Genomic DNA, 60,948 nt, shown 5'->3' with positions numbered 1-60,948 from the left:
TGGATGAGAATGGATCAAAACCTTGTGTTCTTCTTCAAAAACAAACAGAAATGAAGACATCTCCAGTAAAGAAAAACAGAATTTGTCATTAGCAGACGTGCCATATAAGAAATACTGAAGGGAGTCCTGCAAGCTGAAATGAAATACATTAGATCTGGGGTCCCCAGTCCCCGGTACAGGTCCGTGGCCTGTTAGGAGCCAGGCCGCACAGCAGGTGAGCGGCAGGCAAGCAAGTGAGGTTTCATCTACTGCTCAGCATCGCTCACGTGACCGCCCGAACCATTGCTCACGTTAACTGCCTGAACCCTCAACCATTCCCCGCCCCCACCCCCAACCCCGCCCCAGTCCGTGGAAAAACTGTCTTCCCTGAAACCGGTCCCTGGTGCCAAAAATGTTGGGGACCACTGCGCTAGATGGTAACTTGACTCCACACAAAGAAATAACACCAGTAAGGGAAACACATAGGCATTATAAAAGACAGTATAAACATTTTTGTTTGTAAATCTTTTTTTGTCTTTAAAAGGCAATTGCATAAAATGATAATTACAAGACTGTGTTGACAGGCTTATCATGTATAAAGATCAATTTTTTTTTTTTTTTTTTTGGCTCCAGACGCGCAGGCTCAGCGGCCATGGCTAACGGGCCCAGCCGCTCCGCGGCATGTGGGATCTTCCCAGACCGGGGAATGAACCCGTATCCCCTGCATCGGCAGGTGGACTCTCAACCACTGTGCCGCCAGGGAAGCCCTAAAGATCAAATTTTTATGACGATAATAGCATGAAGGAGTCAGGAGGGAATGGAGCTATAATGAAGCAAAGTTTTTGTACACTATGAAAATTAAGTTAATATTAATCTGAACTACATATATATATATATTTTTTTTTTTTTTTTTTTTTTTTTTTTTCCTGCATTGGATCTTAGTTGCGGCGTGCAGGATCTTCGTTGGGGCATGCCGGATCTTCCGTTGCAGCATGCAGGCTCAGTAGTTTTGGCGCACGGGCTTAGTTGCCCTGCAGCATGTGGGATCTTAGTTCCCCGACCAGGGATCAAACCCTCATGCCCTGCATTGGAAGGCGGATTCTTAACCACTGGACCACCAGGGAAGTCCCTGAACTATATTGTTTTAAATTAGGATGCTAATTGTGATCCCCAGGGCAACGACTAAGAAAATAACTCTCCCAGGACTTACCCACTTGCCGAAACTAGAGAAAGCCCGCGCCCAGCAACAAAAACCCAATGCAGCCAATAAATAAATAAATTTATATTAAAAAAAAGAAAATAACTCTCCCAAAATATTGTAAATGAAACAAATATGAATTAAAAAGATACACTAGAAAATATCTATTTTACACAAAAAAGGCAAGAATCACAGACTAGAAGAACAACAAAAAATGACATATTTAAAAAAGAAAGCAAAATGTCAGACATAAATCCTACCTTATCAGTACTTATATTGAATGTAAATGGAGTAAACACCCTAATCAAAAGGCAGAGATTGGCAGAATAGATTAAAAAACATGCTCTGACTACATGTTGTTCACAAAAAATATACCCGAGATTCAAAGACAAAAAATTGTTGAAAGTGAAAGAATGGAAAAAGATATGATGAAAAGAGTTACCAAAGGGAGCTAGAGTGGTTATATATGTAGGAGATAAAATAGGCTTTAAAGACAAAAATCATTACTAGAGACAAGAAGGACATTTTTAAAAATTAATTTATTTATTTATTAATTTTTTTTTTTTTGTGGTACGCGGGCCTCTCACTGTTGTGGCCTCTCCCGTTGTGGAGCACAGGCTCCGAACCCGCAGGCTCAGTGACCATGGCTCACGGGCCCAGCCGCTCCGTGGCATGTGGGATCTTCCCGGACCGGGGCACGAACCCATGTCCCCTGCATCGGCAGTCAGACTCTCAACCACTGCGCCACCAGGGAAGCCAAGAAGGACATTTTATAAGAATAAAAGGGTCAGTCTATCAAGAAGACAACATGATTATAAATATATACACTTCTAACAACAAAAACCTGAAGCAAAAACTAACAGAATTGAAGGGAAAGTAGATAATTCAAAATACTAGTTGGAGGAAATTCCCTGCTAGTCCAGTGGTTAGGACTCCACACTTTCACTGCTGAGGGTGCGGGTTCAATCCCTGGTTGGGGAACTAAGATCCCGCAAGCCATGCGCTCAGCCAAAAAAAAAAAACAAACATACACAAACAAAAAACCCCCAAATAATAGCTGGATATTGCCACTGTCAATAACGGCTAGAGGGCTTCCCTCATGGCACAGTGATTTAGAATCTGCCTGCTAATGCAGGGGACACGGGTTCGAGCCCTGATCAAGGAAGATCCCACATGCCATGGAGCAACTAAGCCCATGCACCACAACTACTGAACCTGCGCTCTGGAGCCCGTGAGCTACAACTACTGAGCCTGCGTGCCACATCTACTGAAGCCTGTGCACCTAGAGCCCATGCTCCACAACAAGAGAAGCCACCGCAATGAGAAGCCTGCGCACTGCAAGGAAGAGTAGCCCCCTCTCGCTGCAACTAGAGAAAAGCCCGCACGCAGCAACAAAGACCCAACGCAGCCAAAAAAATTAATTAATTAATTTTAAAAAATGGCTAGAATAACTGGGCAGAAGATCAACAAGGAAGTAGAAAATGTGAACAATACGACACACCCAACTAGACCTAACAGATATCTAAAAATTACTCCACCCAACAACAGCAGGATAAACATTTTTCTCAAGTATACATGGAACATTCTTCAGGATAGACCAAATGCTAGGCCATAAAACATGCCTCAATACATTTAAAAGGTTTGACATCATACAAAGTTTGTCCTCCAAACACAATGGAATTAAATTAGAAGTTAGCAACAGGAGATTTTGTGAAGTTCACAAATATGTGAAAATATAAAAGCACACTACTAAATAACCAATGAATCAAAGAAGAAATCACAGGGGAAATTAGAAATACCTTAAGAGGAATGAAAGCAAAAGCACAACATATCAAAGCTTATGGGATGAAGCTAAAGTGGTGCTTAGAGGGAACTTTATAGCTGTAAACATAATATTGGAAAAGAAGAAAGATTTCAAGTCAATATCCTAACCTTTCACCTTAAGAAACTAGAAAAAGAAGAGCAAACTAAACCCAAAGCAAGCCAAAGGAAGGAAATAATAAAGAGTGGAAATAAATGAAATAGGAAATAGAAAAAAAAGAGAAAATTAATGAAACTAAAAGTTGGTTCTTGGAAAAGATCAATAAAATTGACAAATATTTAGCTTTTTTTCTTTGTCAGTCTAGCTAAATGTTTATCAATTTTGTCAATCTCTTCCAAAAACTAACTTTTAGTCTTATTAATTTTTTATTAATGTCCTCTATTTTTCTATTTTCATTGATCATTAAAGAAATACAAACCACAACCACAGTGAGATACCATTTCATACCCAGCAAGATAGATTAAATCAAGAAAATAGAAAACAACAAGTGTTGGTGAGGATATGGAGAAATAGGAACCCTGGTACATTGCTGGTGGGAGTATAAAATAATACAGCCGCTATGAGAAACAGTTTGGTGGTTCCTCAAAAAGTTAAACATAAAATTACCAATGACCCAGCAATTCTACTCCCAGGTTTATACCCAGTAGAAATGAAAATATATTATGTCCCAACAGTAACTTGTACGTGAATGTTATAGCAGCATTATTCATAATAGCTAAAAGGTGGAAATAGCCCAAAGGTCCATAATGGATAAACAAATCATTGTATATATGTATAATGAAATATTATTTGGCCATAAAAAAGAAGGAAAGGCAACTATAGTTAATAACACCGTATTGCATATTCGAAAGTTACTAAGAGTAAATCTTTTCTTTTGGCCACACTCTGAGGCATGTGGGATCTTAGTTCCCCAAGCAGGGATCAAACCCACGCTTCCTGCATTGGAAGGGCGGAGTCTTAACCACTGGACCACCAGGGAAGTCCTGAGAGTAAATGTTTTTTTGTTTTTTGTTTTTTGCGGTACGCGGGCCTCTCACTGTTGTGACCTCTCCCGTCGCGGAGCACAGGCTCCGGACGCGCAGGCTCAGCGGCCGTGGCTCACGGGCCCAGCCGCTCCGCGGCATGTGGGATCTTCCCGGACCAGGGCACGAACCCGTATCCCCTGCATCGGCAGGCGGACTCTCAACCACTTGCGCCACCAGGGAATCCCCTTGAGAGTAAATATTAAAAGTTCGCATCACGGGACTTCCCGGGTGGCGCAGTGGATAAGAATCAGCCTGCCAATGCAGGGCACACGGGTTCGATCCGTGGTCTGGAAAGATCCCACAAGCCGCAGAGCAACTAAGCCCGTGCGCCACAACTACTGAGCCTGCAAGCCACAACTACTGAAGCCCACGCTCCTAGAGCCTGTGCTCCACAACAAGAGAAGCCACCGCAATGAGAAGCCTTTGCACCACAACAGAGTAGCCTCTGCTCACCCCAACTAGAGAAAGACCATGCACAGCAACGAAGACCCAACGCAGCCAAATATAAATAAAAAAAAAAAAAAAAAAAAAAGTTCGCATCACAAGAAAAATTTTCTGTAACTATGGATGGTGACAGATGTTAACTAGACATTGTGGTGAGCATGTCACAATACATACAAATATTCAATCATTATGTTGTATACCTGAAACTAATATAATGTTGTATGTCAATTGTACCTCAAGAAAAAAACTTTATTGCTCCTACCTTTTTATTTCTGTAAGCAATGAACAATTTTAAAATGGAATTAAGGGCTTCCCTGGTGGCACAGTGGTTGAGAGTCCGCCTGCCGATGCAGGGGACCCGGGTTCGTGCCCCGGTCCGGGAAGATCCCACATGCCGCGGAGCGGCTGGGCCCGTGAGCCATGGCCGCTGAGCCTGCGCGTCCGGAGCCTGTGCTCCGCAACGGGAGAGGCCACAGCAGTGCTAGGCCCGCGTACCGCAAAAAAAAAAGAAAACTAAAACATTGTTGAAAGAAATTTTACAAGATCTAAATAAATGTAAAGATATTCCATGTTTCAGAAGACCTTGTGTTGTTAAGATGGTAGATTCAGCACACTCCCCATTAAAATCCCATCTTTTTGTCTTTTTGGCAGAAATTGACAAGCCGATCCTAAAATTCCTATGGAAATGCAAGGGACCCAGAACAGCCAAAACAGTCTTGAAAAAGAAAACAAAGTTGAAAGTTCCCAATTTCAAAACTTACTACCAATCAAGACATGTGGTACTGGCATAAGGATAGACATATATTTCACAGGAAACATTTCTTTGGAAAACTCCAAATCTTTTTGGGTTGAACTAAGAGGGATAAGGTTTTTTCCCTGACGTGGGCATGATGGAGGCCTGAGCCAAAGCAGAGGGTCTGTGGATTTTGAGTGAAATTTCTGGCACTGTGGCCAGGCGTATGGGATGGAGCTTCCTGCCAGGTGTCACTATGAGTGCTGTCAATCATTCAGCATCAGAGAGTGTCAAGGGAGCCTGTGTCAGCTAATGGGCATGGTGGCCTCGTGCCCAGGGCCCCAGCACTGGGGATGGTGCTCAGCTACCCTGTGAGCTCCAGGATCGCTTAAGCCACTCAAGGTCAAAGAGGAAGAACACACCCAGAGGACTCAGAGGTGTGCAGTGAGGGGGAGAAGATGTGGGTTTCCCAGGTTTCTATTTGTAAAGCAGTCCCTTTTCTCCTATGAATTAGGATCCGGCTCTGAGGTCAGTCAAATCCTTTGCTCAGTCACTTTCCCCATCAGTAGACTGGAGGCAATAATACCAACAGCCCACGTGATGAAGATTCAATGAACACTTAACAAGTGTAGTGATGAGAATTATCAAGCACTAAGAAAGCATGGCTATTGGGAGAGAGAAGTCGTGGGTTTAAGTCTTAGCTCCATCACTTTGTAGCTACAAAGTCTCTGAGATTCAGTTTCCTTCCCTCAGCCCTCAGATTGTTTGCTTTGAGTGAGTCCAGGCAGCCGTCATCTGTACCTGCCCCTAAAAAACAGCTCTGCTCTCACTCCTGCCCTGCCCTCGCCCCACCTCATCACGCCACAGCCACAGGCAACTTCTGAAACAGCATCAAATCACGTCACTTTCTGACTTAAAACCCTCCTATTGGTTCAATGGCTCTGAGAAGAAATCCACCTTCCTCACCACATTCATCCAAGACCCGCTGTGACGGGGCTTTGCTCACACTCCCGTGTCATGTCGTGCCCCCTTTCCCCTTCTCAATTTCCTTGGATTTCATTCATTTTCTAGAACCCACAGATGACTTCCCACCTCAGGGCCTTCTGTGTGGGACACTCAGCCACCAGCTCCCATAGAGCCACCCTGTCCATTCTGAAGATCTCCCCTCAAATGTGACCTCAGGGCCTGGTCGCACCCTCTGAAGTGGTCCCCATTACTCAAGGCCACAGCCATTGCACGCCTGCTTCCCTGGGGCACGACTCACCGTCTGCCTCAATTTTGCTCAGGTATTTGTGTTTTGGCTGAGTCCCCTCCTAGGCGCTCAGCCATAGTCCCAGTGAGTCAACAAGCAGCGCTGGCAAGGAGGAGGCAGTCGGGAGGCATTTGAAGGACGAATGAAGTGCCTGGCATAATTCTTGCCGTGCATTGATGGTCCCATTTATTACTTGATCTTGAACTGTCAGTGACTGAGGTGATTCTAGAAGATGAGGGGGCTTTGGCTACTGGCCCAGCTTTCTGGGAATAGAGTGGGAGAGAGAAGGCAAGATCTGCTGACGTTTCAAAAGGGACAAAAGGGATGAGGTCTGGCTGAGAGTCTGAAGGGCTGCTTGGTAAGTGGGTGACCCATGGAGTGGGGCCTTGCCTGCAGACAGCGAGCACATCCTCACCCTCAGCCTCCAGTGAGGCCTGGAAGAGGGTGGCGTAGGCCACTGACGTTACCTCATGGCATGGAAGGGATGGTTTGCGGGAGGCGGGGGTAGAGGAGACCCAATAATACCCCAGGTCTCAGCCCAGCTGGAGAATGCCTGGAAGGGCAGCCTCAAGGACCCTTAGAACGTGCTGGGACAGTGGCACAGCCTTCAGAATTCCAGGCAAACCCGAAAAACCCAAGCAGGACATCTGGCCCACTCGATGGCGGGGCAGGCTAGACTCTGATGTGGTAGCCTTGGAAGGGGCCGGGCAGCTCACTGGCTACAGGGCCAGGGTCCAGGGCTCCCACCCAACCAGAATCGAGGGTAAATCTCCTCACAGGGGTCTTCTAATTTCACAGGCGACCACAGAGTAAGTGGAGCCAGTAGGCCTTTGAGGAGGACAAAGCAGAGATGCAGCATGACTGGGGCTAAATCTTCAGGCGAGCATTTTTCAAACCGTAGGTTCTGACCCATTCGAGGGTCATGAAATCATGATTCATGATTGAACCCAATTCAGTGGGTTGTCAGCAAATGTTTAGACTATAACAGAAAATAGCAGAGTACATTGTATGTAGTAGGTGCTGCTTCACTAAATACGTGGGTGTTTGTGTGTGGACATGTCTAAATCATTGAGATGTAAAATGGATTTCTTCTCTTTTTTTGGCTGTGCCACATGGTATGCAGGATATTAGTTCCCCGACCAAGGATCGAACCCAAGCCCCCTGCAGTAGAAGTGCGGAGTCTTAACTACTGGACCACCAGGGACTGCTACACCAACACGGGCCCTACAGGGAAGTCCCTAAAATGGATTTCTTACTGTGAGTTACAGTTTTAACAAAGTTTGAAAGCTGATGTTCTTGATAGGATGGGTGGATACCGTTAAAGTGTCATCCCACCCAAAGGGCAGGAGGCCAAGACCCGATCCAGGGGACTGCTGGAGGTAAGCAGACCCGACTTGGCTTTGGGGGAAAGCATTGGGTTTGGAGTCGGGCAGAGCTGGACTCCAATCCTGACTCTGCATCCAGCTACTTGTGTGACTCTGGGCAAGACGTCTAATGCCTCTGGCTTTGTCACTTGCAGGTGTAAGTGACACCAGTAGCTTCCTCGCTGATGGTGGAGAGCTGGCGCCCCGTGAGTTAGCGGTCCTCTTCTCCAGCATCTGGATGAGGTCGGTTCTCACGGTTGCTCTTGCAGGCAGCAGCAGCCCCAGGGCCCCTGTTTCGGCCCCTCCCTCTTCGCGCTCTGCCAGCTCAGCTGAGGGGCAGTGGCTGCCAGGGATTCCCCATCCTCCATCCCACCCACACCAGCACCTTCTAGGATGAAGACGAGAAATAATGAGACAGCAGCCTCCAGGAAGGAGATTCAGGAGAGGAAAAAGAAACAAGTTTTATTTAAGCCCCAAACACTCGGCTAGAAAAACCGAAAAGGAAAGAGAGCAGGAAAGTGGGAGAAGAAAAGGGACATTAAAAAAGAGAGACAGAGAAAACACAGCAACCCTTTTCCATTTAGAAATTGTCAAGTTACACTGACAGAGGTCACAGAATATCCACAGAAGCCATCACTGCTACACCAACACGGGCCCTACAGGGTGGACAGGGCGGGGCGGGGTGCGGAGCCGGGCTCGCCCTGGGGGGTCCCACCTGGGACCCCTCTCAGAGCCTCGGGCCTGAGGCTCCTGGGGAAACAGCATATTGTGGAAGGGGCGGGAGAGAAACCCCCCATGCGAGTAACACAGCACAGTGGGCAGGGGCTGGGGAGACCAGCTACAGGGGTCCCCCCAGACGTCTTGGTTTTCTCTTGGTCAAGCACACACTGATGGACAGAGCAGCGAGGCGCATGCAGCTGGGGGGGCCTTGACGTGCTGGGGGCTTTGAGAGGGCCCAGGGGCTGGAGGCTTGGGAGGGGAGCCGGAGCAAGTGGTGAAAGGCCAAGGACCATGCACACAGGCGCTCCCACACGCGGGGTCTACACGCATGTGCACGTGCATGCGCACCTCCCACGCCCCTCCACGCACACCCTTCTGTCCACACACACACAGGTCACGCATTACACGTGTTCTCACACGCCAAGGTCCTCCACATCAATGTGCAGGTGGGCACATGCCAATGCCCAGGCCACTTACATGCACCGCTGTGTGCATGCCTCCCTGCACACGCGTGGGAGGTCACGCCTGTGCACGCTCATGCTTCCTTCCCTCTGCACACTGGTGAATGGACTTGTGCCAGTGGATACACACACACGCGCACACACACGCGCACACACACACACACACAGAGGCTGTGCACAACTCCTCCTGTAAATGTGCAGGCACCAAAATGAAAGATGCAAATTCCACTGGGCTCCACGTGAGTGGGTGGGGTGGGGCGCAGGACTCCCTCCATTTGCTCCCTTGTGGATGGACACGCCCTTCTTCCCCCCCTCCAAGAGACATTCAACTCAGGACAATGACGGTGGGGCAAACGTTTAGGGCACAGGGTTGAGGGTGGGAGGTGCGGCAAGGGAAAAGTAGCAAGCAGAGAGTAATGGAGCAGAGGGAGGAGGGGGCACCACTCCCCCCCTCCCTCCCAAGTCAGGGTGTCTCTGTACAGCCGAATCAAACCAAACCGTTTCACTGGACCACAGAAGCCAGGCCAATGTACCCACCCTCTAGCCCCCTCCCCTGCCAAAACAGCGGCCAGGGAGAGAGCGCCGTGGTTTTCTTTTTTTTTTTTCTTTTTTAAATATTTATATATATTTATATTACGTATATTATATATATATATAATATGTAAATATATTTTTAAAACAATATAAAATGTTAAGACACTTCACTTAAATGTAAAGAGTTCCCTGCAATTAAAAGTAATTGCATCATTTATGAGGTCCTTTTTTTTTTTTTTCTATTTTCCAGGGTATTTTTTTTTCAGGACGGATTTTTTTTTTTTTTAACCTCTTCTTTTGTTATTTTTCAAAAAGGCTTGCTTGCCTTTGTACAAAAATGATCCAAAGCTAGAAAACAAGGATGAGCCAACAAAAACAACAGAAAAAGAAAGAAATGAAGGAACACAACCCAATTCCCCCTCCCGCCCCAACCCTCAACAGCTCCCCCTGGCTCTCCCCAAACGCCAGGCTCCAAGGTCTAGGAGGTTCTGCCCCTGCGATGGCTCCTTCTTTCTGTGCTTACTCGGGGAGACTAATCCCAACGCCCCCCACCCCCTGTGCTTACCCCACTTTGTGCTCCAAATAGGAATCCTGCTCCCTGGGGACCCCACTCCATCTTCCTCCTCCTCCCCCATCCACATACTCTCCCTGCTGGCCCCTCACTGTGCCCTGGGGGGAGCGGGGCTAAGAACCAAAACTGGTCTCTCCAGCTCCTTCTCAGGACCCCACTAAAAGAAAGCCTCACTGCCCACAGCCTCTGCAAAGCTGGCGCCCACAGGTTGGGGGGTGCTGGCTGGCTGGTCAGGCTTCAGGGACCCTCGAGGATCTCACCAAGGGTCCCCAGACCTACCCTGAAAACCCTCAAATCTCAAAGAGGATGGTTGAAGGTCAAGTTGCCCCACCTGTGGGGTCAGAGCTGTCCTCGCTGCCCCCCATGAAACCCCTCTCTATTCCCCCCACTTCCCTCACAACCAGACCCTCCCCACCCTCCAGGCCTCAAAATCTAATTTGCTATAGGCCCTTCATTCTTGCCCACCCCACCCCCGTTAAATAAGTTAATGTCACTTAAAGTGCTAAATTAGGAAACTAAAAGTACCAAATACCCCTCCTCGGGGCTGCCCTCTCCCAGGGCAGTGTCCCCAGTGTCAGGCTGTCTGCTCAACCCACCGTCCACAACCAGCAGTCCAAAGGTGCCCCTTCCTCGGATCAGCGCCAGCCAGGCAGCTCCTCACCACAGGACGGTGGTCCCGGGAAGCCAGCTCCTCTCCAAGGACACACAGATTCCACGGGCTCACACCACCCTGAGGCCCCTCCACCTCTGGCCTCCCTCTCCAGCCCGTCTGTCTCGACTCCAGGCCCACCCAGGCATGAGTGGACGGGAGCAGAGAAGCAGCGGCGTTGAGTCACATCCCGAGGTTGGACAGGTGAGGCGCCTCCAGGGCCAAAGTCTCCCGATGTCCCATTCTCCAGCCTGATTTTGGGATTGGTCCAATGTCCAGGTTTTCCTCCAGGAAGGCTTCCGAGGAAGGGGAGAGGGGGTGTCTGGCTGCTCCAAGTCTCCACGCGTAGAGTTTCTTTGGAGTGCTCTTGGGAGGAGTGTGTGGGAGACGAGGAGGTGGGGCAGGGGGGTAGGAACTTCAGGATGGACTTGGGAGGGAAAGTGGGGAAAGAGAAAAGGAGGCATGATGACAGGAAGTGTGCCATTCTGGAACAGGAAATCAAGGGAAGGTGTCACGTTTTGGTTTTTAGTTTTACTGGTTTGCTTTTTCTTTCTTTTTTTTTTTTTTTTTAAAAAAAGATAATTAAAAGTGAATCATTAAAAAAACCAAAAACACCAACAGGGGATGGGCAGAGAGAGCTGAGGACAGGCCACCTTCAGGGGATCTGGAGAATGGTGTCAGGGTGGGGTGGAGATGAAGGGAAGCCGAGGAGAGAAATGGCAGGGATAAGGGAGGGGGCAGGTGGGGGTGGGGGGTAAGGGAGTTTCTAGAAGGAGATGGAAGAATTCCTCGCCCCAAAGGAAGTCAATACGGGGATGGAGGTTCTGGAAGCCGAGGGCTTTTCTGAGACTGGGCTTGAGGTCTCATTCGACCCGCTCATCTCTTTAGACGGTTTAGTGGCCTGGAACAAAAACAGAGGTCAGGGGTCAGAGAGAGGAAGGGGAAGCTTTGTGCTGGCCCCCAGTTACAGTTTTTTTTTTTGTTTTTTTTTGTTTTTTTTTTTTGCGGTACGCGGGCCTTTCACTGCTGTGGCCTCTCCCGTTGTGGAGCACAGGCTCCAGGCACGCAGGCCCAGCGGCCATGGCTCATGGGCCCAGCCACTCCACAGCACGTGGGATCTTCCCGGACTGGGACACGAACCTGTGTCCCCTGCATCGGCAGGCGGACTCTCAACCACTGCGCCACTAGGGAAGCCCCAGTTACAGTTTTAAAAAGTGAAAAATCTCCACAAATCCAAGAGAAAATTAACTGCAAACAGTAGAAATCAGAGGAGGATCTGGAGAGAGTGAGTAGTTCCCTGAGACAGGGGAGGAGGTGGGGGGGCACAGCAGGGGCAGAAAGGGGGCACGGGGTTGGAACAGAGGGCCTGGGGTGGGAGGGTAGGCCCACGGTTACTGATAGGAAAGAGAGAAGGTGGGAGAGAGAGACCGGAGAAGCACAAGGGAGGGCAGCCCAGGGCCAGGACAGGCACCAGGAGCAGAGCAGGTGGGGAGCAGGGAGAGGGCAGGAGAAGGGAGGAGGAGGGGAAACGTTAGCTGCCCAAGGGGAGGCGGAAAGGGCGCAGCCCACGCTGAGAGGAGGGCCCAACCAGCCAGCAGCCCAGTCAGGGCCCCTTCCAGCCTCAGCAGGTCTTACAGGGGCAACTGAGGAATGAGCTTGTCTCCCTGGGGGGGCGCTTCTTTAAAGACCCTCCCCCCGCCGCCTCCTGCCCCGCAAGTGTTCCTCCACCTCTGAGCTGTGCCTTGTGGGTAACGGGAGGTCACCCCCTCGTGACGTGTCCGGCACTCACAGGTCACCTCTGACAGAAACGGCCGTGCCCCCTCCTCGCCTCCAGCAGACCCCTTGCATTTACACTGGTCCTGGAGGTGATGGCCTGTCACAAATGCAGACTCCAGGGCCCCGCCCCAGGGCCCACCTCTAGCATGAGCTCAGGAATCTGCATTTTAGCCAGGCGCCCCACGTGATCCTGCTGCACAGAACTCCGAGATCACTCGATTAGGGCAACACGGACCAGGTTTTCTCTCTGCAGTTGTATCCACTGTCCCTCCTGGCCTTACTTAGCTACCGACCCATCCTGATGGAAAAAGACAAGGCATGAGGACTAGAGGCAGAGTGCTGTGGTGCACCGACAGAGACCTCCTGCAGGCCAGGTCTGGGCACGCTCACGCCCTTTCTCCCCGACCTACATTATCACCCAGCTGCTGGGCAGCCTCTATCAGATGCTTCGCAGGGGAAACCCAGACGGTGCCTCCCGCAGCCTGGAAGGGAACCAAGGAGGCCGTCTGTACCTGACTGGCCGACAGTGAACCCGCCCTTGAGGTTGCTGGTCACATTTCTTCTTCCACACGTGCACAGCAATCCCTCCCCCTGTTCTTCTTAATTATGTCCAGAGAAACAGAGCTTTGTCACCTTTGTGACAGGCAGAAACCTCATAGATGGTCAGCGTTAGCCGGGGGAGACTGGAACTGTTCGCCACACCCAACGGGCTGAACCCCACACCCCTCCTCTTCCTGTGGGCCAGAGTCTAGCCCCCTCTCTGCGCCCCGAGCCTACTGACCTGTCCCTCCAGGCTACGAGGCATAGATTTCCACACAAGCGTAGGTCATCTTGATGCTGCCGACCCTGTTGGCGCCTCCTCCAGGGCCACTCCCAGGGCCACCTCCTCCTGCCTACACGCCCTTCTTCCTAGCTGTTTGCCTGAATCAGGCACTGGGCTGGCAGAAGAGGTGGGGCTTCCCCCAGCCCAAGGGGAATGCGTCCTGATTAAACCTATGGCAATTCAAGCCGTTCCCTTCTCCTAGCCAGTGACTGATCTAGAGATAGGCAATGAGGAGAGAGGGGAGGTCAGCTGGGGGCCTCTGGGGAAGGTTCTCCTGCTCCTACAATGATCTGTGTTGTGTGCCTAGGAGCCCTGGAATGAAGGCAGATGTGTTCGGGTGCGGGGGGATGACGGGCCACCCGAACAGTAATATGGAAGGAGCCCAGGTCTTCATGTCCTTGAGCTGCTGAATTCCCCAACCCTGGAACCTCCCTGCTTCTTGTTTCGTTAGCTAATACCTCTCCTTGTCATTTAAGCCATTTTGGAGTTTCTGTTATGTACAGCTAAAACCACTTAGACTGCTACATGTGAGGCCCACCATTGTTCCCCTAATGTTCTTGTCGACAGTGTTCCCGTCACGAGTGCCGTCTCCCCAAGGCTAGGCGGCACCCACGAAGTTATGCTTCCCAGCAAAGCAGTAGAATCCAGCGTTAGGACGAGCAGAATTTGTAACTGGCAGACCTGGGTTTAAGTCCCAGCTCTGCCACTTCCCAACCATGTGACCTTAGGCAGGTATCTCTCTGGGTCTTTATGTTGTTACTCGCAAAGCAGGGATAACAGCACCTACAGCACCAGAATCACATGAGACGGTGCACGAGGCCCAGTGCCTGGGATGCAGGCAATAAATGGTAGCTGTTATTATTATTATTATATCATTAGTATATTAACATTTCAAGTCTGCATTGTCTAGTTCCATCGGGATTGGGCCTGATCAGTGGCAAATTAATCCATTCATTCACCTAACCAACAAATATTTATTGAGTGCCTATGCGTGCCAAGTACTGTTCTAGGTGCTGTAGGGATGTAGCAGTGACAAAGGGATTAATGCACAGATTTTTAAAGATATAAAGTTGTCACGAGGATTAAATAAGATGCTTAAAATTGGTACGGAAGAGGGGTGCTATTTTCCTCTCCATCCCCAGATCTGATTTCTGCCCTGCTCTGCACCCTCGTTGGCTGACCCCGCCATGCCTTGGCTGGCTGGCTGGCTTGGCTGGGTTTGCCCATTGGGGATGATGACAGGGCGGAAAGAGAGAGGGGGTAAAGTTTCTTCCTTACTCCCCCCCCACTTGGTGCCATGTCGCTGGCACGCTGTGCCCTCCATAACTACAGCACCTACTGTCCAGCTCTCACAGGACTCCCTAAACCCTAGGTCCCCAGACCCCTCTCCCCAGGGAGGTCCAGCTTCCTGCTCTCACTGGTCCCTGGGTGCCTCAGCATCTCTGGCTGGTCCCTTCATTACAGTCTCTTCACCGGAACCAATGGAGGAGATACACTAGGTGTCCAGCAGTTGCTTAGCCCTAGTAGAAGAGGGGGTGTCCACAGTTTCATGCCCGCACCAAGCCCTTGATCCTTGTCCCCTGGGAATCTGGCTCTCATCCCACCCCTGAATCTTGAGCACATCCAAGAGCTTTTCCTCAATCGTTTCCTCTGATTTCTCTGTGGTATCAGGTACAGTTGCACCCCCTCTCGGAACTTTCTCCACTCCTCCACCCCGATTTCTCTGTCTGGTCCTGGCACTTCTATTCCCCTCCCCCTCATCAGTGTCAAGGCAGCTTCGAGCTCCTAGTGTCAGAACCTCGAGATGAAAGAGAGGCCTCTGTCCAGCCCTGGGCCCTGACAAAGGTACAATGCAGCTAAGCATGGTGGTGACTCCTTCCCTTTGGAGAGCGCTCTGTGGCTTTCGAAGTTCTTTCCCACGCACGGTATTATATCACATGAACTCAGAAGCCGGCCTCTGGGTTCTTGTCCTCATTGTACAGATGAGGAAAGAGCCTGCAGAAGGCAGAGGACTTTGACCAGGGTCACAGACTGAGCTGGGATGGAACGGTGCCCTGGCCTCAGGATGGAGGGCCAGGTGATATGGGTGACTGGAGCAAATGGACGGGCTGGGGTGGGGGGGGGGCGGGCAGGGAGAACTGGGCTGAGGGAGCCGAGGTTGGTCATGAAGAGCCAGGGCTGCCAGTGAGGGAGTTTTGATTTTCTTACCCAGCCGGGGCTGGAGGGCACAGGTGGTATGCTAGGGGAGTGATAAAATCAAATCCGCATTTTACAAACAACCCTCCGCACCCCGCAGGTCTGGGAAGATAGGTTAGGGGTCACAGAAGTTGCAGGGAAACCTTAGAAGGGCGCGCACCAGGATACCGAGGCACGGATGATTTTTTCCCCTGCTGCTTTATAACATTTCTTTACTTTAAAACATTTCTGCAAAGAACGTGTAATGCTTCATTAGAGAGAAGATGCTTTTTTAAAGAAAGGTTTCTAGAAAAGTGAAAGTGAGATACAGCCACACCAGTCATGTGGGAAGAGAGAAGCACCATGTAGCTGGGGAAGGTGAGGGAGGCGGGGAGCTCAGGGGACCCCTTAGCGTAGGTGGATGCCCGGGGCTGGTGACTTTCCCAAGTGGCGAGCGGCGAGCAACAGGGGCAGGCTTGAGCTCAGAACAGAGACCTGGGCAGGGACAGATGGCACCTGGTGCCCAAGGAGAGGAGCACGTGATGGGAGCAGCAAAGAGGCTGTGGAAGAAGACGGACGCAGGGGAGTAAAGAGGTGGGCAGAGGGGAGGTGCCCAGGAGGGTCAGTGAGGGCTGACAAGGGAGGAGAGGATGCCAAGGAGCGGAGGGTCCCACGGCCCCCCAGTGCACGTAGGGGGGGCAGCGTATATGCCCAACGCTGCAGAGAGGTGCGTAGAGCACGGTGCAAAGAGGCCACTTGGAGGCCACTGGAGACCTCGCCAAGCCCAGGGGTGAGGCTGGAAGGGAGCAGGAGGAGGGGGTGGGTTGAGGGATGAATGGAGGAGAGGGCGTGGAGGCGATGGAGGTGACTGGAGGGGCAGGACAGGGGGCAATAGGCAGAGGAGCTGGGTGCCGGGGGAGTTGGGAGTCAGGGTGAGAGGTGGGGAGCATAATTCCAGAGGAGGGAGGCGCCCGCTGAAGAGGCTGAAGCAACTCTGTGCGGGGATGGGGGCCTGGGTGTCAGTCTGGATTTGAGCCCTGCTCCAGCACTTGCCAGCCCTGTGACCTTGGGTAAAGCCTCAGTTTCCCCATCTGTCAAATGGGGATAATAAGGCCCATCCTCAGAGTAGTGAGTGTGCAACGAATTAATGTGTGTGTCTGGCACAAGTGAATACCCCGGGAATGTCGGCAGCCATTCTAGACACCGAAGAGAGACCAGCCTGGACAGGATGAGGGCAACTCATCCTTGGTAGTGGCAGGAAAAAGAGCTGGGGGTGGGATTGTCAGGATGTGTCTGGGGACCCATGAGGAAGACGGTTGGCCAGCAGGGAGCTAGTGAGGGGCGTCTCCACTGGACTCCCCAGAGGACCAGCAGGCAGACCTGTGTGCCCAGGGCTGGGCAGAGCCGTGTGGTGGGAAGGGCTTTGGGATCCCTGGGTCCCAGTCCTGGCTTTGATGCCACCTTGCTGTGGGCCCGTGGGAAGTCCCTTTCCTTCTCTGAGCTGTCCCCTCATCTGTAAAGGAGGTGGCTAGACTTGCCCATCTCTCACCTCCTGCCTCTGAGCCTAGAACCTTCTTCAAGTCACAGCATCTGGACATTTCATGACCCCCACTCCCAGCCAACACTCAGAATGGACCTGGCATACAGGAACTGCTCGGAAATATTTACTGAACCAAACGAGTGCACTAAAGGTCTCTCTGAACATCTAGGCCTGAGGACCATTTGCATCTTCCGACCGGGCCACAGGCGAGCCACAGGGCAGAGACATCCATGGGTGAGGCTGTCAACTCTATATACTGTCCCAGGCCCACTAATTAAATCTGAAAGAGGGTGCAGCGCCTCCACCACTATTACGGCACCCAACGGGGGGCCGAAGTACTTCTCCCCTTCCTCCCCCTCCCCATTAACCACACTGCAACCCAAACACGAGACTGAAAAACAGATGCAAAACTGGTTTCTCCCTTAGTTGGGAGGTGGCCTAGGAGCTAAGAGGGAGGCTGAGATGAGAGTGGGGACCCCAAAGAGCAGGTGGGACTTGAGAGCAGAGGGAAGGAAGCAGAGGAGGGGAGTGGAGTGGCAGGAAGACAGGCATAAAGGCCCCTTCCACACCCCGGGGCCACCAGCCTTAGCAGAGTCTTGTCCAGGAGCGGCTGAGGAGACAGCCCTCTCTGGTCCTGTGTGAGGGGCCTTCTGAGAGAGGAGCCATCTGGCTGAGAACCAGATCCTGAGCCCTGGGACTGGAGAGAGGAAGGAGAAGATGGCTTAAGGGACCGGTGGGGCAGTCCTGGCGGGGAGGACCTCTCTGGGCAGCCGGCAGGAAGGTGGTCACAGGAATACTGGCAGGAGATGGCCAGTACACAGCAAGAGCACACAGCACTGCCAGTGGGGAGGGGGAGGGGGAGGGCGTCTGGATGGGGGCCAGGCCCCGCCCCCGTGGTGCCCAGGCTTACCTGCTGCTGGGCCTGGATCCTCATGTACTCGGCCCTCTGCTTGCCATGCTTGCCTTTGTCGGGGCTGCCTGCCTGGCCCTGGGCCGCCTTCAGCCGAGAGGTCCCCAGAGTCACCACCTTCATGGGTGGCACACTGCCACCGCCACTCTGCAGGAAGAGGAACAGGGTCAGGATTGGAGGTGAGGTCACACAGGCACCCCAGGCACGGTGGGCCCTCTGAGACCTGGAGAGCTCTCCCTGGCTCCACATCCCCCCACCCCAGGCATCAGGCCCACTCTCAGGCCAGGTTTAAGGCCTCCCTGCAGGAGAGGGGACGGGGCCCCCGGCCGGGTTCCCAACAGCTCCTGGGTGAGAACCCTGGTGGCTTCCTTGAGTAGCCTGCGGGCAGCTGGTGCCCTTCTGGGGGAGCCATTTTTAAGGTGAAGGTCCCTGGCACCACCACCACCACTCCTGGCCCGAGAGAACGTGCCTCAGATCTGGGGGGGAGGGGTCTTTATAATGGCAGACAAAGTAGGACTGGCAGCCCCAGGCCCACATCTTCCTCTGAATGGGAGGATGGGGGCGAAGTCTCCCTAGAGATGGACAAGTCCAGCCCCCTTGAACCACCCCAGGGACCAGGCCTGCCCAGAAGGGCGGCGCAGGCAGAGAAACAGCAGAGACAGAGAGAGTCAGACAGGAGAGGAGGAGGGGAGTGTGGGGATGCAGAAGGGGGAAAGAACTTTATTTGTCGGTTTACAGATACAGAGCAGAGGGAGAGGCCCCGGTCCCCACCACGGCTGGTTGGGCTGATCCCTGGGCAGGCCAGCTTCCCAGCCTGCCAGGGGCTCTGCCTGCAAACCCAGCCTGGCACCGGGCTCCCAGGAGGGGGGCGGGGCTGAGAGAAGGCCAGTGGGAGGAGGGGGCTGGCGTGGTGCTCCTGCAGCCTCCCACTCCCTCCAGCTCTGAAGACGGGAGCAGGAAGGTAAGAAGAGAGGACGGGGCAGGAGGCAGCCACCTGGGGACCAGGGGGCGGGGGTGGGGGGCTGCCAGGGGATCCCGCGGCAGGGGCCGTGCCCATCTGGCTCAGGGTGGCTTCCAGCTGCCGGAGCGTCTCCTCCAGGCTGTCCATCCGCCGGGTGGTGGCACCGCGCCCCGTGCAGCCCAGGCCAGCAGCACGCTGACCCCTGCGGTCCCCGCTGCAGGGTTGGGCGTCGTGTCCAGAGTCCTTGAGGGTCTCCTCTGGGTAGGTCTCGGCAGTGGAGGGCTCCTGGGTCCTGTCTGGGGCAGGTCCCCGAGACAAGGGGACCCCAGCTCCTCCCTTTTCTGGGCTGTGGCTCCCTGTCCCCAGTCTCTTCAGAGCCGCCCCTTCCTTCTCCAGCATCGAGCTGTTCCCGGGCTGGGAAACCTCAGCCATTAGCCCTGGCGGGGCCTGTGGATTATCCCAGCCCCTCCCGCTGCCAGCCAGGGTCCGGGGTCGTGGGGTAGGGGTTGTCCTGAGGCTGGGTTCCTCAAGCCTGGCCTCTGGTGGAGAAGGAGGTTTGGGGGCACACTCTGTCAAGATGATCCGGGGGACGCAGAAGGGCCTGCGGCCTGCGGCAGCCTGCGGAGAGAGGAAAGATGAGCGAGAGTGTGGTCCCTGCAACCAAAGCACCCTGAGCTGGGATGGGGGGTCGCATGTGGGTGAGCCCAGCCCCTTCCTTTCACAGATAGGGAAACCGAGGCAGGGGAGGGTCCTGACTGAGTTTACCCAGCAAGTTAGAGGCAAAGTTGGGACTAGAACTCAGGCCTTTTTCCACCACACCCTACGGTCTCCCACTTTCTGGCAAAGATGCCAGTTTACCTAGAAGCACAGACACACGTTTACATCTCATCACCCATGTTAAACTCTGAGAGCAGCTCTCATGGTTACTGCCAGGAGTTTACCCATCTGTGCGATGGAGTAACAGTAACGTGAGGCTGGTGGAGGATGAAGTAAGCACAAGTGTGCACGGGCTTGGAACACTGCCTGGCACGGTGTAAGCGCTCGACAGGTATCAGCTATTTGTTGACTCGAACTGAATGTCCGAGACCCGCAGCCCCGTGTGGGTGGAGACCAGGTGTTGGCCTCTGGCCTCGGAGGGTGGGTCTGCCATCCTCATCTCAGGCCAGAGATTCCTGGTCCCTACCCCTTACTTCCGGAGCTTTCTCTGAGGGCTTCACAGTCACAACGGGAGGGGCTCAGCTAAGTCCCTCTGCTGCATAGGCTTGGGCAAAGCTAGAGCATCTGCCTCTGTGTGAGCGTCCCGGGCTCTGGCTTTGGTGGGGGCACAGAGAGAGGCCCCCAGTCACCCCTACCCCACTTGAGTGAATTCTGGTCTAATTCTGAGCAGAGTCTTATACCAGGAACTGCCGTAAACGCCTTCATCTTGAATCCTTTCTGTTGCCCGTGAAATGGCTACGACTCTCATCACTTTACGGATGAGGAAACTGAGGTGGGGGGTGTCATGTAATTTACCCAAGGTCACTTACCCACAGCTAGCTAGTGGCAGAGCCAGGATTTGAACCCAGGCAGTCTGACTCCAAGTCCAGTGCTCTTTCCACTAAAAGGAGCCATGGGGAGATGCGTGGGGGGCAGCAGGGATCCCCAGACCCCCCGCCCCAGGCAACCCACCCAGCCCTGCCACCTGCTTACCTGGATGTGGGAGGTGCAGACTGGGAAGGCAGAGAGGGCGACCCATGCCCGCCCGGCTCCACTGCCCGATGGCACCTCAGGATACAGAGGGTCAGCCAGCCCAAAGGGCCAGTGGAGGGGCTCTGCCCACTGGACCCCACCAGGACTGGCTTCCAGGGCCAGAAAGGTGCAGTGGCTGGGTGCAGCGGGCCAAGGTGCCGAGGGCACAGCCAGCCTGGGGCAGCCCTGCCATACCGTTCACCCCCAGACGGCTCCTTGGACTGCTCTGTGCCCATCCTCTGCCCAGCAGACAGCACTGTCTACCTGTTTGGTGCCTGTCTGCTCCCCCTGCCAGGGAGCCAAAGCACCACCAGGTCTCAAGCCAGGCTAAAAATCAGGTGGCGGCCAGCACAGAACCCACTGTGGGCCAAGAGAACCAGATGAGGAAGGTGAACACGTGAGTGCACGGGAGGCTCCCCTCTGCAGAGCAGACGCCCTCCTGCTACAACCTAACTGGGCAGAGGGAGACCAGACCACCGCCCCGCAATTCCCCCTCCCCAACCAAGCACAGCCCCCTGAGGTGCAGACAGCAGGTCACCCTCAAATTCCCAAGAAAAAATAAAGAGGAAATCAGTGCAGCAGGACAGCAGCAAGGACTGAAGTTGAAATGCCCAACACCGACAGCCAAGGAAGGGCATGGGTTTCCTCCATCCCAAGCTCTCTGCCCAGATGGGGCCATGGGGCGGAGAGAGGCTGTAAATGAGCCTTCCTCCTGGGCATCCTGGTGCCCAGAGCAAGGCATAGATTCTAGTGGGAGAAAGAGCCCCCACCTGGCACAGGCAGCAGAATAGGGGAGATGGGGGCAGGGACCAGGCGAGGGCTCAGGACAGTGTCAGACTTTGAGTTGGGCCTAAAGTCATGTAACAAGCACGACCCAAACTCCAATCTTGGACCAAAGACAAAACGTGGGCTTCGGGCCAGACCTAAACTCTGGCTGCAGATACGAACAAAACACCCACCACAGGCCAGACCCGGAATCAGGCCTGTAAGGAAAGGCAGGCCCAAGGGGGCCACCAGGTACCAGGCTGCTGGAGTCTGGAGAGGGAAGGAAGGGTGATGCACCCGTCCTTGGGGCAGGGGAGGGGGTGAGGCCGTGGCAGTGGCGGGACTCAGGGATGTGACTGGCAGGTTCTAGCGGGTTAGTGTGAGAAGTGAGGAGAGGAAGCGTGGAGGCACAGGCAGAGAGAGCGCCGTGAGAGGTGGGGGCAGCCCGTTACCTTCCATGTGGGGCCCGGGGCTGAGCCCCCAGGAGGCCCCGGGTCCTGGGGGAACAGCAAGGTGGGGATCGGCTGGCGGCAGGGCGTGGGGGGGAGGGGAGACACTGAGCTTCTCTCAAACACCTGGGGAGCAGAAGGTGGGGGCAGGTTTGGAGGAGGGGGTACAGGGAGGATGGGGGTGCTGGGCTCTGACCCAGGCACTCAGGGGGAGGGGGTGGCCTGGGCTGGCCCTCCTTGGCCCCTCACCATGGCCACTGGCCACCAGAGGCCCTGGTGGTCCAGGTCTTCAGCCTCTCGGGGAGGGGTGCTGAGAACACTCGAGTCTGGGTGACTTACAGCACTGGGAGGGGGTCAAGGTATATGGGCAAGTCTGTTAGAGCTTCTGTTCTCAGAACACTAGGGGATGGGGGTCTCAGAGCACAGGAGGTGTCAGGGCAGCTGCGGGGTGTCTCAGACACTACAGTAAAAAACTCAAACATGCGGGGAGGGACTTTAGACCCCCTCCCCCATTTTACAGTGGAGAAGAAACTGAGGCAAGGAGAGGATCCTGAAGCAGCCTCAGTGGGGACCCAAGAATCCAGTCCCCTGTCCTAGTCCGGGCACCTCACCCTGGGGTCAGTTTGACAGGCAAAGGGGGCGGGCCTGGCTGATGACTCAGGGGGGCCAGGTGCGCCCCTGACCCACCTCCAGCTCTGCGATGATGCGGTCCTCATCGTCCTCATCCTTGATGGCAGAGGCCATGATGGGGGGTGTGGAGGACGGACGGGCCACCTCGGACACGGCTCGGCGCAGCTTCACTTGGGGCTTCTGCACCTCCAGCTCCTCAGACTCGGCCTTCTGCAAGGGCCCGGTCCCCATGAAGACCAGGCTCTGGGCACCTCCAGCTCGCCTCCTAGGCCCTAGCACTTCCAGACCATCTCCCACCTGCCCCAGCTCCTCAACTACCAGGATGGCCCCTTGCCATGGAGGAAGCCCAAGCCAGAAGCAGAGTCACCACTGGCCAGCCTCCTTTCTTTCCTTCCACTTCCTCTGAGAGAGGGGACCACCCCAGAGAGTCTCCAGAGGTCATCTCAGGCATCCCCCCAACTCGACCCCCTGACCCCTACCCAAGCGGTGGTGGTACCTTGATGAAGGCCGAGTCCTTCTTGCTGGTGACCACGACCTCTCCAGTGCGCGTGGTGGTCAGGCCATGGGAGGAGGGGAAGCTCCGGCGGGGAGGGGGCGGCGGGGGCGACTTGGAGGGCTTCTCCGTGCGGTATCGGGGCACTGTCAGCTCATCTGCGGGAGGCCAAGGGACTGGGGGTCAGGGGACTCGTAACCCTGGAGTCTGTGCGCCACATCTGACTCCAGGGTTAGGATAAACCTGGCTTCCTCCTCCAGCGAGGAAGGGAGAGGAACGTGCAGGGGAAAGGACACAGGCCCCCTCCTCCTTCTCTCCTACCTCCCCATGCAATCCAACCCCAAGCCCTTCTGCTCCTCCCCTTACAGCACTCTCATCCCTTGCTACTCAAAGTGTGGCCCGTGGAACAACAGCATTGGCAGCACCTGGGAGCTTCTTAGAAATGCAGAAGCACAGGCCCCACCCAGAGCTGCTGAATCAGAATCCACGTTCTAGCAGATCCCCGGGTGATTTCACGTGCACGTTCAAGTATGAGAATCACTACTCTAATCCATCCCTTTCCTGCCCACCCCTCAGCCCTGCCCTGCACAGATCTTCATCCTTTCTCCATCAAGAGAGAGTACTATTCTGAGAGTCTGACCCCACCCACCAGGCTCTCCTCTCCCCCAATTCTTCCCGGGGTGGGGGCTGCTTCCTGGGCAACCTGCAGAAAAGTCCCTCAAGCCTGACATTCCTCTGCCTTTGATCCCCCAGCGATTCCCCATGACCCCAAACCACGTTCAAGTTTCTTGGCCCAGCACCCTCTGAGCCTGCCAACCTTTCAGCTTCAGCTCTGCTTACTAATCCCTGGTCTGGACCCAGCTGGGCAACACCAAACACAGACCTCCAGGCATTTGTACGTGCTGTTTCTCCCTGGAATGCCCTCTCTCACTGGCCAGGGGAATGCAAGGCTCCAATGGAAAGTCCCCTTCCATGGGAAGCCCTTCCTGCCCTTCCAGGGCCTCCTCTAGGACAGCATTTAGCACCTGAATCCTATTTCCGGTTTACACACAAGGTATGGCCTGGGACAGATTACTTAACCACACTGAGCCTTAGTGTCCTCATCTGTAAAATGGAAATAATTACTGTATCTGCCTCCTGGGATTGTTGCAAAATTATAAGGATTGATACGTAGAACAGCATTTGGAGCAGTTCTTGCCGCATAGTAAGTGCTTGCTAAACACAGATGTTAGTATTATTCTCCCACGAAATTTTAAGCTCTTTGAAAGCAGCCTCATCTCCTTATCCCCAGCACCTAGCAGATAAGTGGGTACCTAACAAATATATGTGGCAGGAATGAATAAACGCGTGAACGACAATTGCCATTTCTGGTTCGGGTTTCTCACAGGCTCAGGGAGCACAGGAACCCTGTCCGTATAGCTCAGCGCTGCACCCGCACCCCGTCTCACCACAGCCTCGCTTCTGGCACACACACTGGGTCAGAAGGTGCAGGGGGACGACCCTCTGCCTGGACTCGCTCATCCTCCCTGCATGGTCCTCTCAGCAGAAGTCAGAGCAGTGGGAAAAATCCCTGGATGGAGTCCAGTGCTATCCCGTCCTTCTGGGTCTCCCTTTGTGGACGAGGGGCAGGCCAGCACCTCCCTCCTCTGGCAGCCTGACCACAAAGATTCTCACTCCCAAGCGCCTCCCCCATCAACCTGAGAGCTCCTGAGGCTGGGGCTCCCCTCCTCTGGGCTCTTCGCCAGCCCCCTACCTGCCCCCATACCTGAGCCTCTCCTTCCACTGGGCTCCGTTCGGGGGGTTGCCTTCTGACCGTGGGGCATCTTGGGGGGCTTGTGGTCAGGGGTGGGGGCTGGGCCTGGGTGGGCCTTGCTCCCACAATCCAGGTCAGGGATGGCCTTCAGCAGCTCTGCCTGTGTCTCCTCCAGAAGCCGGTTGATGTCCTTGGCGCTGTACTGGGTCAGGGCTGCCCGCTTTTCCTCCCAGTCCCGCTCGGCAGCCTTGAGAGGAGGGGTCGACAGTCAGGACTGAAGTGGCTGCCCTGCTCCTGGACCTTTGGGGCCTCGGCCACACATGCAAGGAATGGAAAGGAAGCCTCCCGTTTGGTCCAAGCCTCGGGCTTCTCCTTGAGTATTACATGCTTTCCCTGTGAGCCTGGAATACCACCTTCACTACAAACTACTCTTGGGATAAACTTAGACCTGCTTTTAGACATTCTATTCTGTCTCACTGAGCACATAATCTACTCTTATGCTAACACCACGCTGCCTTGATTATCATAGGTTTATAATATGCTTTTCTGTCTAGCAGGACTAATGTCACCCTCAGCATGCTTCTCAGACTTCCTCGTCCCCCAGGAACAAGTCCCCACGTGTTGGCACCTGCCAATCTAGGACGGTGGTGAGAACGTGTGAGCCTAGTTCTGGCCCCCCCATGCCGGGCCCAGCACCTCAACAGACACAGCCTTGTCCATGCTTCTCTTGCCAGGAGTGTCCAGGCCTTTGGTGGGGTTGCCCGCCTTTGGGGTCGGAGGGGCCCCCTCGGTTTGCCCGCTCATCTCGTGGAGCTTCAGTGGAGGGCTGGGGGGTGGCATTTCAAAGTCCAAGCTCTTGTTGAAGTCAGTCTCGGCTGTAACCTTCTTGGGGGACTGATTCAGGAGGTTGCTGGGGGGTGGCCACGCACCTTCGTCCACTTGCCTGGGGTTGGGAGAGTTGGGAGCAGCTGTGAGGCCTGCAGGGTGGTGGCCCCATAGGAGGGAAGCCTGGCCTGGGGGAGGTGGGGTTTGAGGAGGGCTCTGGGATCTTGCAGGACAAGTGGAAGGGCCTGGGGGAGGAGTGACTGCATCCGGCAAATGGGAGGGCCAAGCCTACAACATGCATGGGGCCACAGATCAGAGCTGAGGTGCAGATCCAGTGGGCACACCAGTGAGCTCTGTAGGAATTGGGATAAGGGGTCAGGTTGACCTATCGATCTAGCTCAGCACGTGACCTCACTGGGAAAGTGGAGGTCAGAGATAAGAACTCAGGGATAGTATGACCTTCGGATCTGGGCCAGTGTGTCTGTGACCCCACGGCAGCGCTTGAGTAGCCCATCCAGGCGCTGTGGCTCCTCCTTCAGGAACTTCACTGCCTCCACCTCCACACGCAGCACCACCCGCATCTTGCTCTGCAGGCCTGGGAAGTGAGCTGAGGGGAAGGGAAGGAGTGAGCTGGGGAGGGAGCAGCTCCGAGGACTGGGAGGACAGGCAGTGGGGTGGGGGTAGGGGTGCCCCCAGGCTCACCCTTGAGTTCAGTCAGCGTCTCCCCGAGCTGCTTCAGCACCAGCGCCTTCTCTTCCAGCTCGGGCCCAGGCACCAGTCGGTGGTTGTGGGACACGTCCCTCTGGATCTTCTCCACCGACTTCTCCAGGTCACTGCAGCCACACGGAAAGACCCTTTCAGCCCCTCTGGCCCCAGCCCAGCCCCCTGAAATTGGGCAGCTGGAAAGAAATCAGGCCACCAATCAGATCAAAATTAAAAGCCATTCACCAGACCACAAGCCCAAGTGAAATCAGAAAGCCAGACTTCAGAGATGAGACTTAGAAGCACTCCCTAACAGGTGCCCTGGGTCCCCTCTTTGAAGTTCTGATCTTTCTTAACATCAATCCAAATCTCCCTCCCGATAACTTGCATCCTATGATCCTCATTATGCCAAGGACACAGCAGAGAAATTGGCAGCTTTTCAGAGAACTGGAGGCACTTGCATGGGCCCCTAAAGCGTCTCTTTTTTTTTCAGGGTGGCACTGCCACGTCCATCTACCTTTGCTCCAGTGATCCAGACACTCAGCCTCTTTCCTCAATGATAAAGCTGCTTTCAATTTTCAGATGGTTTATGCTGAGCTTGTGGGGTTTTTTTTTCTTTTTTAAAAAATTTATTTATTTATATTTGGCTGCATTGGGTCTTCGTTGGTACGCTCAGGCTTTCTCTAGTTGCGGCGAGCGGGGGCTACTCTTAGTGGCGGTGCACGGGCTTCTCACTGAGGTGGCCTCTCTTGTTGCGGAGCACAGGCTTTGGTGCACAGGCTTCAGTAGTTGTGGTGCACGGGCTCAGTAGTTGTGGCTCACGGGCTCTAGAGCGCAGGTTCAGTAGTTGTGGCGCACGGGCTTAGTTGCTCTGCAGCATGTGGGATCTTCCCGGACCGGGGCTGGAACCTGTGTCCCCTGCATTGGCAGGCGGATTCTTAACCACTGCACCACCAGGGAAGCCCTTGTGTCATTTTAAAACCCTCCATATTTCTAAAATGTAAATCAGACCACCAAGTCACCACTGCCTGTTTTGAACCCGAAATGGATCCCAACAATTTTTTTTTTTTTTTTTTTTTTTTTGCAGTACGCAGGCCTCTCACCGCTGTGGCCTCTCCTACTGCGGAGCACAGGCTCCGGACGTGCAGGCTCAGCGGCCATGGCTCACGGGCCCAGCTGCTGACCATCTCCAGGTCTCAACTTCCTCACCCAAAAAAATGGGGATGGTAAGAGTTCCTCCCTCCTGGGGCCACTGTGAGGATTAAATGAGTTAATGCAAGGGGTCAGCCCCTGGGAGCTGCTCTTCTTTTCCCTCCAGCTACATCCACTGTCCTCCTCGTCTGGCTTGCTTCTGTTTAGAACCATCCAGAATTGCTGAGGTCCTCGTATGTGCTGCTCTCCCTGGGCCTCTATAATGCCATTTCCTCTGCCTAGAACACTCCGTTTAGCACCGCCCCACACACGCACGCACGCACATGTGTGACTAACTCCCACTCATCCTCAGGTTCCAATGGGAACCTCTCCCCCCTTCCCTACACTTGGGGTTGGGGGTCTGCTTCCTCCCTGGAGCTCCTGTTTCCTGGGCTAAGCAACTCTAGGCAGGCAGACACCATGTCTTTCTGATTCATCTCTGATTTCCAGCACCTGGCATGGTGCCCGGAGCAGGATAAATGCCTGGTAAATAATTATGGAAGGAATGAATAAATGAAAGAAGGAACTCTGCCCAGGTAGGTCATCTCAGTTCTGTACTTGAGTCACTGATGTCCCTGACCCACATGCGAGACTCTACATACATTCCTGTCAAATCCCATCTGTTGGATTTCAGCTCAACCATCCATGTAGGAACAACTTTTGAATCTCAGTTCTACCATCCAACAGATTTGCTCCCCCTCAGAGCTCTGTGTCATCAGCAAATCTTATCAGCATGCTTTACACATCTTCATCCAACTAGCGGGTGAAAAGACAGATCACACTGGAGCCAAGGACAAAATCCTATGAGTCAGCACTACCAAAGAGCTATCTTGTACTAAGTGCTTATGGCCTGCCAGGTGCACATTCATCTCTTCACTTTCTTTACCTTATTTAATCCTCACAACAAATCCTGTGAGTGGGAACCATTATTACCTCCAGTTGACACACAGACAGACAGTAGCTTAGGCACTAGACTACATTTCCCAGCCTCCCTTGCAGGTAGAAGTGGCCATTCGACTGAGGTCTAGTGAATGGAATATGAGTGGAAGGGTTACACGCTGCTTCCAGACCTGGCGCCTAAAAACCTCCCATGTAAGCTCCTCCGTGCTCATTTCCCCTTCCTGTTGGTTGAAAGACGATGACCCTGTGGATAATCTTGGAAGACACATATTGAAGATGGCAAAACCTCCATTAGCCTGGGTCCCTGAATGACTGCGTGGAGGAAATCCATTCTGCTAACCCACCAATACTGTTTCACGAGAAAGAAAGGTATATTGATTACTTTTGAACCATTATACAATTTGTTATAGCAGCTAACCTAACTAATTAATTAGCTACCCTAACTAAGCTACCCTAACAATGGGCTTTGGCATTAAAAAAAAAAAAAGAGGCTCAGAGAGATTAACTAACCTGTCCAAGGTCACACAACTATTTTGTGGCAAAGCAGGATCTACTCCTGTCTGACTTCAGCCATTGGGTTCTGCTGCATCTCCCTCCCACACTGGACTAACATCACCCCACACCCACCCGCTGTCCCACCCAGCCTTCCCTCCGCCACACGCGAAAGAACAACTCTCTTTTGATGTGTGTGATAACCTGACTGGCTCAGGGTGGGCCAGTTTTGTAAAATGGTCACTCTCAAACATCACTCTGCAGAGGAAGGGCACTCAGGTAAGCCTTCAGGAGGAAATAACACTGCAACTCTCAGGCAGAAGGGACAAGGCCCGCCTCAGGCTCAATTAGCACCTCGATTTTCTGATCATTACCATCTGCCAAAGTTTGGGGGCCCATAACCTGGGCAGGCTCTGCAAGTGAGTCCAGACCAGCCCAAGTCTAGGCACTGGGATCAGAAAGTAGTGGGGTTTCCAGACCCAGGTTTAGTTCTAGAGGAGTTGAGAGGTAAGGGTCAGGACAGAGCCAGCTATATAATTTGGGGGTCCCAAAGCAAAATGAAGATTTTGCCCCTAGTTTAAAAATTAAGAATTTCAAGATAGTGACAGCAGAGCATTAAACCAAGCATGGGCCTTCACAAGCATGGGGCCCTGTGCGATTACACAGGTCACATGCTTACAAAGCTGGTCCTGGGTTGGGTCACATTATGCTCCAGAGGCCAAAAGGTCTCAGTCAGCAGAGGCTTTCCCTAAGGGCAACGTCTAGACAGCGCTCAAGTGCTTGGCTAGAAGGTCAAGTGAGTGAGCCAAGCTGAGTGAAGCACCGAATCAGCCTTTACTCCCAGCAAGATGCCAGGGGGCAAAAGGAAGGGGCAGAGTGAAGCCAAGCAAGAGCAAGCGTCCAGGGGCTGCAGCCACAGCAGGGGTAAGGATGGGCCTGCTGGCTGACTTAATGCCAGGAGGCTACGGGAGCTGGGCAGGGACGTCCCCCTGGCCAAGCCGAAGCCACTGCAGTGCTGGTGCGCAGCCCAAGCCCCACCCAAAAAAGGGCAGGAACTCCTTTCGAAGTAGATGGAGAATCCTGCCGGAAGCATATATCAGCCCCCAAGCTCTCTCAAGTGAGCAGTCTGAGCAATGGGTTTGATAACAGGGCAGCGGGTAGGGAGTCTGTGTACTCCTGGAGAACTGAGGTCCCCAGGAAGCTGAGGACCAGACACTCATATGACAGGAGCATAAATACATCCTTTCATCCCTTCTGCCTCTGTACTTTTATATTTCCTTTTATTTTCCTTTAATGTCTCAGTAAAGTTCCTTTTGAAAATTCCAACCCCGCTCCTCTGTGCTGAATAAAAAGGGGCAAAAAGGGGACAGGAAAGTTGAGTAAATGGAATTCCCTTGGTAAGGGGGTTGGCAGCCATCAGTCTACTTGGAGATCTGACAAGAGTTGACACTCAGCTGTCACACTAGGGGTGATGCAGTGGCTGCCACCAGCTTATTTCCAAGTGGGATGGCCCCTTATTTCATCTCAGCCACAAGGGGTCATGAGAATCTTTGCCCTGTGCATCACTGAAAAGCACATGTACTTATAGGCTGTGCGCCCAAGACTGAGGAGCAGGGACCCTTTTCAAGTAGCCCCTTGCAAGCGATACAGCCAATTATGAGCTTGGTGGGAAAGCTGGGCTCCTCTGAGCAGCCTCCCTGGCTCCAGGTCGCTGACCAGTAGAATCCAAGTCCTCTCTGGGAAGAATTGTGAAAATCTTAATACGGGGCACAGGTGAAGAAGCTGAAGTGCAGAGAAGGGCAAAAACTATCGTGATCAAACAGCTTCTCAGTGTTGGAGCTGGACCTCAGGCCCCTTGTGCCCTGAACCACCTAGAGGGAGACCAGATGGAGGAGCAGGGCCTCTGTCTCAGACCCCAGGGACTGACCAGGGAAGGCTGCAGTGGGCTGGGGCCGCTCACTCAGTGGATGGACAGCGGCAGGCAGCTTCTCCCTTCAATGGTGCCAGACAATCGAATCTTGGCCAGACAGCCATTTGTTAAATTTGGAGCAGAGGACTGTCTTCTGTTAACCCTTCCATGTCTAAGCATTTGGGGCTCTCTATTCCTGGAGCCCTGTTTCAGCTGCACTAGGACGGGAGGAGGGTTCTCCTTGGCTATACCTGGTCTCAGAGATCAGAGAACTGGAGTGGTGGCAATTGTGACTGGTCAGCACCAAGCTGACCAAGCTGGCCACACCTGAAAGCTCCACCTGAATACTCGAGGGTCAGTTTGCACGGGTCACAGGCCAGAACGAAAGCAGGCAGAGGGCAGAGTGACATCGGGCAGCTGGACGCATGAGAGTAAGGCTGCAGGCCACGGGGAAGCCAGACTGTGGACCGTTAGGCAGCAAGACTATAGCAAAAGCAGGCGTCAAGCCAGAAAAAAAGAAAACAGGAATTGTGCCAGATGGTCAAAGGTTTGTGGGTCACAGAGAAATCAGGCCACAGAGGAGAGGAGAAGGAAATCAGGCTTCAGAACGTCGCCTGTGATTCAGAAGGAAGGGAGCTTCGCTTCCCCGTGAAACCAGGTTGCCGGCCACCCAGGCCGCAACCCCAGCCCTCCCTCCAAAGCTGGGCCCAGCCTCACTTGAGCTGCTGGGTAATGAGCTCCTCGTCGTTGAGGTAGCGCAGCCGCTCCTCTTCCACTAGGGTGCGCTGCCGCTGCAGCGGGTCCTCCTGCCGCCGCGCCGCCTCCGACACGCGCATGCTCAGCTCCGCCTCCGTGCCCTTCAGCAGCGCGCGCAAAGACTCCAGGTTCTGTAGCTGCGGGACGCAGACGGACCGATGGACGCGGGTGGGAGGGAACGGAGGCGCGCAGCCGGGAGAGGGCTAGGAGGAGGCAGGCAGAGGAGAGCCCGACGCGGGGCAAGCTCCACGGAAGATACCAATGCTCGGCTGTGGCCGTGAGCAGCAGTGAAAGGGTGGGATGGCGGGGGGCACAGGCCTAGGGCTTAGTTCTGGGGAAGAATAGAGGCAGGAGGAGAACGGCCTGGGATAGTGGAGGGAGGAAGGAGTGCCACGTTGGGCCCTGCAGAAGGTGCAGCTGCATGGCTGTGGCGGTTAGCTGCAGCGAGGGAGTAAGATGGTGGGGGGCGGAGGAAAATGTTTCGTTCTGGGTAAATATTGAGGCAGGAGAACGGGATAGCGGATATTTGGGGGGCAAGGGGTGGCCCTACGTAGGGCCCTGCCCACCTTGCCGCTGCATGGCTATGGCTTCGATGAAGGACTCAAGCACTGGGGTTTGATAGAGCTTCCGTGGCTGCGCCGGGAAAACCGAGTTCTAAGGCCGAGTTGGGGCAAAGGTGGGGGTGGGCGAGATCTTACCCATTGCCCAGATGGCAACTCTCTGCCCCCTCTCCAGCCTGTCTCTACTCATTATTCTCACCTGACGGGCCTTGGGATACTCTCGAGGAGCGGGCACAGCGATGCCAGGCTCCTGACTGGTGGGACCATCTGCCAGGCGGGGCGGGCCCGGGAAGACTGTGTGGGCTGAGGAAGGGAGAGCTGAGGGGATCTGGGGGAAGGGCTTCCGCCCAAGGGAGGGGAGGGGGTAGAGAATGCGGGGCAGGAAGGGACAGGGACTGCCCTGAGGGATACTGACCGGAGAAGGGGCTCAGTGAGGTGCATTGGGGCTTCAGGAGAGCGGTGAGGATTAAGGAAAGGGGCAAGAGGGCTCAGTGAGGGGGACCCGGGCGAGGGATGGGGACTTGGTGAGGGAGTAGAGACTCAGCGAGGTGGCGAGAGTTCGAGGAGGGTTTCGGAGAGCACCCCAGTGAGAGGCGGAGGGCCTCGGGATGGGGCAGACTCGCAGGAAGGAGTTTCGTGGGCGGGTTCTGGCGGGGCGGGGTTTGAGGGGGCGGAGTTTGAGGAAGCGGGATACAGGGCGAGGCCCCGGAGAGGGTGGTACCTGGAGCTTCCGCAATTGCTGAAGCTGGCTGCGCAGGTCATTGGTGCTGTTCTGCAGGCCACGCAGGTGTAGCTGCATCTGCAAACGGTTGATGGCAGTGGGCTGCCCCGCAGGCGTGCTGCTGGCCGAGGGCGGGGGAGGGCCGGACACTGGGGTGGCCCCGCTGCTCCGGCTGCCTGACCCGCAGGCTGCAGACAGGGACCACGAGGACGGGAGAAAGGGAATAAATCGTGAGCCTGGGGTATAGTCCTCCCCACTCCTGACCCCACACAGCAGCCACAGAGAGACGTGGCTCTGGCTCCCTGCCCCAACTAGTGGTCAGCCCTCTGCGAGGAGCAAAGCGCCGGAGCGAAGGCATCTTGGTCTAAGGTGACTACTCATTTATCCACTGAAGGCTGGTGATGTAGCCACTTTACAGATTAGGAATCGGAGGCTCAGAGAGGGCAAGAACCTGTGGGGGAGGGAAGAAGGGTCACTCACGTGCTGAGGGGGTGGCTGCTCCATTGGAGCCTTCAATCTTCTCACTGTGGCACAGGGAAAAGATGGCCATCAGGGGGTCCAGGCCCCAGACTGTCAAAGCTGGGTGAGACCTTAACATAAACTCCTCCAGTCCCCTGATCTTAGGACGGAGTCCCAGAGAAGGGAGGCGATTCACCCAGGGCAAAATGATGAGACCTTGGCCGAGCTGAGCCCAGGGCTCCTGCTGCTCGCCTTCCCCCCCTCTTGCCCACCCACATGCCTGGGCAGTGGTGCTGGGAGAAACACCTCACCTGGGGGTCTCCGGCTCCGAGCCTCGCAGCAGGGCACTCTGCACCAGGCCAGTGAGGCTAGCAATTTGCTTCTCCATGGCCTCCATGCGCTCCCTGGGGAAGACGGTGGCTTTGAGCAACCCCATCTCTGGGCATGGGGTCCCTCCTGCCCAGTGCCCCATTCCTAAGATGGATAATTAGAGGAAATACCATTCCCTCCCCAGCCACCAGCACAGACAATTCAAAGGGTCCCACTGCCTAAGGGTCCACAGCCCACCCCCAACATTGGAAAGGCCCTTCCCTGTCTGACAGTCACCCCCTCCCTCTCCAGACTCATCTCTCATCACTGGCTCCCTAATGGGCCCCACCCAGGTCACTCTGGGTCTCTGCACATGTATTCCCCCTGCCAGCATGCCCTCCTCCCTACCCTCTCCTCTGAAGCCATCCCAGAGTCCCCAGCAGCCTTGAGGAGTACACCCTCCCAAGGGAAGAACAAGTATTTTTTGCTGTGTCTCCCTCACTAGGCAGGGCGGGAACCGTGTTTGCTCAGCTTGGCATAAACAGTGGCCAGTGCAGTGCCTGGCACACAGGCCACAAGAAAGCTGTGTGAATGAATCGTTTCTTCTCACCTCTTAGCAGTGCTGCTTGAGGGCAGAGGGGGGGCAGCTCAGTGCCCTGGTTACCTCCTCCAGCCTTGCACCCTTAGCAGGGAGCTGAATGATGGGCAAGAGTTCCCCAGCTCGGAGGCTACTTAAAGAAATGTGCCTCTCTCCCCATCCCCACTTCTTACCAGCACCCCCTCCCCAGTGGACTTCAGCCGGCCCTGTGCTGGACAGCTCTCATGGCGGCACATTCTGTGTCTGAGCAGGAAAGGCACTAAATAAAGAGTTCTACTTCAGCCTCAGTATTAGTTGGGGAAACTGAGGCTCAGGGACCGGATGCAAACCCAGGTCTCCAGGGTCCTTGTCTGGGGCCCTCTCGTCCAGCTCTCAGGCCTTGCAGATGAAACGTCTTTCCAGTGCCTTCCCTGCCACGGCCAAGATACTCTGGCGACCCCTCAAGGCTACTCCGGGTCTACAAGGATTCCCGGGTCTGAGAGTCCAGGACACAACCTGCCACGGACTCTGCCGTGTCCCCGCTCCCCACCCCACCCGCGCAGCCCCGGGCCTCGCCAGCGTCCCTCACCTGGTCTCCGTGTCCTTGGCTGGCACAGGCGGCCCGAACCCAACGAGCGGGCGCTCCCCAGGCCCGGGGAAGAGCTCGGGAGGGGGGACTCCAGACGTCGAGGAGCCCCCGGTGCTGCGGGTCTTGCCTCCGGGGCTCTCGGCGAAGACAGACGAGGAGCCTGAGTCCTTGCGGAAGGACTGGCGCACCGGCGAGCCGCGGCTGGGCGGCCCCGAGTAGGGGCTGTGCGGCGGCGGGGGGCCCCCGGGGGGCGCAGCCACGTCGGCCAGCTTCTGCGGCGACGAGGGCGGCAGGCGGAAGCCGTAGCCGTCGCCGTAGAGCGGGCCGCCTCCGGCCGCCGCCTTGTACAGCGAGTCCTCCAGGTCGGACTGCAGCGCGGCGGCCGAGTAAGTGCTGAGTGAGCGCACCGAGCCGCGCTTGTACAGGCCACCGGCGCCCGGGTAGGCGAATGGGTCGCCGGCGGCCGCGGCCAGGCTCAGGCGGCCCTCGTGGAGCAGCCCGTAGGGGTCGGCGTAGAGGCCCTCGCCCTTCACCAGCACCATGCCGCCCGCCTTGCCCGCCAGGTCCTCATCCGGCTTCACGTCGCGCCGCTCCAGGATGGCGCTGGGGCTCGGGCTAACGCCCGGTGCAGCGGGGGCGCTTCCCAGCCTCTCGGCCGCGTGGTGCACGGGGCTGCCGGCGTAGGAGGGCGGGCGCCCCCCGGCGTACGACAGGCGCGAGCGGGACGGCGAGCCCGACGGCAGCCCCGACGGTAGCCCCGGCGGCGGCGAACCGGAGGCCAGGTGAGGCGCCGGCGACAGGTTGTTGAGGCGCCGCGTGGGCGATGACTCCCGCGACGCATACACCATCTCTCTCTGTGCAGAAGACAGCCCCCGAACCCCACAGGGCTGGTCACAAAGGGGGACCCCTTGCTTCTTACTTGAGGAGCCAGCAGCTCCCCCCTGACGCTTAGGAAGTCCCTTCTGTTCTCTGCCTTCCCACCCTCCTGCTGCATCTTGGGCCCCTTTCCCTTCAGGGCTCCCAGCACGGAGGAAGAAGTGGTGGAGGGAGAGGCACCAGAGGAGCGACCCCCAGCCCACCCTATGGTGGGGGATGGGAAGCGAAAAGGTAAGGGGTGGTTCCTGAGAGAGGTCTCCTAAAATATTTAGAGGCGGGTTCGAGAAATCTGATCGGACAAGAGGGGAAGGTGGCAGATGAGGGGAAGGACTCCTCCATGACTCCACAATTAATGGAGGCCAGCCTCTGCTTCAGCTTCCACATTCCCTTCTCCAAAGCTGTCCCTGGTGACAAGTGGCTAGACTCTGTGCTCCTGGACCCCATCTGCCCAGCCTCCCCAATGCCCGGGGCCTCCCCAGCCATACCCGGAGGTCCCCGTTGGTGAGGTGTGAGCCAGGGAAAGCGGCGTAGAGTGGCTCCTTCCTATAGATCTTGATAATACTGCGGTCCTGGATGTCCCTGGGGGCGGGAGGGGTGCAGAGGGTCACCATCCCCCAGCCCTGTGATGAGGAGAGGAAGCTACTCCAGGCAGACGGAAGAGGGGTGGCCAAGAAGGGCCGCGAGCCCCAGCCCCTTCCTAACTCCCTGCTCAGTGGATTTCGTGCCTCGGACTGCCTGCCACCAACACACACACACTCGGCAGCTTCCACCCCGTACAGCTCCTCGGCCTCACGAGCCATTTTCAGGTTAGCTCAAGCCAAGGCCAATCAGCAGGGGTGGATGATTTAAAGGGAGGGGGTGGGGCCGGGATGACCGAAGAAGGGGGCGGGGCGGTAGGGCTCCGGGAGGAGAGGGGTTAGGGCTGAGGTTGGGTCAGGAGGGGGCTGGGGAATGACCTGCGGCGTCGAACCCCCCCCCCTCAGAGGAGGAGTATGGGGAGGCCCACCCCATCCCCCCCGGGGCCACGCCCACCGGACGTCCTCCAACTCGTAGAAGACGTTGCGAGCCTCGTCCTTGATGAGGATGGCTGTGTTGGGCGACTTCAGCATGCCCATGGTGAGCTTCTGCGGGAACATGTGCGCGATGAGTGCGTGCAGCGTGTCCAGGCTGCTGACCTCGTGCGTGATGTGCACGCGCCGAGTCTCCTCCCCGAACTGCAGGAACAGCACCCCTGCGAAGGAGACGCCGCCCTCGCTGTCAGGGCCGCTATCACCACCACGCCGGCGGCCCGGGGAGCCTTGGGGAGCCGCGCTGGTCCCGCAGAGGCAGGGTCTGAGACCGGATGCCGCCCCGGAGTGCAGGTGCACCCAGGCACTCCTCATGCCGCCGGCCCCTTAAGGCACCTCCTCGACCCCAGGCAGGTTGGAGTCTGGACGAGGAAATGGAATTGGGGGCAGGAGCAGGTGGGGCAGAAACTGAGAGTGAGTGGTTGCTTTGGGGGAGAGAGGTGAGAAGGGAGGGGATGAAGGAAAGGGGGGCTGCTGAAGGGGGTGAGAGAGAAGCCTAAGGGAGAGAGGAGGCTTGGAGAGAGAAGGACAGGGCAGGGGGTGCTGAGGGAGAGAGAAGTGAGGGAAGAGAGAAGTGGAGGAAAGTTGGAAAGGAAGCCACAGAGGAGGGAGAGGCCTTGTGGGGAGGAGATTGCTGGGGGGAGGGGGGGAAGATGGGTATGGGGGAAGGGAGCCAGAGGCTTACTAGAAAGATGGTTGAGAAGAGAGGGAGTGATACAGGGGCTGGACAGGGTTCCAGGGTGAGCAGAGAAGAGGGAGGAGCCAGTAGCCTGGAGGGAAGATGGACAGGCAGTACCTGGAGAGCGCAGCTTCGTCTGGCTGGTTGAGCGGGAGAGGGGCAGGCTCTGTCGGAAGCGGTTCATCCTACTGAAGCCCAGGGGCAGCTCCGCCTCCGACATGGTCTCCAGTGACTCAGCGGAGGCGTACGACAGCTTGGCCGCCTGGTCTGCCAGCCCAGGCTGGGCTCCCTGAGTGTGGCGCGAGCTGCGGGTCTGCAGGGGCAGGGCGGGGCAAGAGGAACCAGGAATGACCCCTTCACTCTGCCCATTGCCCCCATCCAGTCCCAGGGAGCCCCAGCCAACCAGCCAGTGAGACACACACACACACACACACACACACACACATACACACACACCCCGGAGGGTCTCCTGGATTCCAGACTCGCTGTGTGGCTGCAGGAGAGTTCCCCAACCTCTTGGGGCCTTGGCCTCCCCGGGACACCCAGCAGGTAAGGAGTGGGCAAAGGACTCAGGCACCCTGGGAAGCCAGACAAGAAACCATCTGAGCGGGAGCCATGGGCACACCTGCTATTTTAAGATTCCAAAGAACAACAAGAACACAAATTTGTCACCGAGGTGAGCCGCATAATCATCGAGCAAATTGGGGCACTAGTTCCAGACATTAATTAAGCGGCGGATTCGCGAGCGATGAACTTTTCCTTCGTGGAGTTCAGAGGGTTGGGGTGGGGGCGGGAAGCAGGGAGAAAGCAGAGAGCGAAGGACCCCAGGATCCCAGCTCTGGGAGGTATGGGCCCTCACAGAGCTGGGAACAATGTCCTGGACTTAGGGTGACCGGGAGGACCACCCCAAACCTCCCAAAGCCAGGTGGACCCCAGTTTCGCACAGACTGCCTGCCTAGTACATGCAGTGCACATGCTCAGCCCGCACGAGCACATCGTAAGTGCCAGGCCTCAGCCCCTCCCTGCATGGCACATGCTGCCACACAGCCAACCTGCCTGGCTAGCCTCCCAGAGAAGCCTCCTCCAGTACCAACATAGCAGCCCCTTGCCCTGAAGCCACAGCTGGGGGTGATACCTGGCTGGGGCCAGGGAAGGCTGTCACCCAGTGACCACTCCCTGCCCCAGGGACAGCTCGATTACTCTCTCCTTGGGAGAGGGGACACCCTGATTTCAATTGTACTTCAAGAACCTACTTCTGGCTGAAAGCTGGGGCTGTCACTCAGGGCCACAGCTCCTGCCAGTCTGCTCCAGCCCCTCCCCTCAAACCTGGTTGCTGTCAGAAACCAATCTATTTAAGGGAGAAAGATACTGAATCAGATCTACATCATTCCCTGTTATGTAACGTTATATATATATTAGATGTATCACCACATATACATGTTATCAAGAGAAAAATCATGTTGCCCAATTGTATTTTTTTTAAAAATATGTTGCCTATCTTCAACAGCAACAAATCATTCAAAACCATTAACACTGGTCATCTTGGGGTTGAGACAGCGCATTCCCTTTCTACTTTATACATTTCTCTGCCGGGTGAACTTTGCGCAATCAGAATGTATCATTTTTATAATTTTTTTAAAAACAGTAAAAGTGTCTCTAAAAAGGAAGTATTTATTCTCCTCCTCAGCTCCCTCCATCCCCAAGTCCTGATTAAACCCTAATTAATCTCCATCTTCATATTAACTCAATTTAATGTTCCAGTCGGATTAGCACTCTCGAAAAGAGAGAGCATCTTCCTCTGATGGACAGTGTGCCCAGCTGTCCCCAAAGTGTCCTCAAGGGCTTGGAGATATAGCAGGTCAGATTTGGGGACATTAGCGGGCATCCAGCCTCAAGCACAATGCCTTGACCAGCGGGTGGGCATGGTTCTGGGGAGGAGGGAGGCAGCGTAGCAACTGGACCCACTGGGGGAATGCCTGTGCCCAGACTTTGGACCCTGCAGCTCAGTTCTAGGCTGATCACCAGTACTGGCCTACGCCCTTCTCTCTTCCCAGTGTGGGGAACCAGGCCTGGTCTGGTGGTCATGAGGTTGCCAGGCAACTGGAAGGTCAGTGGTTGCCAGGCTAGTATGGATGAGGGGCTACAGAATTCAGGCAAAATGAGGCAGCTAGCAGGGATGAAGAGTAGGAGGTGGCCACGGTGCCTGCGGGGCACAAGTGAGTTGCCAATAAGAAGATGGAACAAGGGCCAGAATGAAGGAGGGGCAGGGATCCTAGGGACTGAGAAGGCTGCCCAGGGAACCCTGCGAGAAGAGATGCCCACATTCCCTGCCCCACCGGTTCCTGTCTCCATCCTGGCCTCCTGGGCGCCTTTCCATTCTCACAGCCTTTGTAGAAAACCCTCTTGAGAAGAGAGAAAGCCCATTAGCATGTCTCTCCAGCCCTGGGCTGGGACAACAGAGCAGAAAAACAGTGAGACATCCAGAAGGACTTCCTGACTAGAGGGAGATGGCAAGAGAACAAAACAGTAATTTAAGCGGAGCTCTCCAAAGATAGGAAAGGGCTTCCCAAAGATCGGAAGCAGTGAGCACCAGTCCCTGGAGATGCTCCAGTGAGGAACCGATGACTCCTGGTCAGAGATCAGGCAGACGGAAACCCTGAGTGGGGCAGTCAGACTAGGATCTGAGATTCCCAAAAGCTGTCCACAGGCTAGGACCGAATCACTTGGGAGCTTTTAAAAACACTCTTTCCAGTGCCCCACATTCACTAAATCTGAATCTCTGGGGCTTGGAGCCTGGGGTTCAAGGTTTTTGACAAATTCCCAAGGTGATTCCAGGATGCTAATAGCTAATGAGGTAAGGCTCACCATGAGCCAGGCACTGTGCTTAAGACATGCAGTCTCGCGTTTCTTCTACCTTTACAACAACTCTATGATGTAGCTACTGTTCCATTTTATGGAGGAGAAACCAAGGCTCAGAGAATTATGTAACTTGCCCCAGGTCACCCAGCTAGTTAGTAGCAGACTGGAATTCACCACCAGGCAGCCTGGCCCTTGGCCCCGTGCATTGAACCACTATGCTCTACTGCTTCCTCCAAAAAGGCTATATGCCTGATGCCACAACTCTACAATTCCGTGATTCTCTGATTCAAGAACTTTTCTCTGGGAGGATGCATGCAAACAAGATGCTTGGAGCAAGAAGACACTGGGGGGTGGGCTTCCATGGTGGCGCAGTGGTTGAGAGTCCGCCTGCCGATGCAGGGGACATGGGTTCGTGCCCCGGTCCGGGAAGATCCCACATGCCACGGAGCGGCTAGGCCCGTGAGCCATGGTCACTGAGCCTGCGCGTCCGGAGCCTGTGCTCCACAACGGGAGAGGCCACAACAGTGAGAGGCCCGCGTACCGCAAAAAAAAAAGATGACACTGACACTGGGGGAGTCTGGAATGTATACCTCCCACCCCCTGTCATGATGCCCAGGATTTGACGGACCAGAGACTCCAGGACGCAAGCAGCAGTCTAACTTAGTTCAGTTCTGAGCCTGGTGCCAGAGAAGAGGAGGTCCAGGAGCGTGCTCCCTTGGGGGTCAGCAGGATGCCCTTGGAGGGGACAGACATCTCTCTAGCTGTGGATGGTCCAAACTCTCCAGAGGAGACAGGAAGACACCATCCCTGAGCCCAGCCCTCCACTTGAGCAATGGGTTTGGGGGTGTAAGTCTGTGAGTCTCTTGCCTGGCACTGACCAGCTCCCCACAGTGGAAAGTAAGAAAGGGATGAGGGGCCCATTATAGTCACAGGGCCTCCCTGGAAGATAAAGTCTGAGTTCAGAGAACAAGGCCCTCAATAAGATCACGGGGTCCACTTCCGTCCCCTGGAGCCAGCAGTCCCTCCAGGCCGGGGAAAATACCTCTCTCATTCCCAAATGCTCTTCACGTCCTGGGGAAGCCTGAGCATCCCCAGCCCAGATCCCCAGCACAGGTGGCACAAACTCCCACACTGGATCCACAAGCCCCTGGCAGGCGAACCCAGGCTCTCTCAAAGCAGCAGACCCAGCCTGCAGTCCCACACCCACCACCCACACCAGACGGTCCAACTTTGTGCAAAGCATGTGCAGGGAGGGGCAGGGGCGGGAGAGCACATGCGGTTGTCACGGACGCAGAAGCACCACACACTGACCTTGAAACTCCAGTAGTTTGGCTGCTGATGGAAATAAGAGAAGAGATGGTTATGCGGGGGCGCTGGGAGGACAGAGTAGGGCCAGGGGCAGGTTAGAGACCCTTGGCGCTCAGGACTCAGCCCTGGGACATGGGCCCTCCACCCTCCCAGGAACAGGAAGGACGCCATGCCTGGTACATCCCATTCTTTACGGAGGCCCGGGATGGCCCTGAGCGGGCTCCAGGCCTGCTGCTGGGGGAGGGGAGAGCCATCATTCCAGACGTTTATAAGCCACATAACCTAGTCACAGTAACTGTCCTCGGAGAGTTACAGGCAGGAAAAGACGCAGATGACCATGATACAGGGAACACGTGAGACACTGGCAGAGCTGAATTGGAGCTGCAGGGTCAGAGAAATGGCATCTGGTTGTGGCTGGCCAGGGAAAACTTCCCGGAAGAGGTGGCATTTTTGGTGAGTCTTTAAAAAATGAACATTTTTGGTGGGTCTTTAAAAGATGAGCAGCCGGAGGTTGGGAGGAAGAGCCTGCTGAGGAGAGGGCCTGGGGAGGCATGTGCAGGGTGTGTTGAGGGAACAGTTCAGTTTGGCTGGGGTGCAGGGCCTGGGAAAGTAGCAGGTTAGGCTGCAAAGAAGGGCCTGGGGCCAGAGGAGCGCCCTTAAATGCCAAGTGAAAGAACTGAGACTTAACTGGCTGGACAAGCAGAAAGTATTTGTGTGAAACTGAGTGGGATGGGACTGGACCCCAGGAGGGCTGATGGGGCAGGGAGTGGAAGAGGGAGGCAGGGGGCCAAGCCCAGGGCAGGGAGGCCTGTGTAACATGATGGACCTGGGTTATAGGGAGAGTGGACAGATGCCCATCACCCCACAGCACTGGGCAATGGATGGGGAGCCATGGACAGCAAGGGAGTGTCGGCAATGTTCTGTGGTTGAACAGATGAGAGGGGAGGGCTCCTTGCTCCCCTAGAATGGGGGCCTCAGGTTCCTCCTCATTCACAATAACCTACAGTCACCCTGCGTTCCCTGGAGACCAGAAGGCCCCTCCAGATGGCTAAGGACAAGGGAGGAGTGGCCCGGAGGCCGGATTGGTTCTTGGCAAAGCTGAGGGCACCCTGCTGACCGGTGCCAGCCTCCGCAGGAAGACAGAGGCAGCAGATGGCCTGGCCCTGGGGTGCCTGGCACCAACAGACGAGATTCCCTAGGCCTCAGAGCCACTGGCAGAGGGGACTGACACCAAGGGCCCCTGATGGGGGGAGGACACCATGGCGGGGTGTCCTGTGCCGTCTGAATACCTTAGTGGCGGAAAGGAGGTGGAGAGGGGCCCTGCTGGGCTGGAGGCTTCGGATCTTTAGGGTGGGGGTGATGCCAGGCTAGGGCTAGGATGAAGAGGTTTACTCATCAGGACCATTCCCTCTGGGCCACAGTCCCCACCTCTCCCCCCAGCATTTGCTCCAAGAGAGGCAGAGGAAGGGGACAGCAAAGTCTGGGTGTCAGGGGATGCCCACAGGTGCTGAGGGGAGGGGAGGTGGGGGACTGGAGTATCAGGCTGTAGCCACAGCTGCCTGTGGCCTTGGGGAGGGGAAGGAGAGCAGAGCGAGTGGACATGTGATGGCAGGGGGTGGGGGGCAGAGCCAGGCAGAGGGCAGGGGAAGGTTTATGATGAGAGTCATGTCTGCAGCCCCAGTGGTGACGGACGGCTCTGCAGAGAAGGCCACCGTCCCTCATCCACCACCACCATCACACCGTGTACACACAGGCCACCCACAGCGCCCACACGGAGAGCTGCGTACAGACGCGCAGACATCCTCCAGTAATGACATAGCCACAAACACACCCAGAGCAACAAAGACATGCCCACAAAGGGACACAAACACTTGGAGAAAAGCCCTCCATGGTCAGAAACAACCCCAGAAACAGAAACTCAGAGACAGAGCTATTCATACGTGGACCAACCCCATTCATACAAAACATGCACCCCCCGGCCCGCCCAGGACACTGACCTGTTCACACACACTCCCACAAGCAGAATCACAGAGGGCACCCTGGAGTCACAGAAACAGACAGAGACATGATGGATACCCATTCACACATATGTACACACATACACGCACACCAGCTGCAGAGACACACACAGAGAAATCTCGCCCCTCCTTCCCCCCACTAGCCAGGTCACGGTGCCTCTGGCCGCCTCGGTCACTGTGCCATGCCTGTGATGTCCCAGACATGCGGCAGGTAGGTGAACTCCTGATTCAAAAGAAGCAGAAGATGTGCCCCCCCGCCCCCCCGCCCCAAATGTCAACACATCAGACGCAGTGTGTGCACACAGCTGGGGCCCATCTCATGTCTCTGGGAGGGGGACAGGGATGGCGCCTGGTTACAGCCACGCTAGCCATGCCCTCAACCTGGGCCTGCCTCAGGCAACGCTGGGCACATCCATGGGGCAGCCAGACCTGGAAAGGAGGGCTCAGTAGCTGGGGCCAGGGGAGAGGACTGGGTGGCATCAGTGCCACAGAACAGGCCAGCCAGGCCCCACTAGCGGGTAAAGGTGGAAGAGATGCTGTTTTTGTGCTTGGTGGACTTGGAGTGAGGCTGAGATCAGAGTCCTGGGGCTTCGGGCGCTGGCTGGTCGAGTACACAGAATCCCGTCCCTCCGTCACCTCGGAAAGTGGGAAGGATGATCCCCCTTCACGCTGGCCCCACCAGCAGTGAGGCACAGAGTCTCCTGGCAACTCAGTGTCCTCGGAGGGCAAAAACCATAGTAGGGAGAGGTCCTTGGGGATGCCGTCTATCTCCCGTCTCTGTCTCTTTCCAGGGTGTTAAACCCATGGGACAGCCTTGGGTGCCTAAGAGCGGAGGGCTCCTCTGTTTGCTAAGGTAGGACTCTCCTCCTCCAATCTCCAGCACCCTTTACTCCTCACCCTCTTCCTGGTTGTCTGTTCCTCCCGTCCTGCCCCACACAGTGCCTGGTATAGAGTAGGCTCTCAACAAGTATTTGGCCATGAATGAGTGTCAAGAAAACAGGACCAGCCACAGGTGGAAGGGGGTATCTCTGCATACTCTTGTCTGGTACCATTTTCCATCTCCTGGCACCCAGTACAGCTCAGCCTTCCATGTCTTTTCCCTGGGAATTTCCCAGCACCAGAAACCCCCGGCAGGAGGGCAGAGGGCAGGAAGGGCCCAAGAGAGGTCTGGCTCGCCAACCCAAGTGAAAACCTCCAGTATTAGGGCAAAGCTGTCTCCCTCCCCCATTCTCAGAGAGGGGTGTCTCACCTTCCCAGAAGACAGTGAGACAGTGAAAAAAAGAAAGGGCTGAGTAGGAGAGGCCCTTCCAGGTAATCACTTGTAGGGAAGAGTCTTACAGGAGCTGGGGCAAAATGAGAGGTGTTCTAGGAGGATAAGATGGAAGCCAACCCATCCACTCTGTAGGGACCAGGCTTTCAGAAATGCGAGAAGGGGAGCTTCCTGGAGACCCAAGGAAGCAGCGCCAGGAGGTCCTCAAACTCCCTGCTGAGAAGAGGAAACAGCTTCTTCCCTCTGGGGGCTAAGGAGTTAACTCCCTCCCTCCTCCACCCTAGGCGCCCTTGGTGGGGTTCTTCCCTCCCTCCTGCAGCTGGTCCTTTCTCCTCCACGCAGTGCGCTGGGAGGGCGGGGCCGTGTCCCCTGGGAGCCTTAGCCCAGCCAGCTGAGGTCTCTCCCCTCCCCTGGGGAGACGTCCTCTGTAGGTTAGGTGAGTGCGTGACCCCTCCCTGACCTCGAGCCCCGAAGACGATGCATCCTTCGGAGAGGGAGGACAACCCATGGGTCGCACCCTCGCTCTAGTCCCCTGGCTCTCCGTGCACCGGCGCACACACCCACCTTTCAACTCTTGTGAACACGCGTCCACGTAAACATTCGCCTCCCGCCTCCCTTGCCCCCGCCAGGCTGGGGCTCCTTAACGCCCCCCGAGGGCGCCAGCCTCCCACCGCGACGCACGTGCACTACTCCGGCCCTCTCCCCTGTGTGCCCGTCGACATGGTCACCTCCTACCCCTTCCCAATGCAGTGTGTGTGTGTGTTGGGGAGGGGGGTTGCGGCGGGGCAAGGGCGCACCCCGGAAAGGTCATGACTTTCTGAGGCTGGGGGAGGGGACGCCAGCCACATTTCGGGGTGGGGGCCGGTCCCCTGCGGAAGGCTGAGAACGAGATGGGGGAGGGGAGGGGGCGTTTCTCAGGGATCCGGAACCGCAACGGCCTGCGAGCCCCCCACCCCCAGACCGCCCCTCGGAGTCGTGGGAAGGGCCCCCATCTCCGTGCCCCCGCCCCGCGGAACCCGAGGCGGCTACCCCGGCGCCCGCAGCCGCTCCCCCTTACCTGCGGCCACAGGTGTATACGCGGGGTTCTCAGCCCCAGGTCGCGCGTCGGGCGGGGGAGGGAGGGCAGCCCCCTACTCCCACCCGTCTGGGCTCTCCCCTCCCCCGGCCGCCTCCGCAGCCCCAGCCGCCGGTGCCCTTTGCTGCAATGAGAGAGGCGCCGCCGCCGCCGCCGAGAGGGCCCGGGCCCCGGTCGCCCCGGTAACCGCGACTCCACCTGGCGCGGCACGGCGCGCCGCCGTGCACATCCTCTCTCTGGCCCCCTCCCTGGCGCGGCCCCGCCGGCGCAGCCCCGCCAAGGAACGGCGGTGGCTGGTGGCTGCGTCGCCGCGGTCACCCGATACGCCGGCCCGCCGCCCGGGACTCGGGTTGCAGCAGGAGGGAGGGAGGTTAGACAGCCTAGTGGAAGCGGGGGAAGGGCTGTGGCTTGGAGTCTGGCCTCCGGTCCCCTCTCAGGGTCTTCTTAAGGCCCCAACCCCCAACGATCTGGCCTAGGGTGTGTGTGGGCGGTGGGGAAGGAGAGTGGCCTGCCTCCCGACCGGCCACTCTCGGAGCTTACAGTCTCTCCCTACCGGAGTCTCGGCTGTGCGCCGTTTCCGTTCTAGCTCTCCCGTGACTCAATTCCCAGCCAAGTCTGGGAGGCCTAGGATGCCTAAATTTCCTCCGTGGCCTCTGATCCTGCTCTGCTGTGTGACTCTGGCATTTGCTGAACGTCTCTGGTCCTGCACTTTACAAAAAGGAGCCTCGTACCCAGCCATGGGGAATGGGAAGTGTGATAAGCGCGAAGTATAAAGTGATGACAAGATCCTGGGCACAGCCACTTTTCTCTGTACTTCAAAGCCCTGGGGTGAAGGACTCTTTCCTCCATCAGAGTAGATTTCAGATGTGGACAGGCCTGGGACCCCATAACCTGGGACATCAGAGCTCACCAAGTCCAGTCTCACTTCCCTCCATCACCCCAACTCGAGAAGCTCCATCTGCTCTATCCAGGGAGCACCCGCGTCCTCTGCCTCATCACCATCCCTGTCCTAGCCCCACTCTGACCTCCACCGCACATGTGGCCGCTCAAGATGAAGCCATCCCACTTGCCATCTAGCCTTGGGCGCAGACACATCTCTGTTCCCTAAGTTCGGTCAGTACAGGGCCAAGAGCTGGGAAAGGAAGTGGGCTGGGTGCCCTGTGAGTGATGCCAAGCATGCCAATCTCTTGCTAGACTTGAGTTACACACAGCTAAAAGTACCGTGCTCTGGAGCCTTGTTTTTTCCTAGGCTGTCACATTTTTCCTTCTCCTAATTCTTCTTGAAAAAGTCAAGGCTTGCTGCCCCTCTCCAGGGGGAGCAGGGTACGCAAGGAAGAGAAGATGGCGCCCATGCGACCCATTGGATTCTCTGCCACTACACCTCCTCTGCCACCCTCAAGTCACGGCCCCCTCAGGGCTGCCCCTGACCTCCCTGGCCCCTCCTCCCCTCTGGGCCTTCAGATGACTGTTTTTCTCCCACAGCAATGTCCAGGCCTGAGCTGGGAGCCTGAGCCCTTAGGATCCTGTCCCAGGGTGCCCCTGTCCATCTTCCCATCAGGGAAACTGAGGCATATGAAGAATCAGGAGATCAGTTCAGAACAAATGGCTAGAGACCAAGGTCCTCTTCACATTTTGAAACTAAGCAGTGGACATAGCAGGAAGTGTGGGAGAGGGATATCATGAAGAACTTCCTGCTGGTGAGACATCAGGGGAAGGTTGGGTCTGCTCAGAGATGGAGGATAGGGTGGGGATAGAGGAACGAGATGATCCACAGTGGGGGTGGGAATTGGGTGCAGGGCACAAGAGATTCCTGAAAACCAGTGGGGTGAGGGGAGAGGTACCCCTGTTTAAGGAGAGAAGGATTTTTTTTAAAAAAGGTTTTTTAACCTGACTATTCCCCCTCAAAAAAACGCCCTCCCCAAAGCCAAACTTTGGGGAGGTGGCGGTAGGAATTAGACTATCACGGGGAGAGTACGGGGCATAGGAGTCTCCTGAAAATGCGGGCTCCTACGTAAGAGAAAGGGATGCAAAATTAAAATCCTGGATATCCCCCCTCCAAAAACTATCCTCCCCAAAGCCCAAGTCTGCCATGGGTTTGGGGGGTGGGGTGGAGGCGGGTGACTCACCTGGGCCGGCTGGCCAGCCCCGGAGGGGGCGGAGTCGCCATGGAGGTGGGAGCAGAGGGAGCTGAGGAGGCACACGGGGTCCACGGTCCAGCCGCCGACCTGTGTGTGCGAAGCGGGGGATACCCCATTAGGGGGAGCGGGCAGGAGCCGCTGGGGGACTGTGACGGGGTGGGGAGGGCATTCCTGGGGCAAGTCTGGCACAGAGCTCACCCCGCAGGGGGGCCCTGCGGCACTGGCTAGTCCCTGACGAGGCTGGGTCTCTATGCGGGGGGGGCCCTGGGCCTGTTGCCGGGTCTTTCTCTCCAGTCAGCCTGGGGGCTCTCTGAGCCCAGGGCAAGGCCTTCCCCAGCGGATACTGCTGAAGTCCTTGTCTTCAATTCTTGACTGCCTCTCCGGACACTCTGCAAGGGGGCTGTCCCTCGCCTGTCCCTTCCTCCAGCTCTTCACTGCCCCCTCGTTGAAGCTGTGGGCAACCATTCCGCAGGGGGCCTCAGCCCAGTGTGCCTCTGTCCTGACAGCACCGCTTTCCTCCCCGCCATCTCGCGGACGTGACTTTCTTCTCCCACACCACACCTAAGGCTTGAAACCCATCCCCTCCTGATTTCTCCGGGACCTCAGCATCCTCCGAGTCATCCGTCTCTCATTAGGTCACCCCGCTAACGTACTGAGCCAGCGCTAGGCTTAGGCCCGAGCGTCCGATGTGAGTGAAACAGCCGTGGCTCCTACACGCTTACTCCCCAAGGCAGGGAACGAGTGAGTGAACGAATAAAGGAGTGAATTTGTGAGTGGCCGTGCTTTGACTCACTTACTGAGCACCTACTCTGTGCCGGTGAATGTGCCAGACACACAGGAGGCCCTCAAACACGCCCACGTGCTCTCTTACACGCCTGCTGCCCCTTGAGGCCGCCACGCCGGCTGTCTGCATATTTTTCTGGCCAAACCTCCCCGGACAGATCTGCAGCCCAGGGGTCCTGTTCCCTCACCACCTCCAACCTCCTCGACCCCTGACACTGGCCGTTACCTCACCACAGCACGAGAAAGGAGCTCTTGGTACCCTCCAGACCCACAGATCCTGGCCGGTCCCAATGGCTGTTTCTCTCTCCCATCCCTCCAGACTTCAGAAGTGCAGGGGGCCCTCCTGCTGGGCCTTCGTCCTCTTCCTCAGGGATGCAGGACATTTCCGGTTCCCCCTCCCCATCGGTCATGGGCCCTCTCCCTTCTGAGACTCCATTCTGCCTTGGTGACCAGGCTTACCCTGGGTCCCACTTCCATTTCTGCCCACATCGCGCTCAACCTCCCTTCTGAAGCTGTGGTTCCTTCAGAGTCTTGAGTTGTATATTCAGTGCTTAATAGACTTCTGCGGGAAACCCCTACCCCCTCCTCAAACTCATCTCCCCTATTCCTGTCCCCCACTCCCCCAAACGTTTCCCTCCCATCCCTCTTATTTCCCCCCAAGGCACCAACATGCCCCTGTCACCCAGGTTTCTCTGTCTTTGCCTCCTGGATCCAGGCAGCAAACAAGCCTTGTTCATCTTCCCTCCAACCCCACTCCCACCCCATCCCTTTCCCTTCATCCTCCCTGACACACTCTCTTCCTCCTCTCCTTTCCCTGCCTCCAGCCACTCCCTCTTGTCCCCTCCTATTCACCATCCAAAAACAGCCACGGCCCCCTAGTCACCACCATCTGGCCCCCACACCTCTCACTGCCTCCCACCCCGAGTCCTCTGCATCAGCCATTTGGACCTCTATGCCAGTCCTCAAACCAGCACAGACCTATGCTCATCTCCCTACCTCCTAAAACAGCGTTCTCCTCCTCTATGACTATTCAGACCCTTTCCATCCTTCTAAGCCTAGTTTAGGTACCTCCTCCTCCAGGAAGCCTTCCCTGACCAGGCCGGTCCACCTGATCTCCTCTACTCCAAACCCTCTTCCAACTGACTGTGCCCCTTATACTTAAGTTTAACCATCCTTTCACCCCATCTAGATCATAAAGGTCCCTGTCCCCTCCCCCTAAACCAGAGCACACAGAAGGAATCCACTGAGAGGGACCCCTGAAGGGGAGGGCCAGATCTCCTTCTGCAACTCTCCCTTATTTTAGTTGGAACTCTGCTCCCGGGAGGACTCCGGAGCTGAGAAAAGGTAAAGGCTGGACAGAACTGGAGGTGACATCAGGGGCAGAAAATGTACCAGAAATGCACCAATGTGTCCTTGTTCCCTACAGTGAGGATGGGGATGGGCACACTCTCCCCCCTCCCCAGCCACACCCAGCAGTACTTGGAAAGGGGGACAGAGCCAGACAGGTGCGAGAGCAGGGACGGATGCCCCAAGGCTTGATTGAAAGGATGCTGATGGGATTAACCACCCTCCCCTAAGCCCTTTCTCCCAGAGTGGACAATGCCCGGGTCTCAACGGCCAACGTGCTGCAGCTGTCAAGGCTCCTACCAAGGTGGGACTGTAAGTAGAAGGCCAATCCCAAGAAAGAATTTTCCTACGAACAAGAAGGGCGTACTTGGATGCAGAGATGCATCCAGGAACCCAAGGATCTGGGAGAGCTTTACAAAGGAAGCTTCGCACCCCATAAAGAAGGAGACAGGTCCTGGACCAGAGGCAGGAGCCCTGACTCCCGTCTAAGCCCTACTGATGACAGGAGAGAAACCAAGGCACAGAGAGAGGAGTCCTCTAGCTCAAAGTCACACAGGGAGTCTTGGGGGGAAGGAACGGGGTGGGGGAGGGGGGAGGAGGTAAAAGACCCCAGAAATTCTGGGCTCTGTTCTTGCAGGGCTGGGGCACAGGAGACCCAGCCTTCTGAAGCTCCCAAGGCCTGACTTTCCCTTAGGGGCCAAATCACAGAGGTGCCAACCCCAAGGTCTCAGCTCCACCGCTGGATGGACCCTCAGACTCAGAACACTCAGTGCACGACGAGGCTGTCCCTCTCCCTCCCCACCACGCTCTTGTCTCTCCAAGACAGCCCGATCAGAGGCTGGGCTCTCTCTGTCCAGTCCCGTGCTCCAAATTCCAGGGCTGCAGGCAGAGGTCTGGGTGCTGAGCCCCCACCCCCTTCCTCCCCAGGCTCCAGAAGAGGCCAACCACGGCAACGGGGCATCCACTTTCCCCCTCTGCCTCAGACGCCTCTCGGAATCAGGATGAGCCTGGGGACACGGGAGCGCAAGTCACACCCCCTCCCCAGCCCGGCCCCACTCACCTGCTCCCGCATCCTGTCTTGCTGACTCCGCAGGGCCAGGGCGTGCTGGGGGTACTTGCTCTTCAGGTGGTCCATGAAGGCATCGCGCTTGCGGTCAGCATCGGCCTTCTGGAGCCCGCTGAGCGCCTCCAGGCTCTGGGCCGCGATCACCGTGTGCCGCCGCTCGGACGTGTGCACCAGCCCCACGTTGGAGAAGCGCCGGCCCCCGCTGCCCCCGCCCCCGCCCCCGCCCCCCAGGGTCCGGTACTCCCGAGGGTACTCGGCATCGTCTGCAGAGAGCATGGGGGGGCTGCTCCGCTCCGGATCTGCAAGGGGGGAGAGGGGGGACGGCAGGGTCACCGTGTGCCCGGCCTGGGACTGCCCATCGCCCACTGGGACCACTGCGAGGAGGGGTTGGCCTAAGCGGGGGGGGGGGGGGGGGGGCGGCACGAGGCACCTGGGGTGAGGCAGGGGCTGCCTGCCCCCCACTAGGAACAGAAGAGGCAGAAGGGGTGGCTCCAAGGAGGGTGGTGAGCAAGGGCAGCGTCCAGCTTCCTGCCCTCTGCCGGTGGTGTGGAGGATAATGACTGTGGCTGAGGTGCTGTCCTTTGAGGCCAAGGAGGGCTTGGAAGCAGGGCTCCTGGACACCCCTCTAGCCACACATCCCCTTCCTCCTTCCTTATGCTGGGCTGAACAGGGGAGGGAAGGGGAGTTTCCTTTTAGACGCTTCCTAAAAGCTGTGGGAAGGAGCCTGCACTGTCTTTCTTTCAAGAGCATCTTCTAAGGAGTGGGGCAGGGGCTAGCTTCCTCCCTCAGACTAGCATGTCCAGGACACACTTGTCTTTAGGCTGGGGGTTGGCTTGGAAAAGGGTCAGGACTAGGAAACAGGGGGGAAATGAGGCCAAAGATCAGGTCCTGGGACATGGGAGCCCCTTTCCCTTCCCTCCCCAGAGACAGACAGACAGACAGACAGACAGGAGAGGCTGGGCACAGAGAGGACAGTGAGAGATGGACTGGGGACAAACTCAAAGAAAGCAGAGAGAACAGCTCAAGCTTTCTCGCCGGGACCCTCCCCTCCCCCCTCCCTTTCTTCAGGCTCCCTTCCCAAAACACACACAAACAAGTTCAAGACCTGTAAGGGACGCACAGGGGACAAAGTACAGTACAGAAGCCAAAAAAGGAGAGGCCGGGGGTTGAGGTCTCCATGCAGAACCCTGAAGCCCATCCCAACATACCCATCAGCCTTGAGCCCTTGGCCTCCCCAGGCCCAGCTCTGCCGTCTCCTACCCTCCAGCCTCAACGCTGACCTTCCCAAAGCCCAGCAGGGACAGTGGTTCCACAGTGTCACCCACACCAGGGGTGGGAGGCATTGCTGGGGCTTACCTGAGTCATATTCCTGGTCGTAAAACAGATTTGCCGTCCCTCATCTCCAGAAGTCACCCCCCTTGAGAGACAAACTTGGTCTCCCCAGCATACCCCCAGTCTCACAATCCACTAGCCTCAAAGCAGCACCCCAAGGTGTAGCCTAGCTCTGGGGGGAATCAAGCACTGTAGCAGACACAGGCACCCCGATGCAGGGGCTAACTCACAGGGCCGACTGGGGCAAAAGAGGAGGGGCTGAGGATTCTGTGACCCAGCCACGTTCCATCCAGCCCAGCCCCCGGCAGCCCCCGGCAGCCCCCGCCCAGTGTTCATCAGGCCCACTGCCAGGCCTCAGTCAACTCCCGTCCACCACAGGAGGAAAGAGGAGCTTCAGCCACGTTCTAGGAAAAGCCACCCCTCGCCCAACACACTCACACACTCCTCCCTGGGCTATGGCAGAGGCACGTAGATCTCGGGGACTGACCCCTCGATGACCCAGCACCGCCCACCAAAGCCAAGGAAAGAATGGCTTCCGTGGACACAGAGCTCCAAAGCTTCCAAGGTCCTGACTGATTGCAGTTACCACAGCCTTCAAACCTCCCATGTGTGTGTGTGTGTGTGTGTGTGTGTGGCGGGGGGTAGGGGGCGTATTCCTGTGGCCCCATTTCAGAGAAGGCCAGTGACACACCCAAAGCCACCGTCGGTGGTAGAGGCCAGATTGGACCCCAACATTTATTAGGTTTGCCTCACCCCCTCCCACCACACCTTCCTGGCCAGAGGACAATTGTTTATTGATGGAAAAATGGTACCACCTCCTTGTTTGCCTGCTGTCTCCTCACCCTGGCGCTGAGTCTGGGGTCCTTCCCTCCTCCCTCCCGCAGGCAACTGTCCCTCTCACCACAGTCACAACCCTCTGTTGTGCTCCCCGAAGTGAGGTCCAGATACCCAAGAGATGACTGGGGGAGGAATATCGTTTCACAGCTTAATAGTTATACCTTTATTTTCAAGGATTAAAAAGAAAAAAACAAGAAGGCCCAACCACTGATTTCATGGGTACTGTTCCTTGGGATGGTAGTGAGATAAGGCTTCCTTTAAAGTAAATTTATTAAGTTCAAAGTGAGTTAACATATTGAGTTAAGACGGTGAGAAGGTTCCCCGGTAGGGAGGAAATTCCTGAAGCTGGCCCCCGACTGAGGCTGGGAACCCTGGGGCCATGTCGGTGGGGACCCAGTCCTTGCCCTTGAGGAGCTGGTGGTAACCCATGGTGGCCAGTGAATATGGCTGAAAGGGAGTGACCTGATCATCATCTGGAAGAAGAAGAGCTGGAATAGGGGTCGCTCTGGGCACAGGAGAAATAGCCCCAACCGGAGTCAGGGGGCTGCCTCCCATGACCCCTAAACTCTCTCTTCCACTCACCCTCACCACCTGCTGGAGGTCTGCAACCTCATGGGGCACAACTAAGCAGGAGGAGACCCTCGCTGGCCGAGAGCCCTGGACACTCCGTAGTCCTCCCTTTGCCTAGGCTGGGGCAGACTCTGCCCAAGGCCTGGCTGCTGGAAGCCCAGCTCTAGAGCCCAGCATGAGCCCTGCCTGAGCCAGAGGGCCCTCCCCAGTGCCAGCCAGCCAGGCTCGCCATGCCTCCTAGGGCTCTGGACGCGTATAGGTGCACGGGGAAAGGTCTCCAATTCACATCTGCCCTCCTGCCCTTCCACCCTCCTGGACCCGGGAGAGATGGTCATGCCCACTCGCACCCTCCATGCCAGCACTTCCTCCCCTGGCTCCTGGGGCGGGGTGCGGCGGAGCCTCAGTGCATCCGGAGTGGGGCAAGCAGTATGCCAGCCTGAGAGGAGCAGGCACTGTGGGGAGGTCTGGGGTCACCCAGGCTCTCCCAGGTCGATTAAAGGGGCGAGGCAGGTCTGGCAGGGAGGGGTCCCGGCTGCTAGAGCGGGCAGCGGGGAGGCGGAGGCTCCGGACAGTGGATCACTACAGCCCCATGAATCTCACAAAGGTGGGCAGCGGTGGGGAGAGAGCTGCTGAGCAGGCCCGAACAGAGCGGAGCAAGGACCAACTCCTCCCTGCCTCCTCCAAGTCGGGGCTCACCCCTCAGGTGCCTGGGCACCGGCAGAGGCCGGGGTCATGGGTGAGGCAGGAGCTGGATTCTAAGGGGTGGCAGAGAGGCAGGAGGGGGTAGGAGAGACAACCTGCTACCTCTAAGGGGAGGTGGGGCTTTGATTTGAAAAGCTTTAGAATCTGTTTAAGAACCTTCAAGATCTTTGGCTTTGTTTAACAGAGAAACTAGGGTCAGGGAAAGAGGTGAGGTGCCTGTGTAACCCATGAGTCTTACCTCCCTGCTCTGTGCAGATTTCCCTCCACTCTGGGGCCCCAGTGGACCGGGACAACTGGCCTGGGATTCTGGGTTGCGGGGGCCATCCTGTTGCCCTTGGGAGAAAGAGGCCCTCGGGGGCTCTGAGGGCTCAGGCATGGATTTATCTGAGCCAGCCCTGGGCGCTTGAAGTCAGAACATTGGGAGAAAATAAACACAGGCCAGAGACACCCTGGGTTTAGAGTCAGCTCCTTCCCTGAGGGGCCCCGGGTTAGCCATTCCTTTAGTTACCCATTCGATCAACAAGCCTCTTCCCCCTTGGAGCCTGAGGGTACTAATCTGTAAAATGGGGACGTCCACCTCTAAACCCCGCTTCCGGGCACTGGGTGAGAAACCAGCAAGATAACGAGGAGAAAGCACACTGCTTTCAATTAGAGACACGCCTGGCACATGGGCTGTTGAGACAGCAGGACAGCCTTCCCATTACTCCTGTTCCCGCTCCAGCCACCACTAAGATCTTGAGTGACCCTGACCCTCCCCAGACTGAGCAGCCCAGTGAGAAGCCCAGGAGATCGATTCCAATCTAGCAAGCAGTAGGCTCTGGGTAGCAGTGGTCCTGAGCAGATCGATGCTTGCTGTTTACCAGTAAGGGGCTGGTGGGGGGTGGGGGTCTTGTCTCTGTGGTGGAGAGGCAGAGGCAGGGGTCTCTGAGGGCAGGGGGAAAGTGGGGAGACCCTGGAGGGGAAAGCAGAGCGGGGGTACGCTGCTGGAAGGGGCGCTGGGACTGAAGGTCCCTGAGGGATGGGGGCTTGGGGGATTCGGAGAGATAAGTTGGGCCTGGAGGGTTTGCCAAGTCCCCAAGTATCCTCAGTGTGCAAGGCCAGCTATAATTTTCGAGTCAGAGATTCAAGCTGCAGGGAAGATGCCCAGGACTGATGAAATCCAGCTCAGAATGAGGGAAAAGGAAAGTGGGAGAAGGGGGCCTCGGGTCACCCTCAGCTCAAACTTTTTGGTCTGGGCAACCAGTAAGTGAACCCGCCAGAGGCTGGGATGACCAGGGAGCAGTGGGCGCCGCCCAGTGGCCGGCTGCGGATAAAGGCGCAGGTGCTTGGGAAAGAAAGCGACATTGTTATTTGTTCCACCAACTCCAAATTCCACGTTTATTTAGGAGCCCAATTTATTTTTATCCTCACTGCATTCTTTTACATGAGATCACTGTAACTCAGGATGAGAATTAAGATCCCAAGGATTCAGTGACACTCTCTCATAAGCCATCCAGACCCTCCCCACCTGGCGTCTTTACCCCAGATGTCACCAGCCCTCAGGCTGTCACTGGGCAACATCCACCCATGACATCATCTTCAGAGGAAGAGAGAGTGGAGAAGAGGAGAGGGGGAGGGAGAGGGAGGAAGAGAGAGGAAGGGGAGGAAGTAGAGGGGAGAACAAAGCTACGAGCTACAGAGAAGAGAGGGCTCTCACGGGGGTGCCTGCTGTGAGGACCCGGAGTTCAGGATCTGGCTCCCTTTCCCCAGAGACGGGGAGGCTGCACAAGGCTCCTCCCCTGGGGACCTGAGAGGCCTCACAGGTGCGCCCCCATCCTTTGCCTGGGCAGAGATGGTGGCTGAGCACCAACTCAGGGAGTACAGAGGACCTTGGGGCTAGATCGCAGTGAGGTCCGCAGGCAGGGCAAGGGGAGGGATGCATGGAGATTGCTGGAAAAGTGGAGGGCCTGGTTCATACCCAAAGTGCCTTGCCCACAGATACACACACACACACACACACACACACACACACACACACTTGGACACATGCGGTGCAAGGCTCCCCCAGTCCCACCGTCTGCAGCCAAAGCAAGAGGAGCCCAGGTCACCCAGGGGGAGCCCCAAGGCGACTGCCACCATCGACTGTGCCTGACAAGTCCTTCCTGCTGGGCGGCTGCTGCAGTCAGGAAGTGCACTGTGCTGGGAGGTCAGAGGCCAGAGGACAAAGGTCAAGCTTGGCAGAGGCTCCAGGAACTCGAATGAGGTGAAGGGATCACCCCTTCACCCCCACCTCCCCCCGTGAAGTAGCTGGCCCCTCGGTCTTTGGGTTCCCCTGGCTCTGGGGGCCCTGTGTGCCCGTGGCCCTCAGTCCTCTGTCTGTCCGTGGGTCCTTGGAGCAGAAGCCTGTCTGTGTCGGTTTTGTAAAACCATCTTCTCCGCCCCATACCACAGCAACCGAAATCATTTTCCAGGCAACTGCCTTCCTGTAAACATTCCTGTGTAGTATGCCCCCAAACTGCTAATGCCCAGCGCCCTGTTGAGTCTCCCTGTCACTCCAACCGGAGCCTCAGAGGTGGAGGTGGGCAGTGGGAGGAAGGGGGATTGGAGGGGAGGAGATGGCCGCACGGAGGATTAAGGGCAGGGCTTCAAGTCCAGCTCCTGGCATGAGCCTCCATACCTGCCCCCGTGTTTCCCCATCCCCCCAGCCCAGCCCCACTGCCCTGAAGGTCAGGCCCCCTCAGGAGAGCCTGTCTGGTCCGGTAGGGATGACAGAGAAGAAGTGGGAGGGGATCCCATGGAAGGGAGGCCTGGGAGGAAAGGGAAATTACTTGTAATCATGGGGATGACGGTTAGCCAAGAAAGGTGACTCCCTGGAACCCGGGAGCACAGGGGCAAGGCCAGTCATCACTGAGTCCCCGGGGAAGGCAGCTCCCTCTATCCCTGAGGTGTGAGAGGGAGGACACACAAGTGGGGAGAGGCCAGGTGGAGCGCATCCCCACGATGGACCACTACCTGGGAGGCGCAGTGGTAGGGGAAGGTGGGCAAGATGAGAGGGCGTCAGAGGCAGGACAGTCCTTGGCTGGTAACACCGAGGCCCCCTCCCCACCCCCCAGCCCTGATCTATAGAGCCACCGTGGAGGACGGCCTGGGGTGGGTCGATTCTCCTGGCAGTACAGCAGGGAAACTGAGGCTCAGGGAGGCCGAGGGAGTTAACAAGTCACTGTGTGGACTCCCTTCCCCGGGCCAGGGGGGAAGAGGGGGAAGCGGACCGTGGCCTGTGACCCCCTGGACTCTTCTACCCCCACGTCCAGGGAGCCCTGCTACCCCCCAGTGCCCAGGGAAGCTGGGCATCTAGACCCAGCTGGGGAGTGGGGCGGAGACGACAGAGCCCTGGAGGGAAGCCAGGAGGCAGGGGAGGGTGCAGGGCACTGCCAGCCACAGCTTCACGCAGGCAGAGAAACACGAACCAATTTGCGCAGATTTAAAACCCACCAAAGGCCACTTGGTAAATGAGTCGGAATCAATTAAAGGACCTCGGCAGGGCTGGGGAGGGAGAGCTCACCTGCCTGGGTCTTGACTGCTCCCAGCAGAGCCTCTGGGGCTTTCCCCAGGGAGAGGGAATTTGAGAGAGGGGGTGTTGGGCTCCCCGGGGATAGGGCGGGCACTGCCCCAGCCAGACGCTTCCTCTGCAAGCTCTCGCTTCTCACCCGTCCACAGGCTGACTCTGTCCTGCACCTTCTGTCCACTGCTCAGACTGGGAGCCCCGGCAGGGCAGGGCCTCTTCCCCGAATCTGGGCACATCACAGGGCAGGGCCCAGGTCTCCTCCCTCCGATTGGGAGCCTTTGTCTCCCCCCTTAGACTAGGGACACCCCAGAGCAGGGCCCCTGTTTCCCCTATCAGACTAGGGGTTCGCCTAGGACAGAACCTTGTCTCCCCCTCAGACTGGGCAGGACCTGTGCCTCCTCTTTGAGGGGCACTAGGGGCGGGCCCCTGTTTACCTCTTTGGATCAGAAGCTCCCTCTGGGCAAGGCTCTTGTCTCCTCCCTCAGACTGGGGCCTCCTTGATGGCAGAGATACCACTCCGCCCACACTGGGTGGTCTTGCAGGACGGAATTAGGTGGGGTGAAGAGATTCACAAGCCATCTCAGGAGTGGGATGGGGGCCCGGGGACAGTCAAAGATGCCAGGCTTGGTCTCAGTGCCATCTCTGCCAGCTGTCCTGGCTCTGCGTGGCCCTGGAGTCCTTGCTTCCTTCTACCTGCTGCCCTCTCCCCCCCAACACCCTACGTCCACGGGGCACCTCTGCCCTGGCGAGGTGAGGCTTCCCTCCCTTCGGTTCTTCGCTCTTAGGCAAAGAGAAGTGATGTCTCAAGACCGTTCAGCTAAGCCTTGCCTGCGTCTGTTTTCCCTCCAGCCAAATGCCTTTCACGGGGAAGGAAACGGAGGCCCAGAGAGCGAACCGATTCATTCGGGAGCTAGAAGCAGAGCCAGAAGTGGAACCCTGGCCCCCTGGCCCCCAGGGACAAGGACTTGTCCACACCTGCCTGCCACTTCCCAGAAAGCAATTGCCACAGGAGCCCCTCTCCAGGCCCCAGGCAGGCAGAGGCTAACAATCTCCTTAGGAGGAATCAGCAGAGAGGTGGATGTTGCAGCACCCTCGGCCCCAAAGAGAGAAGAGCTGTGGGTCACAGTCCAGCTGTACCCCCAGGCGCCCGCCCCAGCCCAGTGGCTGCTTGCCACACACAAACCAGGGTCCCCACGTGGGATCCGGACCGTACTCCTCAGACAAGACCCACCTCTCCTGCGAAAGGGCCAACAAGCCAGCCTCTTGCCCAGAATTTCAGACATAGGACCCTCCCTCTTCTCCCTGCAACCTTCCCCCAACTGCCGGCAAAGCTACGGCATTACCAAAAATCACTGAACTTGGAGGTGAGAAAGCTCTGTTCAGACCCAGCTCTGCCACTGTCTAGCTGTGTAACCTTGAGCAGGTCAGCAGCGTCTCTGAGCTTCAGTCCTTTCATTTGTTTGTTTGTTTGTTTTTTTTAAACTAATAGCAGGCGTGTGGATTGTACACTGCAGGAAGGCACCGGCCTAGGAAACGGATGGGGGACGGCTCCTTCCTGATCGGCCCAACTGCCTGATTCCCTTTCACTCCACAGTCAGAGTTTTCTCAAACCCAGGATGGTAGGGTTTGGATTTTTAGCCACTAATGAAGATCTGGCTAATTGGCTTCCCCAGGAAGGGCAGGGGCGGGGATGCAGAGGGGAGCACATCACCCCCAGTCTGAAGCTGTCGCTGGAAAAGCTGGGAACAGCCCTGGCGTGTGCCCACACAGCCCTCACTGACAAGCTGACTTCCGCCTGGCGTCTCCACCGTCACGTGCCCAGGGAAGGTGTCCTGTCAGTCCCACATCTCCTTGGAGAGGCAGCAGAGAGGAACACAGGCTGGGAGGAAGGGAATTAGACGGTGGAAAGGGAGGGAGGCTGATGCCTGTCCTCCCAGCTCGGCCACTGCTCAGGGGCGGCTGTCAGTGAGCCTCCTCTCCTCGGGGGCACTCGAGCCTCAGGGTGCCAAGGCCAGGGCAGCAGGTGTGGGCAAGGGGACCTTCACCACGCCCCTATAGCTGCCTCAGGCTGAAAGCAAGCCCAGAGGGAGGGGGAGGGACCCCAATCTCTTGGAGGTGAGGGGTGGAAGCCCCACCCATCACCCCACCTCCCCACAGGGAAGTGTTGTCAACACCCAGGATTCATTGAGGGCCCCACAAATGTTGGACAGGAGCCTTAGCCCTGCTGTCCCCCCCACATCCTCCGCTGAGACATTGCCCTTCATGGGATCAGGCTCTCTCGAAGAGGCTCTTCCCAGGCCCACAACCCAGCACCCAGACAGCTCCCTCAGACACCAGGATGATCGGGGTCCTGGTGCCTCCAGACTCCGAGCACAGGTCACCGCGCTTCTGCTCATCACACTTCTATCGTCATGCCTGTGCCCCCATGGTACATGCCCACATGTCCAGCACAGGCGCACGAACGTGTGCCCAGTCACGAAGGCCTCCCCTGCACCCACCACAGACATCAATATGGGCCCAGCTGGGACTGGGTCAGTGCAGAGATGCCACCTTGGATGCTACGTGGACAGACAGGGTGCTGTGCCCATGCACACACATCATATACATTTACAACCTCTCAACAGATTGCGGTGCATCTGGGGGCTCCCTTAAGTGCCAGCTCGATGCATCTCCAGCTTGGAGTGAAAGACATTGGGGACCCCACTTGCCCATGCTGAGTCCAGCTACCCCTT

The 60,948-nt window shown here is 56.5% G+C and overlaps 1 protein-coding gene across 1 annotated transcript; it reads right to left on the bottom strand.

Annotated features, from left to right (window-relative positions):
• Positions 1 to 11,518: 11,518 nt before the first annotated feature.
• Positions 11,519 to 51,525, bottom strand: SRCIN1 (SRC kinase signaling inhibitor 1). Its single transcript, XM_065897358.1, has 18 exons — positions 51,226 to 51,525; positions 41,538 to 41,558; positions 37,485 to 37,680; positions 36,654 to 36,852; positions 36,107 to 36,200; positions 34,746 to 35,599; positions 33,582 to 33,674; positions 33,292 to 33,335; positions 32,812 to 32,999; positions 31,492 to 31,667; positions 26,283 to 26,413; positions 26,040 to 26,187; positions 25,452 to 25,698; positions 24,768 to 25,002; positions 23,006 to 23,160; positions 22,567 to 22,719; positions 17,977 to 18,123; positions 11,519 to 11,653 (listed from the first exon to the last, which is right to left on the bottom strand). The coding sequence occupies exons 1-18, from the start codon at positions 51,505 to 51,507 to the stop codon at positions 11,519 to 11,521; spliced, it is 3,498 nt and encodes a 1,165-aa protein (XP_065753430.1). The 5' UTR covers positions 51,508 to 51,525.
• Between the last annotated feature and the right edge of the window lie 9,423 nt (positions 51,526 to 60,948).

Source organism: Phocoena phocoena, chromosome 19 (genome assembly GCF_963924675.1).
Source record: "Phocoena phocoena chromosome 19, mPhoPho1.1, whole genome shotgun sequence".
Lineage (NCBI taxonomy): Eukaryota > Metazoa > Chordata > Mammalia > Artiodactyla > Phocoenidae > Phocoena > Phocoena phocoena.
Note: the sequence above shows the minus strand (reverse complement) of the source record. Positions and strands in the feature narration are given on the sequence as shown.

Bases quoted from the DNA above. Each gene is read 5' to 3' on its own strand.
- SRCIN1 (XM_065897358.1), bottom strand. From the start codon at position 51,507: ATGCTCTCTGCAGACGATGCCGAGTACCCTCGGGAGTACCGGACCCTG. The intron at 35,600-36,106 runs GTATGGCTGGGG...TCTTCTGCACAG, and splicing joins TCACCAACGGGGACCTCCGG to AGAGAGATGGTGTATGCGTC. The intron at 23,161-24,767 runs GTATGGGGGCAG...GGCCTCCCGCAG, and splicing joins CAGTGGAAGGAGAGGCTCAG to ATGAGCTGACAGTGCCCCGA.